Source organism: Phalacrocorax aristotelis, chromosome Z (assembly GCF_949628215.1).
Source record: "Phalacrocorax aristotelis chromosome Z, bGulAri2.1, whole genome shotgun sequence".
In the NCBI taxonomy this organism is placed as follows: Eukaryota; Metazoa; Chordata; class Aves; order Suliformes; family Phalacrocoracidae; genus Phalacrocorax; species Phalacrocorax aristotelis.
Genome location: NC_134311.1, coordinates 55,817,608 through 55,879,408, shown reverse-complemented (window position 1 = coordinate 55,879,408; position 61,801 = coordinate 55,817,608). Strand labels below are relative to the sequence as shown.

Below are 61,801 nucleotides of genomic sequence, written 5' to 3'. Positions count from 1 at the left end.
GCGCCCCTGCACCGCCGGCGGGCCACCCCGCTCGGCTCCCGCCGGCCGCTGCCCCTGCGCCGCGCACCCCGCGGCGGCACCGGCACTGGCACCGGCACCACCCCCGGCACCGGCACCACCCCCCGCCGGCGGCGTTGCCCCGGCCGCTCCCGCCCATGCGGCGCCTCCCCGGCACCCCCCGCCCGTCTCCCCGCGCTGCCTCCGGGGACTCCGGACCCGTTAAGCCCCTCTCCTCCTCGGCAGCGTCTTACAAAGTGCCTGCGGCCACCGGGTCCTTCGCCTGGGAGAGAGGAGGAGAAGCAGAAGCACCATTGGTGGTGCAGCCCCCCTCCCGACCCTCGCAGAGGGTCTGCTTTCAAGCCTTCTGTATGTACAAACGTCGCCCCCCCAGTTGTGCCAAATATAGATATATTTTTTAAAGGAGTTAAAAACACTTATTTTGACCGTCAAAACACGGCTACTTTTCTTAGCCATGGGTGAGCAAATCTCAATTTTTGGGGGGGACTGTAGGGAGGAGTTTGGAGCCACAGCACCCACTGCCAGTGAGGAAAAAAGGCCAAGATTGTTTCACAACTTTTAATGCTCTTTTTCAATTAGGCCAATATTCAAAGACACAAACTGCTATTTTAGCGTATACGTCTGATAGCTGCCAATCCCTGTTTCCAGTCCCTGGAGAGATAATCAAGCAAAATGTTTAATACTGCAGAGATTTACACACCTTCTTAGCTTTCCACAGTGAATAGTTTCATTGACCTCAGTGAAACTACCTATGAGGTGCAAAGCTAAACATGCGGGTTTAAGTCTTTGCAAGATTTTAGTTTAAATCTCTCTGTTTTCAATGGCACGTTATAAATCCTTCAAGAATTGGTAATGTCATCCAAGCAGTATGCTGCCTGCCTAATAAAGCATTTATCTGACACCCAGTTACCAACGAACACTTGTGTATACACCTTTTCTTCTCCTTGGAGTGTTTCCTCATGTTTGATTGCTGTTTCTCAACCTAGTTTTTAGTGAGTGATTAAAAATACTAGCAATGTGAAGCACAGCTGGTGCAAGGATTGTAATGTTGAATGACAAAGTGGTCTGAACATGTTGTTTTGGCTCCTAATACTCCTGAACCGCTGTCATGGATTAGAGAGCAGTTTATTCAGAAGGAATGGCTTCACAGCTAAAAACACCTCGGCTAAAAACACCTCGGACTGTTTGAGCCTTTAGCCTCTGTCTCTGCTGATCCAGTCCATGGGTCATTGTAATTACAGCAATATGGACACTCACTCATCCACCAAGAACTGGTCTGAGATCACCAACCTATTTGACAAACTGTGGTTTTCCAGTAACCAGAGAAAGCCTGTGTTCACCCTAGTAATCAAATTTCTCTAGATAATTTTTTCCCCCACTAGTTGTCAATGTTCAAAAACCAAGTTGTGGCTCATATCCTGCATATGCTGCATGTTTGCATGCTGCCATGCTGCTCTGCTGGTAGCTGTGCAGACAGGCTTAGTATGAGTGAAATGAAGCAGGCTATGCTTCATCATCCAACCATGCAGCCCTTCTTGCTGCTTAGGCTACAGTTCTGTGTGAGACCTTCCAGTGTCCCAGAGCACAGTGCACTTAGTTGCAGATGAATGTGTCCTGAAACTGCATTTAATAACAAAAGAGCAACCAGTTGCATGTATTCCTTGCAATACCTTCAAGTCCCTCTTTATTTCTGTTAACAGTTGGGAAACTAACGTTGGGGATTTGAGTTACCTGCCCTAGACCACACCTGAGCTTTGCAACAGATCCAGGAGCTCAGGAATGCCACTCAGAACCCGTACATTGGTGTAAATGATGTTGCCCCAAAAGACCTCTAAGAGCTGTTGACTAACTAGTTTGAGACTCTGTTCATAGGAATTTACCCACCCCAGGTGTCAACAGCATCTAGAATTTTAATAAAGGATGTGAACATAAACCACATCACAGAAGCAGGATTCCACATCAGCCTGCACCCTCTACCATCACAATCAGAAAGAGATATGAAGCCTTAACGACTAAGGATACCCAAGAGCAAGGTCTGCAAAGACCCCCACAAGGAGAAACTGTACCAGCAACACACAGTGGCCGTTGTAAAAAGAAACGATGAGTGCTTGTGGTGGGTGACTCTCTGTTGAAGGGTACTGAGGCACCCATCTGCTGACGCGACAGGGAGTCACGGGAGCTGTGCTGCCTTCCAGGAACCAAGGTCTGAGACGTTGCCAAGAGGGTGCCACAGCTCATCAGGGAAACAGACTACTATCCATCACCACTATTTCATGTAGGTATGAACGACACTGAGAGCCGTAACCTGGGCAAAATCAAGGAAGACTTTCGAGCCCTGGGGAGCAACTGAAAAACACTGGCACCCAGGTGATCTTCTCTTCCATTTTTCCAGTTCAAGGGAAGGGAGCAGGCAGAAACAGGCGCATAATGTATATCAACTCCTGGCTACATGGCTGGTACCACCATGAGGGGTTTGGCTTTTATGACAATGGGGTGTTCTTCAATGATGACAACATGCTAGGGAGGGATGGAATTCATCTGTATAAAAGGGGTAAGGGAATCTTCAGCAGTAGGCTGGCTAATCTGGTGAGGTGGGCTTTAAACTGAAGGATGTGGGGGGTGGGACCTGTTGTGAAAATGCTCACACCAGCACGTCCAGCGGGCGAGTAAGTCAGGCCAAACAGTGTGGTGATAAAGGTTCCTTAGCTGTTTCCCAAGAGGTGAAACAGAAGAGTAAACACTTCAAGTGTATCTATACAAATGCACGCAGTCTAGGTAACAAACAGGAGGAACTGGAGCTCCGTGCCCACTCAGAAGGGTATGACATCATAGGAGTAACTGAAACATGGTGGGACAACTCAAAAAACTGGGGGATCGCAATGGACGGTTACAAGCTCTTTCGTAAGGACAGGCAGGGTAGAAGAGGTGGAGGAGTTGCACTCTATAAGAAAAACCTTGAACGTATCGAAGTCAACTATGGTGATTGCAACTGCTCTATCGAATGCTGCTGGGTTAAAGTCAAAGGGGTCGTCCCTAAGCAGGACGTCACGGTGGGCATCTGCTATCGACCTCCTAACCACGATGATGATGCCGACAAAGCGATATTTAGGACACTAATGCAAGCTTCTGGCCAACAGAACCTGGTCCTGATGGGTGACTTCAACTATCCAGACATCTGCTGGAAGAACAATACGGCAGCTCGCATGTCATCCACCAAGTTCCTGGAATGTATCGAGGACTGTTTCCTGATACAAATGTTAGATGTGCCAACCAGGAACGAGGCACTGCTGGACTTGCTATTCACAAACCGAGAAAGCCTGCTTTGTAGTATCTCGGTTAGTGACCACAATATTGTGAAGTTCAGGATCCTGCTGACCGTGCTGAAGGTCAGCTCTAAGACGAGGGTTCTGGATTTTAGAAGAGCAAACTTCAGTTCACTCAGGGCTCAGCTGGGAGGGATTCGATGGGAAGCTTCCATGGAAGATAAAGGAGCTAGTGAGTGCTGGGAATTCTTCAAGAACTGTCTCTTGGAAGCCAAAGCTAATTTATCCCCTACAAAGGAAAGGGAAGTAAGCGGAGCAAGAGGCCCCCATGGCTCAACCATGACCTCCTGGGTCTATTCAAATACAAAAGGGAAGCACACCAGAGATGGAGAAGTGGAGGATTATCTGTTGAGAGCTACAAGGACATTACCAGAGTGTGCAGAGATGCAGTTAGAAAAGCAAAAGCCCAGCTTGAATTGAAACTGGCTGTAGATGTCAAAAATAACAAGAAAGGGTTCTTCAGGTATGTCAACTGTAAGCAGAAAAAGAAGGAAAACATACGCCCACTGTTAAATGGAAAAGGAGAGTCAATTACAATGATGCTGAAAAGGCAGAGGTCCTCAACACCTTCTTCACCTCTGTCTTTACCAACACTGCCAGGTCTCAGGCTTTGGGAACGAAATTGCCAGTTGATCCAAACACCGACCCACCATCAGTGAAGGAAAAGTTAGCTGTGAATTATTATGGGAGCTTGACCCCTACAAATTGATGGGCCCTGACACCATCCACCCAAGGGTGCTGAGAAAGCTGGCTGACATCATTGCAAGGCCGCCCTCCATAATCTTCGAGAAGTCATGGAGAACGGGGGACGTCCCAGAGGACATCCCAGAGGACTGGAGGAAAGCAAATACCCGTATCTACAAGAAAGGCTCGAGGGAGGATCCGGGTAACTATAGGCCCATCAGCCTTACTTCAATCCCTGGGAAAGTTATAGAACGAATCCTCCTGGGGGCCATCACAAGTCAAATGAAGCACGTGATTGGGAAAAGCCAACACGGTTTCACTAAAGGCAGATCGTGCTTGACAAACCTGGTGGCCTTCTATGACACAGTGACTTGCCTGGTTGACATGGGGCAGGCAGTGGACATTGTCTACCTGGACTTCTCCAAGGCCTTTGATACAGTCCCCCACAGTCTCCTCCTGGAGAAATTGATGCGTTATGGCCTAGACAAGTGGTCTGTGCAGCGGGTGGGGAACTGGCTGACAGGCCGCACCCGAAGGGTGGTGGTAAATAGCTCCTTTTCCAAGTGGCAACCTGTCACCAGTGGAGTCCCCCAGGGATCAATATTGGGCCCAATGCTACTCAATATCTTTATAAGTGATCTGGATAACGGCATCAAGTGTAGCCTAATGAAGCTTGCTGATGATACCAAGTTGAGTGGGGAAGTAGACACTCCAGAAGGGAGAGCTGCTCTGCAGGAAGATCTGGATAGGCTGGAAGGGTGGGCCAGCAAGAACCTTATGAAGCTCAACAAGGACAAGTGTAAGGTCATGCACCTGGGAAAACATAATCTGGGAATGCAGCACAGACTGGGATCCACCTGGCTGGAGAGCAGCTCTGTGGAAAGGGACCTGGGGGTCCTGGTGGACAGAAAGCTCAACATGAGCGAACAGTGTGCTGCTGTGGCCAAGAAGGCCAACAGGATGCTGGGTTGCATCAACAAGGGCATCGCCAGCAGAGATAAAGACGTCATTATCCCACTCTACTCAGAGCTTGTCAGGCCACACCTGGAGTACTGCGTACAGTTCTGGTCCCCACTATACAAAAAGGATGTGGACAGGCTGGAAGGGGTCCAGAGAAGGGCCACCAAGATGATCAAAGGACTGGGAAGCTGCCATATGAGGATAGGCTGGGAGAGCTGGGTTTGTTCAGCCTTGAGAAAAGGAGGCTCAGAGGGGATCTCATCACCATGTACCAATACTTAAGGGGCAGCTGCAAAGAAGATGGAGACTTCCTTTTTACAAGGAGTCTCATGGAGAGGACAAGGGAGAATGGACAAAAGTTGCTCTTGGGGAGATTCCCATTGGACACTGGAGGGGAATTTTTCACACTGAGGACAGTCAACCATTGGAATAATCTCCCCAGGGAAGTGGTTGACTCGGCCACATTGGACACCTTCAAGAGTCGTCTGGACAGGGTGCTGGGCCATCTTGTTTAGACTCTGCTCTTCCTAGAAAGGTTGGACCAGATGATCCCTGAGGTCCCTTCCAACCTGGGATTCTGTGATTCATATTTCGACTTTGCAGACTGAGCTTGGTGAAAACATCATGTCACACCCTGAACAGTGTTGCTAGCTATCCACAGCCCATTTTTCTGAATCGGTATCTGTGATAAGTTATTTCATCAGTCAGTCAATACCAAGGTTTCCTTAACATCCCAGTACTTGGTTTTCTGCCCTGTTCCTACTGAATTCTGTGACAATTTTGCTATTAATTTCAGACAGCATTGAGGGCACCTGCCTGTTCTCACATAGATTTCCCTTGCTTAGGTCTAACATTTGAGTTGATGTCAGAGAATAAGATGTAGGAAGAAGAAGTCACAGCTCTGGAGAACCTTTGCTAAATGCAGCTCTCAAGTAGGTCTCCCTGTGCTGTTGATTTTGGGGTAATGGGGAAGGGTCACCACTGAATAGGATGAGCCTGCCTGCATGAAGTGCCAGAATGCTTGAGAGGAGTGAAGACTGCAGGATGGGGAACTATGTGGACTGCGGAAGAGACAGCAAAGTGGGGAGAGTAACTTAATGCTTTGTCTGATAGCAGAATCAGAGAATCATAGGATGTCTGAGGTTGGGAAGGTCATCTGGTCCAACTCCCCTGCTCAAAAAGGGCCACCTAGAGCCAGTTGCTCAGTATGGGCATATCTGGATGGTTTTTCCAGATGGATGGAGACTCCAGCATGCCTCTGGACAACCTATTCCAGTGCTCAGCCACCCTCACAGGTCTCTCCTGATGTTCAGAGGGAATGTCCAATGTTTCAGTTTGTGCCCACTGCCTCTGGACCTATCACTGGGCACCAGTGTAAAGAGCCTGGCTCCTCTTTGCACCCTCCCTTCAAGTATTTATATACATGACGAGATCCCCCCTAAGCCTTCTCTTCTCCAGGCTGAACAGTCCCAGCCCTCCCAGCCTCTTCTCATATGTGTGGTACTCAGAAGGAACTTCGAGAGATGGAACAAGGAAGTGATGATTAGCATGAGCAGAGACTGGAGTGGGGCAGAGTGAGTTGGTGCAGAGAAGGATGACTGCTGCTGAAATAGGAAGTGGAGAAATGGAAAGTTAAAGATGCTTTTTCCTAGCATCAGTACTCTTCCTGCATCTTGCCTGTGAGAAGACAACCATGCCTTTATTGGACAGGGGGAGAGAGAATATTTAAAACACGTGCATGCACACTTTCACCACCTCTTACAGCATGCTCAAGTCATGCTCCTGCAGCCATTTTGCTGCAGTTTGCCCCGACTGATGCCTGCTGAAGCAGAAGGCTTTACTGTGAACAGCACATATTAATTCAACCAGGGACTTACAGGAGGGGTAGTTAATGTACTGAAGCTGACTCTGCCCTCAGAAACATGTTTAGTCTGGCCCCAGAATTAAGCCAGCCCATCTGACCACTGGAAGATATTCACATGCACCAGTTTTTCCACTACTAAAGAGCCTTCGCTGGCTTTAGTTGCAACTGTGTAAATCCTAACAAGTTTTATGCTCAGAGGAAACCAATTTCTTACACATGACTAATTTCAGCATGATTAATTTAAGCATATGAGTGATCTGGAAGCCATCAGTGGAACCCTGAAGTGTCTCTTTTTTTTTTTTTTCCAGTAAAAAGCAGTGGATATACATTCTATATGGCGTTTACACCTGCAGATCTCTGCACAATGAGGCAAATAAACTCCTCCAAACTTTATATCCCTTCCAAAGCCAGTCATGGGATTCACTCAATATTAAGACTCTATGCTACAAGTAGATTGGTAAGTTTATGTTGGCATTATTAGAAGTAACATCTGTAAATCTCAGTTCATTGCAGTAAGAATATACTACTTCAGAGGTCACATTTTACAGAGACTTAAAAATCTGGTACTTGACAACCAGCTACTGAAGACAGTTGAAGACAGTTACCTCTATTCATGGTTCATTTACTGTAAAACCAGTTTAAGAATGTATAAATAAGCCTGTACAAAAAAAAATTTACTAGGTTCTTAGGAGGCTCAACAGTTTCTCATTCCTTTCATATTGGTCCAACAGATTCTAAACTACAGTAAAAACTAGCATGCTGCACACCCAGATTAGAGCAAAGTAAATACCCCAAATTTATTTAAATTATCCACAATACATGCTGTGTTTTTAGCTTAAAATAGATATGAGGAAAATAACAATCATGGCAGCTAGAATAGAACTCTTCTCTGTATACCTCTATTTCGTTAAACAAACCCACCTCTACAGTAATTTGATAATCTATAGTAGATTATCAAATGCTAACCTCATGCTTTTACTCATCAACAACACAAGAAATGATGGTGCTTGGAAAACAGAAAGATATTAAATACAAGAGTTGAAGGTAATTTCTTTTGCCTTAGCAAATGCTGGATGTATTTTTCAGTCCACAAATACGACAACTCTCTCACCAATGTAATCAAGGGTAACTTCACTGAAAACAATGACCTTCCTCCAACTCAACCAAAAAACAAAATCAAGTCCTATCTTTTTTCCCTGCTCAAAACTCCTTTCACTTCATAACTTCAAAAAATAATTGCAGGAGAACTGTGTTTTAATTTACCATGGGTTTGTTATACTGTGTTTACCAAATTCTGTGAATGCTGTGAATAACAATCTCGCAATAGCAACACCGTACAATAAGATACCCTCAGGTAGGTATTGCTCAGATGGGATGCTCTGAGATTGCTTGTTAATCACACCGTAAAACCTGACTTTGGCCTTCTTTTACAGTCAGATTTTGACTAGCTTGGACAATTCCAGCTATCTGATGTCCCCAGAAATTCATAAAGTACTTTGCACTATGGATATTTTGCAAGTGGGGAAACTGAGTCACAGAAAAGACTGTTTCCAAACCCACTCAAGGGAGCAGAGCTGAAGAGGGAACTCAGTCTGGTTCCCTTTCTGCTGGCAGTCTGTGCCACTGTAAGTGCTGCAAGGCACAAATTGTGCTGAGGATGCAGGGTGGGGCAGGGACCTTCCTCCACCCCCTACCTTCTCCACCCCTTTTTGTGTGAGTAAGGAAAAGCTGTAGTTCCTGCCCTCCTCTGTCTGCAGCTGTTTCTCTCTCCCCAGGGACAGGAGAAAATGCAGCTCTGGGCTTTTGCTCCTCACTGCTGACAGGTGATGAACTGCCCCAGGGATGCAGGTTTCCTCCTGGGGACAGACACCTGTAGTCGTTTCCCCTACAATGGGCCAACTTGGCCACTGTCCTTCATATCAGCATCTTGAGGGACACAGCAACCCCTTACTATGCTGCTTTGAAGAGAAAGTATAGAAATACGTAGTAAGTATAGGCTTCAGCCACCAGCAGCAGCATTATGGGTTAGCATTACTCCCCTTGTGAAGCTCAACCTTTGGCAAAACGTTGGCCAGATACTTCTAGTTATAAGCAAATTTTCCAGGACAACAGTGATTACATCACATTTAAAAGGCTTAGACTTCTGCTCTCCACCAAACCCTTTGGTTTGCCTTTGAGTAGGACTGAATTAAATACTTCACAACGTTCAGAGTTAAGAAAAGCAACTGCAGTGCTCCTACCAGCACTGAAAAGTCCCCCAGCAAGACTTCAGTAGTCGTTTCCTCACAAGAAACTTGTTCCTTGCTCGTTATTACTTTGATAACACAACTCTTCTCCCCTGATTTATTCTTCTGCGGGAAGAATATCTGCACAGCAAATTCCCCCTAGGCTGGTCACTGCGTTCGCAGGAAGCCTTTGGCTCTGCGCACCGGGCACTGCCGAACACAGCTCCCGCTGAGCCCAGCCGTGTTGAGCCGCGTTTAACACATCTCCACCAGACCCCGGGGTCCCGCCCAGAGCGGGGGATCACCCGGAGGGTGTCAGCACCGGACGCCGCTCTGCCCCGTCTTCGGGCGCCCCAGAGCAGGGGTGGGGCACCCCTCGGGATCGCCCCACTGCTCCCCGACCCTCCCGGCCTCCCCTTACCTTCCTCCCCAGCCCGTTCATCCTCCGAGGAGCGGAAGGGAGCGGGACCGGCGCTCCGGCGCGGCTGCCCAGGTGAGCGGGGCGGGCCCCGCCGCCGGTGCCGGTGCCGGTGCCGGTGCCGGTGCCGGGCCGGCGCCCCGCCGCTCCCCCGCGCCCCACGCCCGGCCCCGCTGCGATGGAACCGCTCCAGCAAAATGAGTTTCGCCTCCGGAGCTCCACCAGGGAAGGAGGGCGAACAGGCTTCTCCGCGCCGTCCCGGCCCCCCGGCCTCTCCCCGCGCCTGTGCCCCGCACAGATCATGTTCTGCCCTGACCGGGAACATTTAGTAACGGGGAAAACCGCCCGGGGAAAGTAAGGTGAACCAAACGCTCTGAGCCCCGCTTGGTTCAGTATGCTAGTAGTTACACGGCCTTTGGAAAACGGCAAACCCTTATATCTCCTGCAGAGAGTGGTAAACCCATCCACTGAGCAGATAGCTCGCTGCTGGTGCTTTTTGGGATCCTCGGGATCCTCCAGGCTCACAGTCGAGGAGAGGGGAGACAAACTGCCTGGGGTTGAGAGAGGGCAGCATGATCCTGATCTGGAGCAAATCTCGACTGCTAGAGGTGGGATCAGAGGCATACTTCAGACAGCCTATTTTCATCATTCACTCTAGTTTGCAGCAAATACCAGATAGGTGGAATGCGTCATCTTGGGAATGACATCTTTGAGAGTTGACTCCCTCACTTTGTTGCTCTCTCCTTCATGGTTTAAGAACAGCTTATTGCTGGTTTTCCTTTTGGAGTAGTGCTATTCCTTTGGAGTTCATTAATATTGTCAATACTGCCATTGCTCTGTAGTGGTACCCAAGGTCTCAACAAGGGAGCTGTACAAAATACTCAGCAAACACAATAAAAAACAACCCCTACCCAAAAAAGTCAAAGGCTTGCACACAGTGGAGAGCACGTGAATGTCACAGAAGTAGAGCAATGTTAAAGATGACTGGGAGGTGTGGGACAAGCAGTGCTCAAGTCAGAGCAGCTGCCAAGCCAAAACCCCACAAGACTACAGCTGACTACACAAAATAAACCCAAAGCACTGAACCAGTGCAGAAAATCAGTTCTAGAGAGGAGAAGCAGAACCAGCATGGGTCAGCAATTTATGTCAGATTGAGGCTAGGGACTGTGAAGAGCTGCCCTACTTCTAGGGGAGAAGACACACAGTCAGCAAACAGAGTCCTTCTTGAGCTCCCCAGAAACCCTAGACAGTGCATATATTGAAATGTCCTCAACAGCAGGTCAGAACATCCCCCCTTTTGTGGCCATACATCTGCAAGAGCTGTCATCTGGGAGCTCATGTCCTTGGTACTATCTCAAAGGTGCTGGTCCTGCATGGATGAGGTGGATGGGAGGTTTGCTGCAGCCTCAGCAGCACACAGCCACATTCTTGAATAGCTGGGACTGCAGCCCTGGTATGGTCTCAGAGGAGGTATAATCCTTCCTCTTCAGAACCTCTGCACAAGTGCCAGGTATCAACCAGCCTTTAACTGCAAACTTCAGAATCAGCTTTGCCCAGTTATTTCAAAGGATTATCATACAAGCAAGCATGACAGCCTGCCCTGGGACCCTGCTTTTCCCAGGCAGACAAATTAGGGACTAATGAACACATGCCTCTTGATTCTGCCGTTCTGTGCATCCAGGCTGCCTTCCCAATAAAGACCCAGGAGAAGGGGAAAGGATCTCACCCAGACACAGCATCACAATCAGGGCAAGATTTTCATCTGGACACAATGGCTCAGAAGTGCCCACAGTGCTAAGTTTTGGAGAGAGCCACACAGACTTTTTGCAGTTCCCACACAGGTCTTTCCCTGCATTTCTCCTTGCACTGTCCCCTTTGACCTGGCATGGCTTTGAAGACTCACTAGAAGAATGCAGAGACCAGCCAGAGCATCACTTCTCTGCCAGCACTGAGAAGCTGACACGGGAAATGCAGAAGGCTCAGCCCCATCGCTAACAACCACACTCTGTATGTGGCAGACAAATGACATTTTGCATGCGGTCTGAAAGGAGGATGCCATCCTACAACAACCGTGCTGTCAGCAAGGCTTTTCCTGAGCAAATAGCACAGGCATGCTCCCACTCACTTTTTATTCACCTGTGACTGGGCTGCTGGCACTAACTGCACTGCTTTATAAAATAAAAAGTAATGTGGTCTTTGTTTTTGGGGAAACAGTCCAAATGTAGTGGATTATTCTGCCTACTTTTCTTTTAGATGTAGAAGAAAAATAAAAAGTAAATTGTCTGGGTTTTTTAGTACATTTTTCATGCATGTAGATTTTAGCATGCACTAAGGACCCCACTTCAGGCTCAGTATACTGCTCCCACTGAACTTAATGGGAATGTGTCTGTTTATATTTTAATAGGGCTGAAATTAGGCCCTTCATTTGAACTTTATAGCTTTTTTATTCTTTTTTTTTTATTACTCTGTTTCATCATTCTTAATTTGCTTCTGCTGTGTTCTGATAACATCGTAAGTACAGTCCAGCATCCTGAATAACATCTTTAAATTCTATTATTCAAACATTGTGCCTCCTAGTGGGTAAGGTATACAGACTTCAACTGTCCTTCAGGTTGCATTTTCATGCTAATTTCTTGGGACTTTCTTCTGTTAGTATCAAGGAGGTAATTTGCAACATTTTTACCACTCTGGAAGTCCCTCATTTCTTTCCTATGCTGTTCACTTTGCTCTTTCTTGCACACAGCCAGATAGGTTCTGAACATTTGGCCTTTTCTGAACATTTGGCCTTTGTAATTTTCTCTGCTGTGCATAAATCTGCTATTAAAATTCCTCTCATCCGCAAACCTGTCTGTGAGAAGCCCATTCCTGAGATGTTACTGTACTCATACAAATAGTAAGGAAGTGGGTGATTGCATATCCCTGAGTGGAATTTCCTGAGTATATCATCTGTGCCTGAACTGAACTGTGACAGCAATAGAGTTTCTTATGCAAGCAAAATGCCCACTCCATGGATTCTGGGGATTTTGAAAGAGGTATCCAAGATGTGTCACAGATAAGACCCAGGATACTGCTTTTGTTGGGTGAATTCCCCCATCTATTGAAGCAAATGACAAACTCCAGGAGCTCACCAGTAGGTCTAGGTACAGGAAAGTCCACCATCCATTTCTGCCTCCTTAGGTGACTGCAGCCCGGGTGTAGGTCCAGCTTACAGCCTCCACATGTAGCTTATGAAGAGACAAACTCCAGATACCTGCTGCTGGTTGGGCTGAGGCATGCTTGCCCAGACACTCCTTCCTGCCCCAACTGGAAGGACCAGAGGCTGGTCCTCTTAGGCTCAGGCAGACTCCAGAGGTCAGATTAAGTTTGCACTTGACCGTTTGTTTGGCATTAGCAAAGCACATGATAAAGCATTCCTGGTCTTGCAGACAGACCCAGCCCCATGAATGGCATCCTCACTCATTTCTCTGCTGCCAGAATTTCCTCCTGTGATCTCACAGTAGGCAGAAGTAGGATGTCTTTGACACTTAGACAAGAACTTTTTTTCTTTATCATTTATATTTGGCCAGCATTGAAGATGCTGCTACTCTCAATAGATAAGAAATCATCTAAAATTAGCTGCACTGGAAATTACAAATGATTTTTATCTCTGAACATAGATAACATACGATGTGTAGGTTAGAATATTAATCCTGAAAAGGCCATGATTTGTGAGACTGCAAGTCAAACTGGAGCATACGACACAGTTTCATTATTTTTTTAATCCAGTCTTTATACACCAGCTTGGGTTTAATCTCTCCTCACTTTTCAGGTCATCACAAGGACAAACAGAAAGAAAATCATTAAAGGTTGACGTTAGAAGCTGAGGCAAATAGATATCTAACAATACTCTCAGGCAGAGCACAGCTGGGTGAATAGGACACTGCCTGATGGAGATTTGTCATGTGATGTGTACTCAAAAAAGCATTGCTTTTGTCACTGGCTAAGAAAGAACCATTCTTTGGAGGAGGAAGTGTTGTTCAATAATAGTAAAATTGAATAACGATGCACATCATATTTCCAAACTCTTCCCCTGCTTGATGCTTTTGAAAGCCTTCAGGGAAAATGAAGGGCTAATTCTGTCCCACGCTGCCACACATTTCCAAGGACTTTCTGACAAAAAAAAAAAAAACACCAAACAAACCAAAACCAACAACCTACAAAAGAGCCAATACTCCAAAAGTCCCAATTCTTGAGCCTGGCCTGCAGAAATAAGATGGTGGCACAAATGGTCACTGGTCACTTCAGAGTGAGAGGTCTCAGTTCAAAGAGTTTCCAGCAGGCTTCAGACAGTCCTGATAGCCTTTTGCTTTGCTGGGACTGCTAGCATGAGTAAAAGGCTGCAGGATCCTTCATTAATCCCTTTGTTACCTATAGGCCTCAGTTATTTAATTTGCCCTAGTTAATAATTTACAGTGTAATCTCTGTATGTAGTCAATGACATAATATTTTAAGAACATATCAGCTGATGCTACAAATTGCATCAGTTGATATGTACGGTAGCTTCTTGTCTTGCCTTGGAGTGGTTCACTTGTTTTGTAGACAATCAATTGTTAAATGAGACCTCAACTGATATTCTGATTGGACTTTTATGTTCTTATGAAGTAGATCTAAAAAAAGCACAGGAAAATTTATAACCTACAAGCCAGAAAGCCACAAACATCACACAAACCAAACACTCATGAGGGATATCACTTCTCTCTAGACTTACTACAAATCAGGAGAGAACACTACGTCACACTGTGAAGAAGAACTAAGATACTGAAACACTGAATTCAAGGAGCCAGACTAGCAGAATTAAGCAGCACTAAGCCATTCATATCTAGAATAAGGAACATACACCTCACCGCGTGTTTCAGATGAAAATTTCTCTCCCTCAAGTATATTTAGGATGCCTAAGGGGCAGGTCCTTTTGTCAGTGAAGTTCACTTGAAGACATTGTTTTGTTCTTTTGACATTAGGCAACACAAGGCTTTGGTGGATCATATTATCCTCTTGTGACTTTGGAATAATCTGTTGCACTGATAAAACCAGGTGAAGGAGGCATTCTCTAATTGGAAAACAGTTTTAAGGAACCCAGTAATTCCTGACTTGTACTGCTCTGTCTTCAAAAAATAAGGCATTGCAGCGCAAACTCGTATTAAAAGCAACGTGAAATAAAAATCTTCTCTAGCTCAAGCAAAGTTCTCTACCCTTTTTACTACCTCCCACAAAAACCCGCTCATTAATAGCATTGGGGATTTGCTGAGCATCCATTGACATAAACTTTGCTATAGAATAGTATTAGCAGTATTCATCTTAGCCATCACAACGAAATTCCTATTCTACTCATTTTGGCAGGCTGTGTACTTACTGAAGATATCTTCCCTTCTGGAAAGACAGAAGCATGACTTTCAAGAGCTACAATATTTTGCAGAACCCTCTTACTGGATCACAAGATGGGAACCAGGGGGTAGAGCCCCTCCCACTGTAAGGGAAGATGAGGTTCGTGACCACCCATGACCTGATGAGATGCATCACAGAGTCCTGAGAGAATTGGTTGATGTAGTTGCTGAGCCACTCTCCATGATATTTGAAAAGTCATGGCAGCCAGGTGAAGTCCCTGGGGACTGGAAAAAGGGAAACATTGTGCCCATCTTCAAAATGGTTAGAAGGGACAACCTGGGGAACTACCAACCTGTCAGCCTCACCTCTGTGCCTGGGAAGATCATGGAACAGACCTTCCTAGAAGCTATTCTAAACTACATGAAGGACAGGGAGGTGGTTTGAGACAGCCAGCATGGCTTTACCAAGGGCAAGTTCTGCCTGACGAACCTAGTGGCTTTCTATGACAGAGTGACTACATCAGTGCACAAGGGAAGAGCTATGGATGTCATCTGTCTGGATTTCTTTACAGGCCTTTGACACAGTCCCCCACAGCATCCTTCTCTCTCAACTGGTGAGCTATGGATTTGATGGGTGGACTGTTCGGTGGATAAAGAATTAGTTGGATGATCTCATCCAGAGGGTAGTGGTCAATGGCTCGATGTCCAGATGGAGACCAGTGATGAGTGGTGTCCCGCAGGGTCCATACTGGGACAAGTGCTGTTTAATATTTTCATCAATGACATAGACAGTAAGATCAAGTGCACCTGTGGCAAGTTTGCAGGTGACACCAAGCTGAGTGGTGCAGTTGACAGGCCAGAAGGATGGGATGCCATCCAGATGGACCTGGACAAGCTGGAGAGGTGGGCATGTGATCCTTATGAGGTTCAAAAAGGCCAAGTGCAAGGTCCTGCACCTGGGTTAGGGCAACCCCCGGTATCAATACAGGCTGGGAGATGAAGGGGTTGAGAACAGACCTGTGGAGAAGGACTTGGGGGTACTGGTGGATGAAAAGCTGGACATGAGCCAACAATGTGTGCTTGCAGCCCAAAAGGCCAGCCATATCCTGGGCTGCATCAGAAGCAGCGTAGCCAGCAAGTCGACGAGGGAGGTGATTCTGCCCCTCTACTCTGCTCTGGTGAGACCCCACCTGCAGTGCTGCGTCCAGTTCTGGAGCCCTCAACACAGGAAGGACATGGAACTGTTGGAACGGGTCCAGAGGAGGGCCACAAAAATGATCAGAGGAATGAAGCACCTCTCCTACAAGGAAGGGCTGAGAAAGTTGGGGTTGTTCAGCCTGCGGAAGAAAAGGCTGCAGGGAGACCTTATTGCAGCCTTTCAGTACTTAAAGGGGGACTATAGAAAAGATGGGGACAATCTTTTCAGCAAGGCCTGTTGTGACAGGACAAGGACTAATGGTTTTAAACTAAAAGATGGTAGATTCAGACTGGATGTAAGGAAGAAATTTTTTACAATGAGGGTGGTGGAGCGCTGGAACAGGTTGTCCAGAGAGGTAGTGGATGCCCCATCCCTAGAAACATTCAGTGTCAGGTTGGACGGGGCTCTGAGCAACCTGATCTAGTTAAAGATGTCCCTGCTCACTGCTGGGGGGTTGGACTAGATGACCTCTAAAGGTCCCTTCCAACCCAAACCATTCTATGATTCTACTTGGCCAAAGCACAAAAGAAGGAAGTAACATGAATCATTTTGTGCCTGTAAACTCTCAGGGTAATGCTTCAAACACACAAACATTAATTCCACTATTTTAGAGCACTCCACAGGAGGACTATGTTGTAAGCATCCTTTGTCAAAGGTTATTACATCACAGACTGCATACTTGTGTGACACCCATGCATGGATGGACAGGCACAGGGCTCATGCCAAGGCAGCTATGACAAACACAAAGATCATGAGTCATTAACATTTGTAAAGCACATTGGAGTTATGGGATAAAAGACAATATACCTATGCAAGATGTGTTAATATGATGTTTACAAATGGATGTTTCTGCACCTACTAGACTACAAATATTTTAACAGGTGCATTTGAAACCTCTCCAATGTTACAGCTCTGAGAAACTACCACCCAACTCATCATATAGAAAAAATCTGGTTTTTTTTAAATCTCTTTGCAATAATGCAATGAACCTGCACAAACACAATCACCCCTGAATAAGTAAGGAGACAGATGCAGCAGGAGATTCCTTTTCTTTGTGTGCTGCAGTGTGTAACCCAGAGCCATTGCACCAAATTATTGGCATTCAGATCTGCAAGTCATGGATATCTACACACAGCCTCAGTTTGGATAGTTTGACCCTCTTCCTGGCCCTTTTGCTTTTCATTATACACATGGATGCATTAGTGTAAGCATATACAAGAAAAAGTAACATTAGGAATGACTAGAGCAATTTAATTTTAGAATACCTTATAGTGAAGATCTGCTAGATCCAGCAGTTGACAGAAAAAAAAATCACTGAACTCTTCTACTTCGTGTCACAATAAAATGGTATACTTTTTATTATAATACCTACGCTTGTCTCATGATGTTTGCAAAGTTAGCTATAGGTATGGAAGGCTTGGAGAAAAACAATCTCCAGAGCAGGAATAGAAAAGCAGAAGCACTTAATAAAAATCAAAATAAAACATACCTGTTCCTGAAGAGACATGGTGGCAGAACTGCACATTTTCCTCTGACCTGCACAGCCCTGTCTAAGGCACAACAGCTGCAATCTGCTCATTTCCACAAGCAATGAAGATGACTTTTGTTGCCCTCCGAGAAGCATCCAAGTGTCTTCACTACAGCTTAATCTCTCTTCCCAGCTGTGGTTGTAAGGTTGTTAAAATTGTATCTGTACAAAGGACAGAGAAGTCTTTTGCACAGGGGAAATGAGAGTATAAAAGGCTGCACTGGGTTCAAGGCACAATGCTGAAAGTGTAGCAACAAAGAGGCACAGTTGCCCCAAGCATAGCACCTCAGTCCCTCCCTTCTGAAGGCAGCCTGAAATTCATAAACCTGGGGGCTGCGGCTCAGTGAACAGCTGCGTACCAACGGTTTTACTCATGAAGTGGCAACGTGATACCCAACATGATATCCATTGTGCCAAGTAAAGGGCTCCCAGGCTGGTTGCAGCCTGCAGCTCATTCAGCCTTCACACTCCACAGGGGTGTGGATGAATTGCTGGAGTGGTGGCAACCAGCTCCTACCTACCTTGCTTCCTTATTTGCCATTGTGCTGGGTTGCTGTATGTGCTATAGATGGTTGTGTAGTAGAGGCATATATCTGCTTCCTCTTGGGAAGATGGCAGAGAGCCTAGGCTCTATTGGCTGCTCTGGTTACAGCAGTTACTTGTCCTCCTTTAGGAGAGGCAGAATGACTGATATGCTCACAGGCGCCTTAGGTTGGAAAGGTTATATGCTTTCCATATGTTTTCCATACATATTTCACTTGCACAGACTGTGAGATCTCCAAATCCTGATAGAAGTCACAGACAAAGACAAAGCCTTGACTCAGCTGAATGAAGGCTTCCAATGTAAGGACAAAGGGTACAACAGCTATGACTCCTCCTCAACTCTTTTCTCGTAACAGAATGAGCACATGAAATCACAGGTCAGAGGGCAGTCCTACCAACTTTTGGAAAATACCTTCTAGAAAATGTAATGAACTCCAAATGTCAAAAAACCAGGTTTTTTCATTCTCCATTGTAATCTAGAGTTCAAGACCATTGCAACAATATACAGCTATTTGCAACTTCCTTGCTGACCCAGACCATTTTCACCCACAAGTCAGGTAGGTAACATATTTTTTATCTGCAGTCAGAAATCACTGTGGCAATGTTTCCAGGTTGATATCAATAAACCAAGTTCAAACCCATTTAAAATCTGACCTTTAAAATGACTTAATGGGTTTCTCAGAGCATTGTATGAGAGTGATTATTTTTCCATAGTGGGTAATTTCAGATAATAATGAATACTACAACTTCAGCTAAAGAAGGAAACAAACTCCAGGAAAAAATCATGCTGCCTTAGACTTACGACAGTACCAGTTAATTTTCATTAAAAATGAGATGTGTTTTTGCTGAGACTATCCTGCCTCAGTTTCCTTTCCAACTTCCAAATTAATCCCATTTCTTCTCCCTTCCTTTCTATCTTTTTCCTCTTGTCTCTTGAAGCAGTTTCTCTCTTACAGTTTTTGCCCTTTTCCCACACCTGCCTACAGGGATACACTTTGGTCTTCCATTCCGAAAAAAACTTTTCCTCAGTGGTAACTGGTTTTCAAACTACTGCTTTCTCTCACCATCCTTCTCTCACCTCCAAGATTCTGGATTATGCTGCTTGCTTTCTCTATTTAATTTTCCTCTAATTAAGTGGTGATCCCTTAAAATAGGTCTCTGGTTTATGCTTTCTCTCTCTTCCATCAAATTGTTCTTTTAAAGGCTGATCATGCTTTCCATCAACCTGAGTCCCTGATATTGATGGAAGAGTACGTAGTGACAGTGACCATTCACTTCATGGGCAGCTGGGATTGCTCGGTTGCCTGAGCACAACCAGAAGTAGGATCTACATACAGGAAAGACAATTGGAAACAAGGAATGATGAAATATATCCAAGGGAGCAAAACTATCCTAAAGCAGTTCTGCCTCTTCCTATCTGTGACCAGCAGCAGGATGATCAATCTGAAGTTAATCTAACAGTGTTCATATGACACTCCTGTCCATTGTGAGGTCATAATCTACAACTACTGCTGCTCCTTTACTCACATGGCTCTGAAATGAGTCTGATAGGAAATACTGAAGGCAGTCAAATTGCCTTCTCATCATCCTTTCTACAAGGAGTAGTTTAGCATCAGCTAGCAGTTAACAAGACTACCATTATACAGATACGCTTGCTTCAGCAGAATGTCAACAAAACCTCCCTGAAGAAATATGATACCCTGTTCTACAGAGAGACAAAGGAGAAAAGGATCAGAGGTACAGTCCGGCATCAAAGGGAGCGACTTCACTGAAACTCTAAGAAAACTCCTTGTCTGTGACCCTGAAAGATTACGTTCTTAGCCCAAGTAAGTAAAAATCGTGGTTTACTCTGGAGCAGTTTAATCCACAACATGCCCGTAGAGCTGTACACTGCAAAGGCACTCAGTTCTGTATCCACAGGGTGGTCAGACATTTCTCCTGACCTCTTTCTTTACACAGACTTTACCTCCTTACCCCACCCATCTCTGAACATTGACAATGGCCTACAATCACACATACGTTTCTTCTTGTCCATCTAGTGTTCTCTTTTCTTCCAAACCATTCATTCCAGCAATCCCCTAAAAGGTGGTCTTGTTTTTTTTCAGCTATAATCTCTCAAACCTACCTTTAATTAAATCATTGTTCTTTGCTCTGTTTTGACCTATCTTGTAGACTGGAGCAGAAACGGAAAAATGTAACATTGTTTGGGTTTTGCTGGCACTGTGTAGGTATGTGGTGTTCCACAGATTAATTAATTACTGCTAAAGCTTAGTTCAGCTACAAGGCTGGTTGCTAGCTATTCAGCTCTCCTGACTACAGAAACTTTCTTCTCCTTGCCCCTGGAGAGTGTATAAACAGTCTACATGCAAGGTTTTTAGAGTCACCACAAAGGTTCCCACCTGGGGGAGGTTTTTTAGCACGGGATGGTGATATTACATAGCACAGTGAAATGTACTTACTGGAAGAGTTGTAACACTCACCATGCATGAGGCTTATGCAAGTTCTGTGTATTTGCTTAGGCTTTTTAGTATAGGTGACAAAGTGAGTAATTTTAGGACATGGAATGTCTCCTTGCACGGGAAATGGAAGTTGGTAAGTCTGGAGAATATAAACATGCTTAGTTTTGGGAGGGGATAGAAGAAGGAGTGAGCCAAGTACTACAGGTTTGCTTACCCTGAAATAGACCTGGATTCCCAGATTCTACCATACGTATTTTAATCACTTGGAAGCTGATGTTTAATGCTGGTTTCATGTTTGCAGTGTGGTAGGTCATGTTTGGCCATCATCTGAGGAGCAACGCAGTAAGACTATTTGTGCTGTGCTGACAAATGTCATTAAGATAGGAACAGGAGATGAACTACTAACTGATTCAGCACGAGTCTCTCAGCTTGCAGAAGCTCTAAATAAAGAGACAGAGGGAAAAAAAACCATGCAAACAAACCAGTCAGAGGAAGTAGGAAGATGTGAATTAAAGCCATGACTAGCTGCATAAAAGTCCAAAATCCCAAAATGATGATCTATAAATTCCCAGTAATACTGCTATCTGAGCACCCTCTAGTGGTATGCAGTTGAGAACAAACAGCTCCAGAGACGAAAATGTGATCCCACATGATAAAAATAATCAGAAGACGTAGTGTCTTGTTGACTTTGTTTGGACAATTAATCACTGTATCTGTGTTTCCATTTGGAATACAGGGAAGTAAATCAATATTCAAAAACAATTCATTATTTTTCTCCTGGCATTCTGTTCCCAGCATTTCCTTAATTTTCATGTCGTATGACTGGTTAAAGGCTTCTGTTCATTTAGAAGTATTCTATCAATTTGTTTCAAATGCATTTTCTTTGGAATGGGAGATTCAAGCCAAAGGAAAAATAATAAGCCAGTATAACAATACAGAGGGAAGATATGGAGGGAACAGAAGTCAATCCAACTGATTTCCAATCCCTGTGGCACCAAGATATATTTTAACTTAACTGAAGATACATACAGAACTTGTTTCATTTGCAGACAAGGCTATTCACTATTTTGCACTTGCATTTAACCTGGAAAAGTTGTGGAGACTGGTCTAATCATGCAGCAATCACACTTCATTACTTTATAGTTCAATATTTTTCATTAAAACCTTAAACTTAATTTTATATATGCACAGAATATACTTCATGTTGCTCTCTTCCACATGTTTTTTGACTTATGGTCTGTTATCATTTGGGTTCAACATACAAGAATTGTACTCTGCTAAGACCATGGTGCTACAATTCTGAATTATTTTTACCGTAAAAAAATCCTTCATCCCAGATAGCAGGAGATCTCTTATTTCCTTTGGAAATCTCCATCTTCTGCTGACACTCAGGAAAAAAAGGAGAGTCTACTGCTTTTGGAAGAAGGGGCAGGTAACAAAAGAAGAGTACAGAGACCTCGTTAGGTCTTGCAGGGAGAAAAATAGGCAAGCAAAAGCCCAGCTAGAACTCAACCTGGCCACTGTTGTAAGGGGTAACAAAAAATGTTTTTACAAATATATCAACAACGAAAAGACAATCAAAGAGAATCTCCATCCTCTATTGGACGCGGAGGGGAACATTGCAGCTGAGGATGAGGAAAAGGCTGAGGTACTAAATGTCTTCGTTCCCTCAGTCTTTAACAGTAAGACCAGTTATCCCCAGGGTATTCAGCTCCCTAAGCTGGAAGGTAGGGACGGATCGCAGAATAAACCCCCCATAATCCAGGACAAAGCAGTTTATGACCTGCCGCTCCACCTGGACACTCACAAGGCCATGGGACCAGATGGGATCCACCTGAGAGTACTGAGGGAGCTCACGGAGGAGCTCGCCAAGTCATCATTTACCAGCAGTCCTAGTTAACAGGGGAGGTCCCAGATGACTGGAGGCTTGCCGATGTGATGCCCATCTACAAGAGGGCCAGAAGGAGGATCCGGGGAACTACAGGCCTGTCAGCCTGACCTTGGTACTGGGGAAGGTTATGGAACAGTTCGTCCTGAGTGTGCTCACCAGGCATGTGCAGGACAACCAGGGGATCAGGCCCAGTCAGCAGGGGTTCATGAAAGGCAGGTCCTATCTGACCAACCTGATCGCTTTATATGACAGGGTGATTCACCTAGGGGATGAGGGAAAGACTGTGGATGTTGTCTACCTGGACTTTAGCAAAGACTTTGACACTGTCTCCCACAGCATCCTCCTAGAGAAGCTGATGGCTCATGGCTTAGGCAGGTGTACTCTTCACTGGGTAAAAAACTGGCTGGATGGCCAAGCCCAGAGATCTGTGGTGAATAGAGCTAAATCCAGTTGGCGGCTGGTCACGAGTGGTGTTCCCCAGGGCTCAGTGTTGGGGCCAGTCTTGTTTAATATCTTTAGCAATGATCTGGATGAGGGGATCAAGTGCACCCTCAGTAAGTTTGCAGATGACACCAAGCTGGGCAGGACTGTCGATCTGCTTGAGGGTAGGAAGGCTCTGCAGAGGGAACTGGACACGCTGGATCAATGCGCTGAGGTCAATTGTACGTGGTTTGAAAAAGCCAAGTGCTGGGTCCTGCACTTGGGTCACAACAACCCCATGCAATGCTACAGGCCTGGGAAAAGTGGCTGGAAAGCTGTCCAGCAGAGAAGGACCTGGGGGTGTTGGTTGACAGCCAGCTGAACATGAGCCAGCAGTGTGCCCAGGTGTCCAAGAAGGCCAACAGCATCCTGGCTTGTATCAGGACTAGTGTGGCCAGCAAAAGTAGGGAAGTGATCGTGCCCCTGTACTCGGCACTGGTGAGGCCACACATCAAATATTGTGTTCTGTTTTGGCCCCCTCAGTACAGGAAGCATATCGAGTTGCTGGAGCATGTCCAAAGAAGGGCAATGAAGCTGGTGAAGGGTCTAGAGAACAAGTCTTACGAGGAGTGGCTGAGGGAGCTGGGGTTGTTTAGCCTGGAGAAGAGGAGTCTGAGGGGAGACCATATTGCTCTCTACAACTACCTGAAAGGAGGTTGTAGTGAGGTGGGTGTTGGTCTCCTCTCCCGGGTCACTAGCGATAGAATGAGAGGAAATGGCTCAAGCTGTGTCAGGCTAGGTTTAGGTTGGCTATTAGGAAAAATGTCTTTACTGAAATAGTGGTCAGGCATTGGAACAGGCTGCCCAGAGAGGTGGTAGAGTCACCATACCTGGAGGTATTTAAGAGACGTGGCACTTCAGGGTGTGATTTAGGAGACATGGTAGTGTTGGGTTGACAGTTGGACTTGACTTGATGATCCTAGAGGTCTTTTCCAACCTTAATGATTCTATGATTCTGTTCTATGATTCTATTCTTACAACATTTCTAGACCCACCAGACATTACTCCTGGAGACTTTGCCATAGTGAAGGCACTTGCCATCAGGAATAGTTGAACTGGTGGTGCCAGGCAAAACTTACGTTCTCCTACCACAGGGACTGTGGGCAACCTCCTCTGTGGCAGCACTAGCCTGTGCAAAGAGTAAATCTTCAAGGAAGATGGATATCTGTAACTATAGGAGGCTTAACACATTGGAGTGTCAAATCAATCCTACAGCAGGGTCTAGGCTCCTTGAAGAAAGACAGGACCATAGATAAGGCTCCCTGAAGTTGAGATATCTATCTTTGGTACCTGCCTTGCCAAGTGACTGGATTTGGCCAGCAATAACAACAAATGGTGGCTTCAGGGAAGGGAAAACGCAGCTTTGTCAGATCACACCCTCCAGGGCTCCTGCTCTGTGTGAGGACATGTGAATGGAGGCACATTTCAATTAAATCACATAGCTGAAGACATCCCTTACCCTCAACAGGCCTTGTCCTCAGTGCTCAGACTCTTGCCTCCCCCCCCTCTTTTCTTTTTCTCCATGGGAAGCATGGAAAACACACTCCACCTCTACTACACCTTACCTAACTGAGCTTCCAACACAAGGGAAAAAATTGTCAATGAGTATATTACTGTTGATTCCTGTGAAAAATATATGTGTTCTCATGGTTATGACTTGAGAAGAGACAATGGAAAAGATCTTACGTCCTGAATGAAAGGCATGGAGGACAACAACTTTCCTAAGTTATTAAAAAATCCATGGTAAAATATCACCCCAAAATGGTCTTCAACCTGGAAGGTGGCGGTCTAAATTCTGGAACATTTCAGACAGTTCACAAAGTATTGGGACCTGACTATTGCTCAGTGTCCTGAACACAGCCATGACCCACTAAAAATGCATATTCCATCTTAACCAGTCATCTACTGAGGGAAAAATCAAAGTGAGGACCCCAGCAAATATGTCTAGTTTCCAATTATCTCTTACTTTTTCATCTTCTCCTTACATACGTGAGAGAAATAATTTTTACCTTGATCATAAGATATGCAGCCAGAGGGGTAATTTAAAATATTTGATGGAGCATGTATTTGAGAAATACAAGCAGAAAAAAAAGTTTTCATTACAGTTAATTACAGCTAAAATGGATTTAGAAGAGAAACTGCTCATATTTTAAAGGCAGCCATGAAAAAAATGTAATGAGAGTCAGACCCTCATCTGCACTTACTGTGGTTTGCATTGGTGTAACCTTGCTGCCTCCAGAAGAGTTTGTCTCCCTTTATACTCCTCTGAGTGAGATGAGAATCAGGCCCACAGCCTACCTGCCCACCCTTGCCATGATGATGATGATAACAATAATGAAAAAATTAATGGACCTGGAGTCAGTATTAAAAATTGCTTGTACCTAATACTAATTTTCCTCATGGCTGTGAAGCCCTCTTTTTGATGAGAAGGAAAACAGAACAGTTACCAGCTGTTCACATAATGACGAACACTAATACGGGAAGACATGCATGTTAATGAGCTGGGGGAGGGGAATCAGAGGGTGCAGCTGTAAGTGCAAATCTTTCCTCTGAGTATTTTGGTAATCTGATGGCATGTCATGCTGGCAAATAGGCTTGAGACTGAAATCAGTCCCAGATACGGAAAACAGCACTTTCAGAGTCTGCTTCCAGCCCTGGCCAGGTGAAGATCATCCTGTCCTTCACCAGGCTGTTAACAGTATCAGGACAGGTATTTTCACCACATTTGACATCTTCTAAAACACTATTATTGCAGCCACAAATGAACAGTCAAACAGAGATGACCTCATGGGTCCAGCAGAAAATAACAAGTGAAGAAAGAAAGAGACATGTGGATCAGAGCTGGGGTGAGAACAACGATGCCCTTTGTACTCTCTGGTCTGCACATTACACAAAAAATTGAAGCTAAAAGCTTGCCTGCATGCAGAGTTGTAGGATCTTCTTTCAAAGTCTGATTTAAAACCTGATGTAGCTGATTTAGTGCATAAGCCAGTGAAAATCAGTCTTCCCTTAGTTTAAATCCAGCTTATTTTCATTAGGTTTAGTTCGGTCAACCACAGGCTTATGCTGAAATAAGCTGTTCAGCCCAAAGTAAGGTCTGCATATAGGCTTACAGTGCTTTAACTGACCCACCTCAATTATGGGCAGACTGGACCGGCTCCCAGGTCTTGTGGAGGTGATGGACTTCAGGCTACCATAGGTGCAAAACCCCTGCTTGCAATTCACTTCCTCCCAATTTTCTGTAAACAGTCTAAAGGGGCATTAGGTTCTTGAAGGACCTCAGCAATATGAGTCCTGGCAGCTTTATTAGAAGATAAATTTGTTCAATTTGTTCACCCTGAGCAATTTTAAGAGACTAATCATCAAAACTGAGCAATGTCAAAGGGTAGGTCTAGAGAAGGAGGCCTGCTTAAAAAGAAAATCTTGCTCCAGAGCTTTTGATCTGCTGAGGATTGCTTGGCCACGTCCACAGGTGCCAATCCACTGATCTACAGATTACAGTTCTACATAGGCAGAGGTAGGATTGCCAATGTGAAGGAGAGTGTGGGGCGTAAAACAGAATAGGTGGTGTAAAACCACATACCTGGGCCTACACTGATTTACATCAGCTAAAAATGCCTTTGAGGTTTTTGATGTGTAAACAGGTCTTTACAAAAGGGTTAACATTTCATGGAAGGATGCTCACTTACTAGGTTTTTATTTCTCAGTAACAGATGTGGCACTTAAATCAGTACTGCAAGTTGTTATATCAACCTCTATGTCAGGCTCAGATTGAAGAGAGGCTGTTGGGGACACGTTCTCTCCTGATTAATATGAAGACAGAGCTTTTTTTTTCTTTCTTAATGCAAAGAGGAGACTGAAGAAAAACGTTTACCATTCTAGCTCAGTTTCTACAGGAAAAACATGTGCTGCACAGCAGTCAGCACTTCTCAGCAGAAAAAACTGAGACCAAGAACATGGAGAGATGTGAAATCGAAGAAGAAACAGAAAACAGGATCAAGACAGATAAATTAGAAAAATAATTTAGAAAAACTCAATTTCCTAGTAAGTTCTAGTTAGTCTCACAGAACAAACTGAGATGAAGTGCAAAACAGGGAGTCAGACTCCATCAAGATGCAAAGGTTGCGCAGCATGGAAGCCAGTGGAATCATATTAATTTCTTTAACATTGAAAAAGTTTTCAGAAAAGTAAAAACTTGTGTTTCTTTTGCAAATGGCTGTAACAGCTGAGCCTGAGAGATGCTCCAACAACAGGAAGAAGTGCAGAGTTAAAAAAAAAGCCCCGAACAGAAGTTTTTTAGAATTTACAATTGAGGGTAGAGGGCACTTCAAAAGGTGAACTGATCTGATGCCTACCTGACCCACAAGCTGATCCCTACCTGAGGGATCCCACAACATTGCTCGTTTGCTCCTGAACATGTTCCCTGCAGCACTAAACAGCAGTCAGAATAGGGCTGGAAGAAGCTCCAGGAGATCTATGCTGGCTGCCTTCCTGGAGGCAGGACCTGGTACAAGATGAGGACCTGCTGGGGCTAGATGTAACTTGCTGTTACAAACTTGCACTCTGCCTGGAGACTTCATGACATTTGTCCCTGGAAGGAGAAAGTTTTCCAAACTCAGTTGTATTTTGCTGCATATTAGGCTTGTTTATACTTTTTCTTTCCCTCACAGATATGGCAGATAACTGGTTACCATCCTCTTCAACGCCATGCCTCTGAGTCCATGTCTACTCGCTCTTTTTTTTAGGACAAACAAACCAAATTCTTCAGCATGACCTCCCAACTACGTTTTCCAGTCCTCTAGTCATTCTTGCCCTGGTCCTCCAGACTACTTCCCACTTCTAGCATGGTACAAGGTGGGTGGTGGGTATACACAGAAAAAGAGGTTTCTGAAGGCCAAATGAACACTCAGGCTGTTTAGATGAATCTGTAAATAATCGGGAAAACCACTGCCATTCACTTGGTGAAATCAGCCTTTGCAGAATTTCTAGCACTTTTCCCACATGCAGACTAAGGGCTTTAGTTCTGCAGAAGCATAAGGGCAGAGATGTTTAAGTCACTCTCCCAACCTGAGGAAACCCAGATCTCTTGTCCCCCTAATTATCAGCCAGACAAGCAGCTGCATTTTCAGCTGCCACTGCAATTATAGAGGGTGTTGAAGCCACCACACTCTTGAGAACAGACTCTCTACACCCCTTCAGTCTGCCTCTGGCTCAGCTCCCCCTAACAACCCACGTCAGGGAAGTACAGCAATCTCTTCTGCACCTAGGAAACGTTGTGCAGGCGCACTCCGCTATGCTATTGCTCTGATTGTAATCTCCATTGACATGGCCATGCTAGAGATAAAATGGTCTCCACCTTTTGCACTCCTGGTAAAAGCATCACTGCCCTACAGGTACAAGGCAATGATATGCCAGTGCCCAGCTACTGCATGACCACTTCTGACAAGAAGCAACAATGAAAAGCACAGAGAAAATTCAGTGCAGGGAATATGTATCCACATCGAGTTGCTATTCTTAGCGTTAGAATTGCGTTGAAATAATTCCATGTGTGCTGAAAACCTTATGGAAACTTTAACAGCCCAGAGAAGTTAAGATGTTGCATTTTCACCTCTGGAAGACTGCAGCACAGTAAGACACTGGCCATGTACTAATCAGAACCTTTAAAGATTGGTTTTGAACTTCAAAGCACTGAAGTGTGTTAACTGACTTTAAATACGTGAATAACCAACAGGACATCCAACATGGCTTCACTGAGGGCAAATTGTGTGTGACAAATTCTGTGGCCTTCTACAATGGGTTTACAGCACTGGTGGATAAGGGAAGAGCAACTGACGTCATCTACCTGGACTTGTGCAAAGCATTTGATATTGTTCTGCACAACAACCTTGTCTCTAAAATGGAGAGACATGGATTTGACAGACGGACTACTCTGTGGTTAAGGAACTGGCTGAATGGTTGTACTCAAAAGAGTTGTGGTCAACAGCTCGATGTCCAGGTGGAGACCAGTGATGAGTGGTGTCTCTCAGGGGTCCATACTGGGACCAGTATTATTTAACATCTTTGTTGGGCATGGACAGTGGGATCGAGTGCACCCTCAGCGACTTTGCAGATGACACCAAGCTGAGTGGTGTGGTTGACACTCTAGAGGGAAAGGATGCCACCCAGAGGGTTCTTACAGGCTGGAGAGGTGGGCCTGTGTTAACCTCATGAAGTTCAACAAGGCCAAGTGCAAGGTCCTGGTTGGGGCAATCCCAAACATGGATACAAAAGGGGTGATGAGTGGCTTGAGAACAGCCCTGCAGAGAAGGACTTGGGGATATTGGTTGATGAAAAACTGAATATGATCTGGCAACCTGTGCTCGCAGCCTAGGAAGCCAGTCGCATCCTGGGCTGCATCAAAAGAGGTGTGGTCAGCAGGTCAAAAGAGGTGATTCTTCACCTCTACCTGGCTCTTGTAAAACCCCACCTGAGTACCGTGTTCAGCTCTGGGGCCTCCAGCATAAGAAAGACATGGACCTGCTCGAATGGGTGCAGAGAAGGGCCACGAAGATGATCAGAGGGCTGGAGCGCCTCCCTTCTGAAGGAAGGCTGAGACAGTTGGAGCTGTTTAGCCTAGAGAAGAGAAGGCTCCATGTAGACCTTATAGTGGCCTTCCTATATTTCAAGGTGGCCTATAGGACAGGTTGGGAGGGACCCTTTATCAGGGAGTGTAGTGGTAGGAGGACAGGTAATGATTTTAAACTGAAAGGGCGAACATTTAGATTAGATATTAGGAAGAAATTCTTTACAGGTTGCCCAGAGAAGTTGTGGATGCTTCATTTCTGGAAGTATGCAAGGCCAGGCTGGATAGGGCTTTGAGCAACCTGGTCTAATGGAAGGTGTCCCTGTCCATGGCAGGATGGGTGGAACTAAATGACCTGTAAGGTCCCTTCCAGCCCGAACTATTCTATGACATTAGGACTTGAAAATAGTAGGTCATTGATGTGCTTATATTTAAAAATATAAAAAGTAATTTATTGAACTGTTGGCACCACTTGCTTCAGCTTCTTCAGCCTCGTTTTCATGCAGTAGTTGTAACTGCACTGCTGTAGCACGGACAGTGCAGTGCAGGCAGCATGGGAATCCTAATGATTAAAAGATGTGATGGTCCAAGGAAGAGCATGGGATTTGTGATGCAGGCCAGATGTGAAGAGGTGTCATGAGTAGGGATAGGGAAAGTGAAGAGAAAAAAACTGATCCAGTTGCTTGCTAGCTAAGCACATTCCCTCCTGTGCAATAAAAGCTGTAGAGGGGCTTTGGAAGTGAAGAGGGCATCAGAATGTAATTATACATTAAATCATGAAGCAAGAAAACTGCATTGAAACAACACTGTTAGCATCATGCAGTTAGGCATTCAACAGCTGGAAATTCTGATGAATGTTCAGGCAACTTGTAGTTCTTGCAATACCACAACATTTGAGGTCCTGACTACAATGTTAACAATGTACTCTTATTGTTTGATTTTGTGCGTGATGTAAGTATCGGTGTGCTCAGCCATGTTTTGATTACTACGTCCCATTGTAAGGATCTAGGGTTGGGGTCCTGTTTCTCTTCTTATTAATACTAGCATAAATTCCAAGCAACTGCATTGAACTCAAAGAAGTGCAGGCATAAAAAAACCAGATGTAAGCATCAATTGCATAATATCCTATTCTTACATGATCAACAGAAACTTAAAGTGGCAAGTAGCTGGTGAAAGATACCACTGTGAAAGCCTGAAGTGAAGACTGCTATCTTCACTTTGAATAAAATTACTTTTTACTCTAAAGGAGCTTTGTAGATTCCAAAATATCCTTTGTAGAATCATGGCTAATTGTCAGATGATTGAGTCACTCCAATTGAAGCCAGTAAAAAATCATGCCACTGCAGCTGTAAAGAGTTATGGATTTTAAGCCTCTAGACTATTTTTAACAGCATGTAAAAGAATATAAAACACGTAATTATTCAAATGAGATATGTGCAATCTGAAATATGCAGTGTTTTGAAAATAAGCAAGCATCCTGACACCTGTAACATTGCTGCAATTTGGCTGGCACTGTGATTACACCAACTATTAGTGCAGCTGTCACCCCAAATGCTGAATACAAGCAGGGGGTAAATGCTTCATTTAGGTAAGCAAACATATCAGGGTTTCTAAATGAATGATAATAGAAAGATCTTACTTGGCTAATTGTTGTGGTGCCACACACACAATTTGGCAGGAGGATGGTGCTGTGAAAGAGGAACACATTTCTCAGTTTGGGGTCATGTTGTTCCTCCAATGTCTGACATAAACATTTTAATTTCTCCTCCAGCTTGCAGAGTTAGGGCATGTGTGTATGTGTGTAGACTTCTACAGCAACACTCACGCCATTAACTATTTACTAACACTGGTCTATTAGCATCTGCAGCCAGATCATTAGCTGATGGAAGCTAGTATGCACTCACTGAAGACACAGCAACATCCCACTTGAGACTCTTGCCTTTATATTCCAGAATTTGTAGGCTGCTCTTTCAAGCTTCCAGACCCAGGCACACTGTCTGTATCCCTGTCTGGATAACAAAAACTTCCTTTCAAAGCAAAACAAATAAAAACTAAGGTGAACAAAATGACATGACTCATAGTTAAAATCCCCCAAGAAAAGACATTCTTTACCTAAATCAGTTGTGGCAGCTATTAATAATCCTGCCAGCTGTTAAAAGAGGCCTCTTCAAGTGTACTGAGATCTCAACTTAAAGGTCTCCTGACAATGCATCTACTGCAGCATTTCAAAAATAAGCCTTACACTCAGTTAAACCTTCTTAATCTTTATTTGTAATGACTAAAGTGATTTATCTAGGCTTCAACAGTCCATTAGTTTTAATGATGAATATTGGGAATTGGAGTATTACCATAGACAGGTGTCAGCAGTGTCCTCGGAAAAGGAAATACTTTCCTCAGTGCAGGTCACAGGACAGCGAGGAAACAGGTGAGGCTCATGTCACATTTTGTTCACAGTTGTTTAAACATTTTTATAGAATCATAGAACCATAGAATCATAGAATCGTTAAGGTTGGAAAAGACCCTTAAGATCATCGAGTCCAGCCACTAACCTAGCACTGCCAAGTCCACCACTAAACCATATCCTCAAGCACCACATCTACTCTTCTTTTAAATACCTCCAGGGATGGAGACTCCACCACCTCCCTGGGCAGCCTGTTCCAATGCCTGACAACCCTTTTGGTGAAGAAGTTTTTCCTAATACCCAACCTAACCCTCCCCTGGTGCAGCTTGAGGCCATTTCCTCTCATCCTGTCGCTTGTTACTATGGAGAAGAGACCTACCCCCGCCTCGCTACAACCTTCTTTCAGGTAGTTGTAGAGAGCGATAAGGTCTCCCCTCAGCCTCCTGTTCTCTAGACAGTGTTCCACCATCCCTTGACTAACTCCAAATACACAGCCTTCAAAGAACCATCTAACCTTGGTTTTTGCAGAAGGTCTGAGGAAAACCAAGGAGCAACTACCCAAAGTGAGGATGATTACAAGCTTAAAGCCACATTCAGTTTTGACTCAACTCTGGCTGTGGCAAAAATCAACATAAATGGCCATTTGAGCAAGGAAGGTGCACACTTCAACCATCAGCCCGCTGACAGGGTGTCTGCAGGGAGCCACATGTACAGATACGTGGGAAAGCAGACACAGCTGAAACTCACTCTCATCCTTCATGTGTATTTCTCCATCAAGTCAAAACATAAACAGAATATCTCAATCTGTAATAAACCACAAATATTGCAAATTCACCAAAAGAGTTATCCTTCTCTAAATACATCAAAAATTTGACACTAATGACATGTACTAGATAAAGCTGTTTTAAAGAACTTCTGATTTTCCTCCTAGTGTGTACTGAGAGCAATTTCCAAGTTGGATCTTTGCTGTATAAAGACAGATATCTAAAATGAAGGATTTATATGATAAAATGAAAAATGGAACTACTGTCTCAAAAAAAATCACACTTTTAAAGAACATCCCAGCTACGCTCCTTCTCATTAAGTGCTTTAAACAACCTCTAAAAGCTAGATGGGGGCCTTGTCCACCCAATTATCTTGTGCTCAACCAGAACAAACACAAGAAGCCCATCTCTAGGGCTTTCTGGTTATCATTTCCACATCACGCTGACCTCCTTGGCAGAAAGCTTAACAACTGCTCATGGTCAAATAACCCACCCAGCCAGAAGCTCTGCTCTCCCACAGCAATGACAACGAAGTAAATCCAATCTCTTGGTTGACATGGATCAGAAAATCTCTCAAAAAAATCTCCAAACAGAAAACACACCTCCGAAACTCCTCACCAGTGTTTTCCCTGTCACTGCCTTTGTGGAGGATCAGTGCACCTACATCACACTGAGCAATTGTCTATGAATAGATAGTCACATCCAGACCTGTCTCTGAGCAAAAGTTTGGGAACACCAGGACTTTCACCTCATGCAACTGAGAATTGCGCTTTATAAAGCAAGTGACAATGTTTCAAAAAGCCAAAATGGCCTAGCGCTGTGCCACTTACTTGTGCATTGTGCATTGTATCACTTTTTTTTTAAACCTATTGTTTCTTTGTTATGCTGCACAGAGGAATGCTGGACTTGCCAGGCTGGAGGAGACTTGGCCTACAGTGCCTGCCACTGTGGCAGCACCAGCTGCTTTGGGCAAGGTTTGATGGAGCTTTGTTCTAGCCTTTCCACTCGGTAGGCTGACATTTACACTAAAGAATAGCCACTTGTGTACTTTCCAAAACTCCTGTTTAATATTTACTATTCAGACTCTTCACATGCTTGCTGTTCTTCTTGCAGCTTAACCTCCTCTGGGTCATGAATCCTGACCTCAAGGAGAGCTAGCAAAGGGTAGGCTGGACAGCAGATAGTTTCTTTCCATTAAGTCATACATTGCCAACTCTACTTGGGCTTTTTGTTGGTTTTCTTGCTGTTGTTAGGTGAAGACTTCTTTCTGCTTGCCTAGGTATGTCTATGGCCTCCACCCCTGTAACATCCAACTGCTGATCAGTTCCTCACCACACCTTCTGTGGTAATCACAAAATTACAGGATGGCTGAGGTTGGAAGGGACCTCTAGATGTCATCTTGTCCAACCTCCTGCTCAAGCAGTGCTGTCTACAGCTGGCTGCCCAGGACCTAGACAGTTTTTGAGTATCTCTAAAAAGAGAGTGAAAGCAAGTATTATTATTCCTGTCAGGCAGATAACAAATAAAACAGAAAGATTAGGGGTTTGCCACGGAAGTTAAGGAACTGCAACTATAATTTTGATTCCCACTAAGCCTTATTCAACATCACTGGGCGCTTTAGAGACTATTCCTGCCCGGTGGTGACACAGACTGAATAAAGAAGATGAAAGTCTGAAAAGACAAGTCCAGCAAGCAGCGTGATGGTGGTTAACTCAAGTATCAGAATTTTATTTAATCAGCACTTCGATTTTTTTTTTTTCAGTGGGTATGAAGTATTTAAATGAAAAAAACTGATGAGCTAAAAGAAAAAAATCATCCAAGACAAACAAAAAGGAAGAAGAAAGTGAAGGACTGCAGGGGGGAAATGTCGAAGATGAACAAATGTTAGTGCAAGTCTCAAAGTGCTACAAAGACTTTTTAGTCTCACAAAACCCAACAGCTGAGGTTTGGCTAAAGCATGTTGTCTGCAGTAGCAACCAGGTTTGAGCTAAAACTGCTAAGACAAGGCCAGCCCACCATTGTCCTTAGTTCGAAAAGGGGGGGAAACATGGAGGGAAAGCAAAGGGAGGTTGAGGATTAGGGGCTGTAAGGGATTTATAACAGAAGGGCAGGGAATGGCACATTGAGTCAGCTCTTGGTGGGATGAGGTGCTCTGCTGGCCCATGAACTGGCTGAGGCTACGGCTATGCTGGCTCTCTTGGTGGGTGGCGCTGGTTTCTCCCGGCATTTTTCTCAGGATCACTCCCGAGATTTTACTTATTCCTTCTTAGGAAAACTGCTGATCCTAAATGTTCAAAGAAGTCATGGAGACGTCTTTTTAAACTAGTACCTATGGATCTTGTTTTCTTTTGTGGCTGCTCAGTCTCAGGTCGTGTTATACTCCTGTGACGAACTCCCTACTCCTTCTGCTCCTCCCGAGCTGCAGGGTACCACATCAGCTGCCAGCTCCTCCGAACTTCCCAATTCTCTTCCTTCCCCAGATCTCCTGAGCCCACGGCGAGGCTGGGCAGCCCACGGCAAGCATGGGGCACCCCACGGAGAGGGTGGGGCTGCCCGCGGCGAGGGTGGGTTGCTGACGGGCGGCCCCGGCAGGGGGAAGCGGGGGACAAGCAGCTCTAAGATCCAAGGCGAGGGGCGGATGGCGGTCCGCAGCGGTGCCGGTCTGGGCGGCCTCCCTCTGCCACCCCCGGGCCGTGCCGCCGCGGGCAGAGCGCCGCGCTGCGGCCGCTGGCCGGGCGGGACAAGAGGAGACGAGAGACGGCGAGGCAAGATGGCGGCGGGCCCGGCGGGAAGGTAAGGACAGCCGGTGGCGGGCCGGGGCCGCGCGGCTTCCCCGGCTCGGAAGCGGGGTCTGAGGCGGGCGGGTGGGCCGGGGCGGCGGGGTAAGGGGCCGCTGGTGCTGCCGGGGGCGGCCGGCTGCCCGGACCCCCCGGCAGGGAGCCGCGTGTACGCGCAGGACGGGCCCCGCCGGCGGGACGGCCAGGCCGTAACTCTCCTTTTCCACCTGCCTTAACCAAGAAGCTTGAGGAGCAGCCGAAGAGGCAGCGTGTGCCCAGTTTGCAGTGCTGGAATAACACCGAGACACTTCGGCGCAAAGGGATGAGAGCGGATGGTGCCCTGCGACACTGCAGGGCTGTACCAGGGCTGTGGCTGGCTAGGCCAGAGAAACCCGTACGCAGGCAGGTATGTTCATCAACAGACAGGTACTGCCGGGTTAAAATAAGATGCAGATGAAAAACATTCATAGGGCAGTAGCTGGATGAGAAAAAAAAAATCCCACGTTCTGTGGTCACAAAAGATATGCAGCACTTACAGAAACTCCGTGTAGAACAAAATCTGTTGGTATGCATATTTAAATACATCTTATTCATAACAGGGTGCTCTTTTTGACATCGCTTCTGCTTCTGCAGATTAGTTATCTGCTGGCTGAAAGCCCCTGTTGGGCCACTTCATACAGCTGCAGCAGCAAAGGGTCGGGTCTTATTTTAAAATTCAGAAATATGTTTGCGAAGTTGGTGCTTTGCAAAATTCACTGTTGGGACTACAGAAAACTGTGTATATGAACTGATAAATGTAATGTTATTCTTAACAGTTTTAAGATTATATATATTCACTAGCAGTATATACACACACCATAAACTGCTAAAACTTTTGACTCTGGATGTATAGAAGAGCAACAGAAATTGTCTAAGTCATTAAGTATCATAAGTTGGAAAAGACAACAGGATGGCTGGAGGACTGAGAAGGTAAGTCAGTTAAACTTTGTGCTGTATCTTACTGGTTATAGCCTCCAACATTATAGTAGTGCAATGGCAACTCATGTTCCCCTCCTGACATGAGGGAAAGCAGTACTGCATTTGCACATAAGGCTTGCTCACCTTTGCTGGTTTTCACCTGACCCATTTGTACTTGAAACTTTCTAAGATGTCACTAAGATAGGGGATGAAAAGCCCTGTTTAGCTCAATACAAGTCTTCCTACTCAATAAAGGCACACAACTCTGCTTGATGAGGATTAGTCAGACCTTATTTTCACTTGTTTTGTTAACAATGCTCTGTGTGTTAATGGCAGTACTTTTTCCACTTTCCTAGGCAGCATCAAGAGATAATGGGATTTGTCACACCAACACTCAATTGTGACTAAGCATCAACTCTTTATATGGAACTGTTTGTTGACAGAGGAAGCTGCAGTACTGAAAGCAGCCAGTGCTTGACTGCATGAGACCATGCCTCTCACAGAAGATGAATGATGGCGTACTTAAAAACTTTATGAAATGCAAACTCAGTTAAATCCTTTCAAGTTTCTTCTTTGCAAGGCAACAATAAACCAGGGACTGACTTTTCTTAGAGCTGTTTCTTGAATAATTGGGGAGAGGGAAAGCTAAGGTTCCTATTCAGGTATGTGCATGATGTCTTGCTCTCCCTTCAGGTTGGTTTGATTTACTATGAAGCTGACCACAGAGGTCAACTTTAAAAAAAAGAGCAAAAAAAAAGGCAAAAACTTTCTTTTAGCATATAGGGTTTTTTTTGACTCCTAGTAGCAGAAGTGCCTTTTTAGATACGTGGTGAACTAAAACTTAACATAGCTGTTTCATACAGGTTTTTTTTTCCACAGCTAGAAATAGGTTGCCTCTGAAAACATGAAGTTGTCAATATAAAGGAATGCAACAGTAAAGTAAGCCAATAATTCATAACTATCACTGAAACAGTAAAAAAGCCCCTGCTTACAAAGGAAAACAGTGAACTGATTTGAACTCAATAAAGCAGTATTGCTGATTGCTGCAGCCATTCAGAGTGCTCATAACTTACTACTGAAGTAAGGTGTGCTTCAGGTTGTTAAAAAACTTGGGTTCTTTAATTATTGAAATAATGTAGCTTGAATATTCTGCTTTTTGTTGTATGCCTCTAAAGACATATTAAGATAAATAGCTAGGAACTTGTCCTGGTTTTACTCAATAGTGCCTGACAGTTGCCTGCATGACGCAGTAGGGGGGGTGAGACTACTGAGGTTCCCTTACTTGGACAAGTATCAGAACTTTAACTTGACTAAAACAGGATTAAGTTTTTCTCATTTTAGAAGAGCACTCCTATCCAGCATACGCACAATGTAGTATCAAGAAGCACACTGCTTAAATTGACAATGATTTATTGTGTTTAGGAACATTCAATAGATACCAAGTGTTTAGCTTCAGTTTGGCAATCCTTGCCCACCAAAAATTGGTTGCTTGGTTTTTTTTTCCTGGCATAATCTCCATTGCCAGCAATGGATGTATCAGAACAAGAAGTTAATAAATAATACACACAGACAGCAGTTTTCTAAACATACCTCCTCTTTTAAAGGCATGATACAGATTTACTAAACAAATCTCAAGCAAGTTCTTCACAGAAGAAAATTTTGCTACAGGCTGTGTCTGAACATTGTTTTCTTCACCAATGCTGGTAGTTTATTTCATGGAGTACAGTATTTATTTTTGAACAGTACTGATGTATCATTTAAAAACAAGTTTTTTTCCCCCCTTAAGGTAACCTGAGACACATGACTAGTACTGAACTGTATGAATTTAAGAGTGGTGTACCTCTTACTGAGCATTTCATGGCAATCATGAATAAACATATAAGAGAGGAAAAGGCAATATGATACTCTGTTAGTAGGGGTCTGGGGGATTTTTTTTTTGTTTCAGCTTGCCTTTAAACCACTGTTCAAATATGAAAGGTATATTTAAATTTAACAGACATTTTGACTTTCCATGAATAATTGTGTGAAAAACACAACTGAAGAAATTTTCTGCTCATGATAAGAATCACTTTCAAGTACTTAAATTTGAATATTCCTCTAAATTCCATTCACTTAATAAAAATGTGTTTTTATAAAAGCATGAAGACTACAGAAAACCAATTAACATAATAGAGTTAATCTTGTTTTCCACAACTGTATTTTACATATCACCATACTTCTGCTTTAGCAAAAGAAAAAAAAACAGAATAAAAATAAATTCTCTCCCAACTATTTACACACAGGCATTACCCCTGCTGTGGGACCAGACACTTTACTCTGCAGTTCCTCTAACCCAAGGTGTAATCTTAGGTGTGTCCCTTTGTGATTTAGGTTCTTGGAAGTTTTCAGCAAACCTTTCTCTTGCTTTATCCCAGTTCTTCTTATTCTTGCTCTGGATGATCTGAACATCTTCAATTGATCCTGGTCTGCTGGTACCCAAACCTGCATGTGTCTTATGTAACTGAAGGTGGATCTGTCAAATACATTAAATATTGTTGTAACTGCAATTTAGGTATTCTAAATAAATCATATTTTATAATACTAATTCCACCCCTCTCCCCATGTGTTTCTCTTTAAGGCTCTACTATACCTAGGTTATACATGGACATCTGAAGTACTGTAAAATGATGTGTCAAATCACCACCTCTAGAACTTCTGATCTAGAGTGCTGAATGATGTCATGTGCCACTACCGTAACTGTGAAGTACTCCTCACCGAGTGAATAGCATACAATCCCTGTGCTGGGTAGTTTGGCAACAAAAGGTATGGTATGGCTCTGAGCAGCACTAGTGCCAAGAGACAACACACCTCTGGTGACAAAAATGGGGCTGACATGGCTGCCACAAGGGCCCAGAACTTTGTGGCTACAGTGACTTTGGCCAGCCTTTCCTCTCTCATGGCCTGTCATCTAGTTTGATTTTTTTATGCTACATCAGCCTCACAGAAAGTGAAGGATTCCACAATAAGCCCATCCTGAATTCACATAAAATAATTTTAGTCTTTCTCCAGACTTTGTATTCAAATATGAAATTATTAATTCAATGGCTAGAAGTTGTCTGTCTTCCCTTGCTTAGTTTCCTTACACAGAGATTACTGGCATTTTCCACTGAAAGGACAATATAATTGAAAAATTTCAAAATACTTCATTAATCAAGTAAAAAATAATTTGAGATTAGACTTACTGAGATTACTCCTTCCTAACTAGAGTTCTGAAATGTTTCAAGTAAATAATGGCTTACAATTAGATGTTTTTCACTGGAAATACATTTGTATTCCTTTTTACTCCAAGTAATAACCACAGACACCTACCGGATCCTTGATACCGCCACCATCCTTGCCCAGGCCTTCCCCTTTCTTCCATCCCATCTTCTCCAACATTTTATGTCCTTTGTTGCTGTTGCTGATTTCACTTTGAAGAAAGTTTAAGATAACTGCTAAGCAAGAGTTAATACAAAGAGTATGCTCTCTACTCAAATACTGAACGACAGAAATGTGCATATGCTGCTTTAGAAACCAGTTACCAAAGCTATTCTAAGCCTCTGGTCAATACCAACTTTCTTAAAACTCCTCCTGAACTACTTGCTTACTTTAGGTGTTACAAGATACAGCATGGGTGCGTGGGAATTGATTGCACTAGGGAAAAGGCAGTATTGCTACCTCACCACCAAATTATCCTAACACACGTATTTCATAGTCTCACATTTCCTTTTACTAACTTATGGACGCCTACAGTTCATGTTTCTTAAAAATAAAAAACACCCCCAAAAGCAACTACAGAAGCAAATAATTAAAGAGGAAGATATTTAAGAGGTGCATAGATGCGTGTTCTATGATAGGCTAGATATTGACAATGAAAGAAACTGCAGGTGAAAAATTTGCATGTATACTATTACTGGGACTGGATAGGAAAATAGAAATTGAGACACTTGAAAAATAGATGCCATTGAAAGTGTCAGTAGTGCAGCTGGGGAGTTCCTTGATCTTCTGAGTTGGTAAGAAAATGAACTAAGCATCCTTACTGCCAACTTGAATTCTGTATGGAAGGTGAGGCGTTAATAAAAAGAGCATACGAACTGGGAAGTGAGAATAGCATACGATTTTCTAGCTCTCCTAACACATTATATAGAGGTAATAAATAATCTAACAAACTGTAATTGATACTTTATAATAGTTTTTTAAGATTCACTAGAGAAGGACGCTGAGGATTCCCACCCTGCCCCCAAACAAACTTACAGATGAACAGAAGCTGGGCTATCATCTCTCTGGAAGGTTCCTTCACTTCCAATGGTCTCTCTGCGTTTTCCTGCTCTATCTTTGTACTTTGGATTCTTCACTGCTTTGTTGTCTTCATACTCTGTGTTCTTTGTAAGCAGATTAAATTCCATCAAGGCAAAGAAAGCAGCCTTTAAATTCTTTACTTTTGATAACTTCACTGCTTCCCTCCAAAAGTAAGGCATCTCCAGCCTATTCCATTAATTCTAAATCTTGTAACAAAAAACTGTAGTTCTCATTCAGTAGTTTCTTACCTTACAGCTGTACCTTGTAAGGTATGTTATTGCCATTATCACATAATAATGTAATATTGCCAAATTCATTAATTTCACGGAGGCTATAAATAAATTAACAAATTCTCTTGAATCTTCTCTTGGTATGAAGAATCAATCTCTCCATAGTAGCAGAAAACCATATGGATGTGCCACTGGATTTTTCTTTAAACATTTTCTGTTCCTCAGCAACTATTTCTTCAGAATAGATGACGTAACTAAGCACGTGTATAGATTCCATATAGAACTAAGCATGTGTATAGGTTCTGTATCGATACTATTTCGGTAGCTGAAGAATTTGAAAGAAACTTTGCCATTCTGTTTTCTACACCAATACTTATTACAAGTGCTAGAAGTAACTCCATATTTAAAATAATCTCTAAAACAGAAGTAACTTTAATACTTATATACTATACTGCTTTTACATTCATGTTGGCATTTTTCTATGGCAAAGCAGACTTACAATAAAAACTGTCTTATGCAATTTTTTCAGTTGCTCATTATTTTTCATTTCCAAATAAATGATAGCACTGCAATTTAGTGTCAACTTAATTTGCAGAATAAAAATAGAAATGTCTTAAGAAATCTTAATCTCAAAAGGGTGAGGAATCTTGTACACATTGGAACAGATCATCTTTTCCTAAACTTTCAACAGAACCTTCATGCCTTGTTACTATCATCTCTGTAGAGGTTTGTGAAGAATTATTTAGTGTACAAAAGACAAGCCTGAGTTAAACTACCAGGCTCAAGTTTGAGTGCATTTCTTTTAAAATAGGAATCACAAAGTAGATGTAGACTTCAGACACTTAACTTCTACTGTAAACTCACCTGTAAACCATATTTTACCCGTATTTGTTTTAATGCTTTTCTTCTGACTAACTCTCTCTCTTCTTTGCTAAGTGCTGGGGAAACTAAAAGGAAGAACACAGGATTGAATTTCTAATTAATAATGAAAAAATATTTTAAAACGTAAGACAACTGTGAGAAATTTTGTTCTAATGTTCTTACACACAGACACACAAAGAAGCAATATATCATCATGTATTGTAGAACTATTCCCAGTTGACAAAATTTTAAGAAAACTGAAGTAATATTATGTTTATAAAGTAAAAAGCTATAATAAAAACCATATCCTGTGATAACATGACTAACCAGAAGGTTCCTTTTTCCTATCCAGGCGAAGATGTGCTCTCACTTGTCCTGGTTCACATCCATCGCAAGTCTCACTGCCAGGATGTATATGAAAAGAAAGCACAGTTTCACCAATCTTCACTTCATCTCCATGCTCCAAGATGTAGGGATCACATTTTATTTTAGGCTACAGCAAAAGAAAGTTTTAGCAACCATGTTAATTAGTTACTGGTGAAGGGCATGAACTCTGCTTCATCAATACTGCTTGTAATTTAGTAATTCAGCTTAGTCTGACAAATGCAGGCAAGTATTTAACTACAGTGGGTATTTCACTCTAGCAACTGCACCTCTAGTGGATTTTTCCTAATATAAACCAAATGTGAAGTATTGTAAATGGCCCCAAAACCAGAAGGAAACCAAGGAAGAGACTAATGCATGTATGAAAGAAGCCATATAATGATGATAGTGATATGCCATAACATATTTAAAATGACCACATGACTACAGTTTTCTGCAATGGACACAGCATTATAACAACAGGTACTCACCTGGAGAATCTGATTTCCATTAACAACTGTTCCATTCTGACTGCCTTGATCCACAAGAACGTAATTTTGCAAATCGTGGTCAAAATATACTTCTGCATGAAACTGATAAATAGAAGCCTAAGTGAAATATTCTTATTAAGCAAATACAGCACAATTTATATGCTATTTTAAAGTAAAAGTGGTCCACAGCCATCAACTATGAATAGCGAGGAAAACAAACTGGCAGTTAACTTTTTGTTTCTACAGATAACGTCATTTATCTTCCTGCCGTTGACTCCTTATCTGCAAAGTGAAATAACTTTTTATATAAACAGTCAGGTACCCATGAAGTACTGAAATGGTAACATTAGAGAAAAATAAAAGCCTTTTGGCTTCTTTATGCACCCAATTTCAAATACATGCCTGAAAAAGTCCTTAACAGCAGGGAAAGATTTGCTCTGGAAATTGTTCAGTATGAAATATGGTACATGGCTGATTAATCAGAACTACCATCTGGAACAGACATAGTAAAGTGCATTTCAGATACTTGTATTTGCAGATGTTCTTACAATTTTTTTTTGTTTGCATGACGTGTCTTTGTCAATCTACATTTTGTTTTATTGATAGTGCTGTATTTATAGTCTGTGTCAAAGTAGGTAGCAAAACAAAGCACATAATTTATCTTTAAGATTTCTTAACCAGAAAAAAATTTCTATCGCTATCTGTTGCTGAAAAAAATTCTGTTAAATTTTCAAACTCCCTGTATATCACTTCATATTTATACAATTACATTGAAATAAAACAAGACCTGTTGCTCTGAGTGCAACTGCTGGGACTGGATTACTTTATGACTAAGTTCTAACTAGCTGACATCTATATTTTATATACCATTAATACTTAACCGAGTAATGTTTTCCTCAAGTTCAATAACCTAGAAATTCAAGATTCAAAGTATAATTTTTTTACTGTGCATTATCCTGTGGATTAGTAAAACTCTAAATAAAAAAAATTTAGCTTTTCTAGACTTCAAAATCACACTGCTGTTGGCATTAAATTCCCATTTAGTAAAATACTGTATGCTTTCCTTTTTCTAACTTCAAACATGGCTAAACCCGTATCTTGCTCTGAAAGTTCTTAAAAAAAATTAACATAAGATTTTGTAAAATTTAAAGCCTTAAAATCTAAAGCTTCATTCATATGCTGATCTACTTTTCAGCAGACAGAAACAAGAGTTACCTTACTGACTCCAACTTCAGGAATCTGAAGTGTGTGTCCAACGTCTTTTTCTCTGTAAAGGCAAGTTGATATATAAATCACGACAAAGTACAAATAGGTCTAATATGTGGCTTATGAAGGTCTATTTCAGTTGAACCTTAATACCATGTTTCTTTTCTGAGCTGTTAGGGAGCTTTACAAATGTAGAACACTGTGTTGCAACACACACAGTGTGGGGATTTGCTTCATATCCCTTCTTCCATCTATGAACTATACACAGCACACAACGAATATATGATAAAGCTGTAGCTTTAGATTTTTGTCTATAAACCTGACATTTCTACCTGAACTTTTATACACATGCAAGGTCTGTAAATAATAGTCTGAACTTTGAATCCTTCAAGCTCTTCAGTGCATCTTGGCATCAGTCTTTAATGCCAAAGTTGAATTCTTTGTAGCATTAGGCAGATAGTACAAGCAATGAAAGAGTAATATATAGAGATTTTTTTGGGGGTCAAAAATACTGCAGTAGGAGGAAGGGATTTTTGTATTAGTTTCTTATACTAGGGGATGAAGAAGTAATGCAGCTAGCAAAGGACTGCTATGCAAATAGCAAGCAGAATTGTCATCTGTTAATCTCCACATAAATGTGCCTAGAAAACTCCAGCTATTAGAACAAATCAAACCACACCTATCAACATTAGATAAAAGCAGCTGAAAAGTCATGAGGTTTTCAGTAAGCATGGAGGAAAGCATTAATTCAGTATTAAATTCATGATCCACAATGAACAATCAGATTTTTTTTTTAATATTAGAACTGGAAGAATGCGTACAGGCTAGCACAAAACCCAACTTATTATTTAAAAATGATGAGCCAACCCTACTGGCATTTAGGTGTGTGAGTAAGTCAGGATATACTTCCCTGTGATACTGAATTTCTGAAGTGTGTTCTTCCATTTCTGAAAAAAATACCTTAGTGGCCCCAAATAAAAGTTTACTTACTTTCTAGATAACAACAGTTTTCAAAGAATGATTTGCAGCTATGCTGCCATTAGGACTTAGACACAAGATCAAGTTATCAATAAAAAATTTTCATGAATGCTTAGCTACATTAACTGCATATTCTGTTATCACAGCAAGCGTGATGTTTTGTGACATGACTTAAATGTCGTACTGTGGGCTAAATGAACTCGGGGTACCTCACAACTGCTGCAAGTGAGAAGGACAAGCATGAAGAGTAGGGACAAGGAATCCTGAGTGGCTTCTGCAGCTTTCAAAGCGAGGTACAGCTATGTATAAGAAACTGCATTCAATTTTACCTTCCAATTGTAGCAGGTTTCACAGCGGTGATAATATAAAGCGATCCAGTCTGTAGAACTGGTGATCTTATTACAATTACTCGGATACAAGGAGGCCAGATCTTTTCTTCATCTATAATTATAAAAAAAATAAATACTGTTACTACCAGAAAGTTACAGTTTTACCCCTATAGTCCATAGCTTTCGAACAACTGATACACGTTCAGCCATTATCTGGCTGAATCCTATGCGACTTTCAGAAAAATAAATGTATAAGCACATCTGAGAGAAAATTTTGATGAGACTACTGTTTCAAGGGCTTTCTAACTACACACTGAAGTATTAAAAATGTTTTCATAATTCTGGTTATTTACATGTGCACAACTGTTTAGTACAGCAATAAAGTACAAATACATTCACAGAATTTACTAGCATTTTATAAATTTATGGACAATTAGTCTCAATAGACCAGAATACAGTTTTACTTTGAGAAAAGGTAGCACCTTTTTGTTCACTACATCAAATATATTTTTACTACTTTTTACTCTTATTAGCACTACGCACCAATACAGATATGAAAAAATAATACATAAGCCTACAGATGCATATGCTTTTTTGCCTCAGAATATAACTACTTAGCAGATACTAACAGCTGTATGAATTCTGTTCTTGGATGAATGTTTGCAGAAACAGTCTCTGATGATCTCAGCTAGCAATATACATGGTAAGACTGGAAGACACTAGCTCAAGGGGTAACAGGAGAAGAGAAACTCTCTCCAGTTTTTATCACTCCAGCATTACTGCAGAAATTATTATTAGAAAATCGTAAGAGAAGGATATTTAATCTGAAAGCCTGGTGGTAGCAAGCACATTTTGAATGACATTAATCACTCAGAATCTGAGTAGTTAAGTAAGTAAAGTAATGAAAACGAAAGAAACTATCTGACTGTGAGCAGGGCACAGGCTGCAATAGACTTCTATAGCTTGTATTTCATTCTGTGATTTGGAATATGCTTTGTATATACATAGTTCCTATTGGTTGCATTAAGCTTTTCACAGGTTACTTCCTCCTCCCTTCCTCCCTCAAGAGACCATTCAGTTCTTGAGAAGGTCTTACGGAGCTAGGAGAACCCTTTCTTTGGTACAAACAGGATACAGGTTTCCTCTCTATGCCCTGTTCCTATATGTTGCTACTGGAATACACACAAAAAAGGATTTCAGATAGTACTGAGTACTCCACATTCATCCATTTCACCACAGTGGATTAATCTTACACTGAATTACATGACTGTTTATGAACAGTATCACAAATATTACACATTAAGCGAGGAGAGTTAATGCACAGAATTACTGTGAGGTCTGTATTAGTATCTCTATTCTAGCAATAGCCTTTCTTTCCTCCTGTCACTATCCTGACCTAAACAAATCTTATTCTGTAACTGAGGTTTCTAGACAAGCACAGGAAGTTATACCCCTAAACAGCTTTTACAAAAACACCACTACTTACTTCTGGCTACTGTGCAAGTAAAGAGAAGGAAACAAATACTGGTTAACATATAGCACTTTTTAATTCACCGTATCTTGTCGCATGCTTTTGGTTTTTTATTATCCAAACTGTTTTCTTGTAGTTTGTTCATAATGGGCTCCTGGAAAAATACAGTAATATCACACATAAAAGCCACAAAAATTCACCTTCATCTTCTGAGTCTTCTGAATCAGCAGTTTCTTCGCTTGTTACTTCATCCTCACTGCTGTAGGCCTCACACTCAGAATCTGTAATTTCACCTTCTTCTGGTTCACTCTCTGTGTCTGCTGTTCTACTGTCATCTGTATATGCTGCAGTATCTGGTGTACTTTTCCGTGAATGCGAATTTATACTATCTGTAGAAATTGATTCTTTGGCTGTTGAACTGTTTCGTGGTTTTGTGTCCACTTTAGTTTTCTTTCTTACATTTGGAGACTCTTCTTCTTCAGTGGAACTTACTTGCTCAGTAGTGGAAAAGCAATTCAGACTGTTAGATGATTTCTGTTCTTCTGTGTCCAAATCCTGGAGGGGAGTTACAGAATGTTACATTCTTTACAGACTGAGTTATTCTAAAGTCTGCTATCAGCCTGGAAGTAAGTTCTTCACTAGGAAAAATTATTTTTAGAACTATTAAGAAATGGTTAAATTTCCAGAAAGTTTAGTGCATGCAATCAACAGAACACTTCAGTAGAAATATTTTCACATCCTATTAGACATGACTGAGACCATCTTCTATTTGGGAAAGTGTGTCTGCACTCCTCTTCTAAACTTCACTTATTCCTTCCTCTTTTCTCACACAAAACTTAAGGTCCTTGCCCTCACTTTCAAACTCGTACAACAGCATCTTGAATATTTTCCAGTTTTGCTTTTCTGACACTTCTGTCCCTCTCAAACAAGTTGCAAGAATTGAGTAAAAGTTCTTTAAATTAAATCTTCATCGTGTCTTCCTCCTGTTTTTGTCATCTTGTCTTTTTCCACAACGGTCCAGAATATCTGGAACGCCCACCTGTGCTTGCCTAATGACCTGCTTTTCCTCCTTGCAAAACTGCAACTTTAACAAAGCCTTTCATCAAGATACTGTCAAGTTTAACTTATGCTATGTGGAACAGTTCTACTGAGAATCTGTTTCCTGCTGCAACAAATTTCTCCATTGACTACCAGACAGATTAGATAACTGAAAGTTCTTCCATTGCCACTTGATTTCATGAGCAGAAAAAAGACCAACATTTTGTTAACTGAGAAATGTAGTTTCAGATTGATTTTGCCACAGTACTTTGAAAATACAACTCTCAATCTAGTAGCCCTGATGACCACCTTAAAAAAAATCCAAAGAGCAAAAAAACCCCACCCCCACAAATGGCTGTAAAAGATAAATTAAAAAGAATCAGATTATAAATTATTTGCCACCTTGGATTCAGAATGAATGCATTCCATTGCCCAGAATTGTACCAGATATTACAAGAAGCAGTTAAAATAAAAAAAAAATCCTTGACTTTTTTCCAGAAAGCTTTTGTATAGACCATTTTACAGTTCAAGATACATGAATTAATGTGAATGTTGATGTTCTGGAAATTAAAGCACCTGAACTTTTTAAAATTGTAAAAACTCATCAGTGGCACCGCTGTAAGACAAACAAGAATTCTTCTCAGCCCAGCAGTCAAGCTGTTGGATATAACTTTACAGTGTACTTTTGAAACACTTTCAGTAAGAGAGCAGATTCTCAGGAATCACCAGAAAATTTTAAAAGACCTCATGCTTTAACTGAAGGAGTATTGGTTTATCTGGGGTTTCTCTATAATGCAGTAGCTCTCCTCCATAAATCCTTTAAGTACTGGAACCAGGAAGGAATGGATCACAAGGTCACTGCCCAATGTTTAAATAACATGTAATAATCCTGCCAAAAGTTAAGACTACACAGTTCATACATATGTCAGACACAAGAATTTCATTAGAAATCTTTTTGGCAAATCTGACGATCACTTTTATGAATAATCTTTTCCAGTGTATTTATCTTTGTTTATGTTTGGTATGGATATTAGATCAATACCTGACATACCAAGGTGCTCTGCAATCCTAAATGTATTTCTTCCCATAATACTGTGAGCTACCAAAGTTTTACTAATCTAATCTGAAAACAGAGAAACTAAACAGTCTCCTCAAATCACAACTGAGGCAAAGCAACAGATGCCTGTGCTGCACTGATGCACAAGTATAATGCTCCAACCACTCAGCTCTTTGTCCACAATGAACCAGTGATACTTGTCTTTGGCATTGCTTCAGGTGTTCTACATTATAAAATAAAAAGGTGCTGTTTTGAAGTCTAGCTACTAAAGAGCAAACTCTCTGTTCTGGGTTGAAAACAAGAATTTTAAAAAACACTCTTACAGACAAACCAAGGACTCTGTACATACATTCTGCCAATACGATCATTAAGCCTGTTTGCAGCATTTCTGTATTTTTCCACTATTACTAAAATCAACTGTTAAAAAAGCAAATAAACTAAATAGTTGTTAAATACTGATAAAAATGTATTTTTTGCATTTAGAAATCCTTGTTCAAAATAGAGGATTTTAAAATTGGGTTCCTGAAGAATACATATTTTGAGCCTTTTATGATTTCACAGATTTATATGAAAATGCACGTCTTGACTATGTCTAATCATTAAGCCTGGGGACAGTGAATATACTCTTAAAGCATTTAAAGGGGTCTTTACTTGCGCTGAAGAAATCCTCTTCCATTATACGACTACTAGTACTAACACAAAACATATGTAGCATACATGAAAGTGTAACTATGTGAACAGCACCTTGCCTTCATGTAGCCATTGCTTAAAAAAAACCAGGAACCAGCAGTAAACAGAACATTCAGTAAATATCATCCTGAATGATCTAACAAATACTAGCAATGCACTTCATTTCTCAATGGCAGGATATTTAACTCTTCTTCCCAAACTCATGATAGAATACATGAAGTATGCAAGTATGTGTTCATTATGACCATATTTGTTACACCATTACCAGGCACATACATTCCTCTGTATGTTACTTTGCCTAATACATCTAAATAGTCAGCAGACCTACCCCAACAGTCATATGTTGGATATGGATTGCCTCTATGTGATTCAGCTTTGAAAAATTTCGTAACTACTCGGCATCACCACATGACCTCTGGCTTCTCTCTCACTAAGCATGTGTAAAGTTGAGAGGTGGGATGAGTCTAATCCATAATAAACTGTTTCTTAACTACCAGGTTGAGTCGGTTCATATTTCTGCATCCCTCATAAAGACAGCCAAAGGTGCAAGTGAAATCAGGATTATGTACCCCATGAGGAGTGATCTTGTAAGAATTATAAATCATGTTTGTGTGACTGGAATTGATGGTTTTGCTTTATAAAGAATAGGTCACAAACTACTGATTACAATGCCCTTCTGAAGTACAGATTGGCCTACTTACAATATATACATGAATTATCATAGAAACTGGAGTGGTTGTAATGAAAAAAATATAAGTATTTTAAGCATTTAACTATAATTCTTTCTTTACTGTGACAGAACAAGGCGTTTTGTTTTTCAAAACTTCACATATTTTGTACTATGCCTGACCAACATCCATGTTCATGCAATTCTTCAGCTGGCTTACATATTACAACTTAATTATTGTGAGCATAATTAGCATAATTCTAACATATGCACTGTTTAAACTGTACTGTGTGTTTTGTATAAAATAAATTCATTTAGAAAACAAGTATGTACAAATACAGCTTTTCAGAAATGCATAGTCTGTGGCTTCTTGGTTTGCTAGAAGTTCAGCAGGCAACTGAATGGATTCATGGGTATTCAGACTGATAAACGTGAGCCATCAGTGTGCCCAGGTGTCCAAGAAGGCCAACAGCATCCTGGCTTGTATCAGGACTAGTGTGGCCAGCAAAAGTAGGGAAGTGATTGTGCCCCTGTACTCAGGACTGGTGTGGCCACACCTCGATTACTGTGTTCAGTTTTATGCCCCTCACTACAAGAAGGACACTGAGTTGCTGGAGCATGTCCAGAGAAGGGCAACGAAGTTGGTGAAGGGTCTGGAGAGCAGGTCTTATGAGGAGAGGTTGAGGGAACTGGGGGTGTTTAGGGTGGAGAAGAGGAGGCTGAGGGGAGACCTTATTGGTCTCTACAACTACCTGAAAGGAGGTTGTGGTGATATGGGTGTTGGTCTTTTCTCCCAAGTTACTAGTGATAGGACAAGAACAAATGGCCTCAAGCTGCATCAGGGGAGGTTTACATTGGATATTAGGAAAAACTCCTTTACTGAAAGAGTGTTCGGGCATTGGAACAGGCTTCCCAGAGAGGTGGTGGAGTCACCATCTCTGGAGGTGTTCAAAAAACAAGTAGACACAGCACCTCAGGGTGTGATTTAGGAGACATGGTGGTGTTGGGTTGATGGCTGAACTTGATGATCCTAGAGGTCTTTTCTAACCTTAATGATTCTATGATTTTGTGATCCAAGGCACTAAATGTTAGATCTTTAGCACTGACTCTCAATTTGAAATATTAATCTGAAATTCAGTATTTTACTAAAGAAACATTTTCAAAGAGTTTAAAATGGCTCTTTCACTCAGATGACTAAACTTTCACTTGCTAGCATTGTTTCACAAGTACTTCAGTTACTGTCTTCCAACGTACATAATACTTGAATTTCCAGTGCAAAATATCTAATTAAAACCCAGAAAAAGAGTAAAGCTCTTCCTGTATCTTAAAGAAGCCATTTTATACACTGGTGGACAGCTCTGAAATACAGGAGACATAAATTTGCCTTACCTAAAGAACATGTAGTTTGGTTAGTCATGACACCCTACATTAATACAGTGACACTAAATATGTCTCTTTCCAAATATTCTAGAATACCATCAAAGTTTTCTTCAGATGTCTTACTTATACAGTGTTTCAAATATATTTCAAAGTAACTCTGTAGATGAACTGATTTCAAATAGCTTTAAAAAAAGCATTAATTCCTTTAGGAAAATAATGTATCTTAACATAAACTACTAGATATTATTTTTCCTTTAATAAAAATATCAAGGTTAAAGGTAAACATCCACAGACTAATGTGTTTGGTATCTCAACTCTACCTTCACCAGAAGCTGCCAATCCAAAAGAAGAAATCTTCAGATTAACCATGGTTTCTGTCAACTGACGTACCTAAAGATGGGATGAATATCAGCAAAAAGTAAACTACATGTGATTAAAAAAAATAAAATCACTGCTTCAAGAGTCTATGGGAAATACTACTTCAAAAGCCTTGTCGCTCCTACAGAAGTAGCTAGGATGTGTCTAAAATGAAAAAGAATACGGCAGAAGTTAATTTTGAGGATGACACTGAAATAAAATTTATTCGACAGTAGTTTAAGAATAAATTGTAATAATTTCTGGAAAAAAGTTATGTCAGATGCTGCATCTAAATTTTCTAATGGCCCAATCTAGCAAGTAGAACTACACGATCAAAATTGCACACAGTCTATTCTTCAACCTGTATGGAAGCACTGGACCTAGATACTGGGCCAGGAATCACATTACAATGGATGCCACCTTGTGATTAGTTTGTTTGGCATTTGGTTTTGGGTTTTTTTTGGTTAGTTTTAGTTTTGGTTTGTGGTTTTTTTGGGGTTTTTTGTTTGTTATTTTAAACTGTTCCAAATTTACTTATTTAAAGGTTGTTTGTGTACAGGAGATAATGATGGTACTTCTTGCCCCACTTTCTTGTATTGGCCCACCACTACAAAAAGGTATCAGAACTGGAATATGTGCCTCAGAGTACCAAAGTATTCCACCCATCCTTTTAGGTGAGCTCCACAGATGCTATCTAATACTTCATCCTGGCAAATAAAATTCCTGATTGTCTATTAAAAGCAAGCATGCATGCATGCAGCATGCTTAGTTTCACAAGTCAAAAGAAAACTATTTGTAATATAGAAGTTTGGTGACTGATAAAGTTCTTGTGTAAATCAGGAACATTCCTCAGGACATACTAAGCATGGGAGTTCTCCACTAATGTTTTGCAATTAGAAGTACATTCATTTTAGCAGACACTCACTAGTATTTTCTTGTTTGGTAATTCAGCTTGTTAAAAATACAATAATATTTCAATACATTAATTTTATTCTCTAGATTCTCAGATTTACATTGGTTTTTCAAGAATGCAGCAATATTTGTGGGGAATACACTTGCCATTTCTGTAGTGTTAAGTACCCCAACTTACTACTTATTAATAGATACTATGTGTAAGATAGCTGAGTGCCAATTCCTCACAATAACTACAAACTAAACTGCAATTAAGAAACCCTCCTGTGACCAGAAACAGAAAGTTATCAAACTGGCCCAGTTATGATCTATTTTTAATTTAAAATAGATCAACTTTAGTTTAAATAGAATAAGTAATTCAAAAAATCACACGCAATTCTTTTAAAAACTACACAGCTACCAGCGCTGTCTATGTAGAAATATTTGCTGTGATAATCTATACACACAGCTACTAAATTCCCTTATTTCTTGAATTTTTAAAGTACTACTAAGTATAAATACTTGTTTACATTTACTCCTAGAACTGAAGAGAGAGCGAAACAAGTTTAGCAAGTGGTTCGTGTACTTGAGGTTCTATAACTACTGCTCAGTCTTCCCCACCTTCACATGCATATTCGTATAAACCACCTCATCTTCATCCATGAATAGAAGTTTTCAGGGGGTATACAACATATTCCAAGAATTAGATCCTGGTATTGCTTTATTTACCACTATCAGTGGTCTGCAGACCAGGCCATAAACTGAACAATTCTCCTACTTTTACTGGTTGTAGAAAAGTCGAGTAAAACCTACTTAGGTCAAGAAATCAGGTAATGCTTGGATGCATTTTTCAGGCTAGCAGCACAATTTAGTAACCAATTTGAAAAAGCAATAATGAAGTACTAATCTTCAAATAATTGTCACAACTTTAATAATTTAATCAGTTTCAGGGATAGGTTTTATTTTAACTTTGGGCTTTTTTTTTTTGTCAAGAGTGGCAGAGGGAACAGAAGGAGAAGGCTGGGCATAAGTGTGAGGAAAGAATTTCAATAGACAATGCTTCAGCTTCAAAGTTCTACTTAAAACCAGGCATTATAGGTTTTGTTTTAGGATGTAAAAAGTAACTAGCATGAACTAATTAATGCCTTTACCAATATTACACCAAACTGGACATCAATAATATTCCCAAGAAAGGCATCTATGAACTGGATTGTGCAGCTTAAACTATTTTCAGTTTCATAAGAGAAAAATCTATCTTCTTTTATTCTAAAGTAACTTTTTTTTTAAAATGAATGGATTTCTTATATGCTTAAGAACCACACAACAAGAATAAAGTATTTTAACACAGCTATGTAAAATATGACAGTAAGGTGCATTGATTTTTCTAAATCTAATAGTTTATTTACATAAAAGTGCACTGACAAAAAGGCATTCTTTTCTTTTTGGAGTTTAAAATGGAGAGTAATTGCTTTAAGTTTCACTTGTATTTTCTATTTTTCTAAAACAAAAAAGGTAGAAGGCCTTGATCCTTATTATGAGACTAACTTGCACTTAACTGTTCACAGATGCAAAGATCTGTTGCACTACGTAACCTGTTTTAAATGTTTTTCCTGTTACCTTTTTGGTCAAACAATTCCCAAATAAAGTACTCAGTTCATTATCAATAAAACATGTAATAAAAAGTGGATGTTTACCTCCTACCTTGTGACTGTGCAAGGCTTACACAAAAGATTTGTTAACAATACCATATATATAAAATATTTTATCAATATAAAATAAGCTAAAGACAAGTGGCTATTTGTAGCATGTTCAGATGACAGAAGCAGATTGTGATAAGATCCCAAGATCCCAAGATCCCAAAAAGTAGTCAAAATTATGTTAGGTCGGAGCTATATATGCCACAGAACTTCTATAAATACACTTGTTGGTTTAGGCCAATATGTAACAGTTAATCATAGAACTAGATTTACGAGACCTCTTAATTGCACAATATGATAAACAAGCTTTCCTACATTCCTACAAGCTTTCCATGATGCTTTCCAGACACACGATGAATAACATTCTGTATTAACAATGCCTTTTGAGAGTGGCAGAACGCTAGCTCAGCAGATGCACACAGCACGCCCAGAACTTGGATGCTGGTAAAACTCCTAGCTTCAACTGCATGAGCACCCTCTGTTAAGTCTAAAGGATTGTTATACTTAGTGTTGCTAAGTATCTGCTTCAAGCTTTCAAAATTGCATGGTTCACATGAAGTTTTCTCAAAGTGTAGAAATTCCCACATTAGCCATAATCTATTTCTAAAATCTGTAATCGATCAGCTACCACTATCCATTTAACCTACCTTCACTGTTCCTTAATGTAAACAGTTTGCATTTTCAAATCTTTCAGAATACTTCAATCCTGACAGAAAATTTTTAAACGCTGTACTGATGCTATGTAACTATCACAGAAGACTACCTGTACACTAACATAATTATTTCAGATTTCAACCAGCCAGCTTGACTGAGGTCTACGTAATGAAATTATACAATGGTTAAAGCAATAGCTTTAAAAAAAATGCAAACTAAGGAACACTGCAAACTAAAGAAATCAATGCATTCAATTAAATCTTAAGTAATAAAAGCAGAATAGGCCTATACAAATTTGATCAACATCAATAATAGTGTTCATTAAGAAAATGCTTCTTGAGGTTTAATAGCTGCATTACAATAAAACTTCTGGTGTTTAGGGAGCAAGTAATGTTTTTGAAGGCAGTCACTATGTACTATATGGTATGCTTTCTTAGCAATCACAAAACTAACATAAAAAAACGTCACTTGCTTTAACTTAAAAAAACAAGTTAATTACAATGGGCATTTATTAAGATGTCCGGCTCATCCACACACTAGGGACAACAAAAATGTACTGACCAAATAAAATACCAATAGGAGACCATAATATGCAAAGAATTAGAACTTCACAGACATTTCATCAACCCCAAATGATGGTAGAGACACAGCAAAATGTCAACGGAATGAGTGTTGGAATACAGAATCACAGAGAAGGAGTGGTGTGTATATTCATTTTCAAAACCTTCAGTAATTTTTTGATTCATCACGTGAATTAAAAAAAACTGCAACGACAAAAAACTCACAACCTAAAACCAAGACACTGAGGTAACACTGAATTTCTGACGTAAATCCAGCCCACACAGTATCCTGAATTCATTCTACTGTGCTTGCTAATCAGAGAGCTTCACTGACACTCAATTTCAGACACCTATACAGTTGTAAAAGTGACACTTAAAAAGTGAGGGAATCCAAGTTTAAAGTTTCATCCTTAATCACCGACTGGGAAAAATATTTGAACACTAAATACATGTTAGCAACCTGCTGTATATAGTTTAAAGATGTTTGAATCCTTCAGAAAATAAGCATATATCTACATAAAACCAAATCCCACCACCGATAAATTACATCATGAAGAAAACCCAAACAAACCAGGTTTTGCATTTTCTATGTTAGTTCTAAAGTTACCTTATACTCATTTGCAATAATCCGCTCTGGTTCTTTCCTCTTCTTTTTCCCTTTTTTATCCTTAGTGTGCTGAGTACCAGAGGCCTGATAAGACTGCAGATCCACTCGTGAATGAAACTGGTATCGGCCGCTTTCCACATCACAGTAGTAATAAATTCCAGTTGCTGGATCATAATACAGTTGATTTTCCTTTATGAGAAGCATAAAGAACAATGTTATCATTACTTCAATAAATACATTGTCCAGAGACACACCCCATTAATTAAGAACAACATACTAAGCTAAAAAAAACAACAACCAACCACCAAACACTCAAATGCACTGAAGAACTGTGGTGGCTTGACCCTGGCTGGCTACCAGGTGCCCACCCACCTGCTCTCTCAATCCCCCCCCTCAACAGGACCAGGGGAGAAAAAAAGGCAAAAGCTCATGGGTCAAGATAAAGACAGGGAGATCACCACCATGGGCAAGCCAGATTTGACTTGGTGAAAATAAATTCTATTTATTGCCAGTTAAAAGTGTTAGAAGATGAGGAACACAAACACCACTCCCTGCCCCTTTTTTCTCCAAGTTCTACTTCACTCCTTCATTCCCAACTCCTCTACCTCTCTTCCCCCTGCCCAAGTGGCACAGGGAGATGAGGAGTATGGGGTTGCGGTCAGTTAGTAACAGTTCCTCTCTTCTGCTCCTTCCTCCTCTTTTCCTCTGCCCAGCATCTGTCCTTCCCGTGCACTGCAGCCCCTCAAGAACGGCTCCAGCGTGGGTCCTCCACAGACCACAGCTCCTGCCAGGGGAACCTGCTCTGGCATGGGCTCTTTGTGGGCCACAGCTCCTTAAGCAGCTGCTCTGCTGTGCAGTCCTCCACATACTGCAGTGTGGTTATCTGCTCCAGCATGGTCCTCTTCCATGGACTCCAGGGAACTGAGTGCTCTGGTGCCTGGAGAACCTTCTCCTGTTCCTTCTTCTTCGACCTTGGCATTTGCAGGGTTGTTTCTCACACTGCCCCACTTTCTTCCCCCCTTCACTGCATACGCACTCCACTGTGTAGTGTTTTGCCCCTTCTTAAACATGCTTTCACATAGGCACCAGCAGCTTCTCTGATGGACTCAGCTGCATCCTGCAGTGGAACCATCCGTGCTGAGGCAGCCCCTGATCTCTTCTCGCAGAGGCCACCTTTGTAGCCCCTGGCCCCGCTACAAAACCTTGGCAGTAAACCCAATACAAGAACACTTCCTGTAATTCAGAACATCTACTGAAGAAGGAAATATAATCTTTTGTGTAATTGTGCCATAAACTATAATCTGTAGCCCTAAACAGTTATGTTTCTAACTAAATTGACAAACTTTGCCAAAAGCAATGGTATCATCTAGGACATTAAAAATTAAGTCCAGAAGCATCCCTGCAAACTCAAGTAGTTTTGTGTACTTTTGCATGCACCTTTATTTTTTGAGTTGAGTTCAATGTAACGCTGCAGACAAAACCTGTTTTCACCACAGTAGTTCCACTGGGATTTGTGACAGCGTACCTATCTATATGCGTGTACATAGACACCTATCTCATAGGACAAAACAAATACCCTCTGCCCCAAATGCTCTCTTACAAAAACTGTGTAGTAGAAATTAACCATTATGAAATTTTGATCTGCCCTCTGATACCTTTCTTTCTGGTAAGATCAAACCTGTTGTAACCGTACTCAAGTAAAAGTAAAAGTATTTTGTGTATTTTCTCTCAACACGCTTTTCACTGTGGACAAGCCACTGGCTTAGTTCAGGAATCTGTCTTTTTCTAAACAAGTAATCTTTTAGCTCAAGCTTTTAATTTTGAAAGAGTTACAGAGCAGCTTTATAGTATAAAATTCCTACAATACCAAACATGTTGAAGACCTAGGAGACATCAAGAAGAACTGAATGAAAATTTAAATTTATATCTTAGCCTGCTATCTTTAATTTGACTGAAATAATTGAACAACTAACAAACTTCCATTACTATTCATCTTCAGTAACACATTTTTCAAATTATAGAGTCAGCTTGGATCTTAAGTTCTTTGCTCACATCAACTTCTGCTACTAAAACTTTGCAATAGAGAAAAAACATCTCGGGTTTTGAAAATAATCCTTACCGAATTATAGTAGAATCCAGTGCTATGGTCATAATACAATCCTGTATTTTCGTCATAAATAAATCCAGTTTGTGAAACGGCAGCTTCTGCAGCAGCTCTCAGGCTCTCCGCCAAAGAACCCTCTGGAACTGAAGTATCTTCTGCTTCCTGATACCAGAAAGTAAGAAATTAAATTTTCTTCTAAAAGGAACCTCCTAGGTTCTCTAGCATTTTACAATGCCATATTTAAAAAAACAAAATAGTGCTTTATGGACTTGGACTGATTGAAGAACTATTAAACAAGAAGGCAAAAATCTAGCTTAAGTTTACTGGTAAATTCCTACTGACTTCAATGGGACCAAGACTTCATCCTGTGCCTTTCATTCTCCCCAACATTTATTCAAAAGCAGTTCACTTCAAAAATATATACAGTGATTATCTTTCAGTATATTCCTAAAATAAGACTTCTGTTCTTCATTCCATTTCAGTTGCTAGATGCTGAGGCACAAAATCAGTTAGTGAATGAGATGAAGCGAGTGATCTAAGAGAAGGCTGGATAGCCTAACAAAATAACAAAATAAACCTCCCCCAACAACTTTCTTCTCCTGGTATCTGGCCTCCTTATATCAATGGAGGGGGAAAAAAGGGTACACTTTAGGACAGTCAGTATGGTCATATTGAACATATTTTGCTGATAAAAATATGCCATGCTTCCAGGCTATGTAGGACATACGCTTTAGAATGTGCATTTTTTAAACAAACCCAGGAGTATGTTACACTTGGAACATACTACACAAAGAACTAGCTTCTAAAGCACAACGATATTTGTCTGCTATCACTAGCACCACAGTACCACAAAAAATCATTTCATACAGTGACATCAAGACCAAAAGCATATCTTCTAAATGAAATGAAATGACAGTGCTGACTTCAAAATTGGTAAAACCCCAAACAGTTCTATAACCTGTGAATTCTGGACTAAATTTTCCTCTTCTCCACCTTCAGCAACTCCTGTGCTATCCATCCTTAAAGGAATACTAGCATCTGTTGTCAATTCCTCTGTGGAATTATGCTCAGTGCCTTCTGTCCCATGATCGTGCTGCACTGGCAGTTCCGTTGCACAATCCTGAGCATCAGTGTGATTGTAATAATTTTCATAGTAGTAATAATCTGCAGGGCAGGGGGCAAAAAGTTGAAGTTGCATAAATTAGCAAAGCAATATTTTACACAATGCAGTTTAAGGATCCTAAACCTTAAACTGGAAATTTATGCATATAAGTAGTTTAATGAAAATCAATTATTAGGTGGTGCCTCTGCTTTGAATTTAGTCTACTCTTACTGGACAAAGTATGTCTTGTTTTAATATACTTTAAAAATTCGTAAAACACATATCAGATTACTACAAAACAAATTACTATGGCGTGAATTCTGCTACAATCCATGCTACATTTTATCCTGTTAAATATGCATAAATATCCAATAGGATAAAATCCTTACAAAAGCAATATAATATATATATTCATTTGTTATATATCCTCATCAAAGGAATGGCTTGAATAAACAGGAAGTGGTCCAAAAGACAACGTCAGGTTACTGAGTTAGTACAGCTAACAATAAAGACTTGAAAGGTATCTTATATAAAAAAACTTTCAAAATAAGATACTGTTCTAAATGCCTGTTTAAGCAATTGCCACCCTCTCTACCTGCTTGTGACCACGCAGCATAGTCGTCTGTCTGAACTTCTACACTAGATGTATCTTTTTCCTTCCCGTTACGGATTTCCTTACTGAGCTCTTCAACCTGAAAAAAAACCAGCATGTTACAGAATACAACGCTGTGTTTTAGGGATCTGTGTCAGAAAAGAGTATCAGCCTGTTTTACACTCTATAATTCAAACAAGACATAACTGCATAACTATTTCGATTGATCTTTATTTTGCAGGAGACAATTTTCTACTTGGATGGCTGGCATAGCGAAAAACATAATTTCTGCTCACGAAGGGTATAATAATAAACCCAAGCACTTGGGAGGAAAAGGGAAAGAAAATAACAGTTATTTTTAAGACGCCCACCCTGAAAAGTTGAGTTTCAAGCAATAACCACTGTTCTGTGGACACAGACCGTGGCATTTACAAAATCACGTATCCGCGGGACAGTTCTTCCACTCTTCCTTTACCTCGCCTTGGTTAACAGCCTCTTTCCTTCTGCTAAATGTAGTTTTTGTTTCCTACTGAGAAACCAACTTTGGGGCCGAGAAAAGGCTACCACCCTCCCCACCGCCACCCCCACGCCGTGTCGAGCTAAACGCCGCCTCGGGACGGCAAACCCAGCAGCGGGGACGCCTAACAGGGCTGGGGCGGGAGAGGGGCTCGGTGGAGGCGGCTCCGGGCGGGGGCCTACCTGCCTCCTCAGCGCCTCGCTGCCCGCCCGCGCCTCGCGGTAGAGGCGCTCGGTGCGGCGCAGCCGGCGCTGGGCCCGCTCCAGCTGCCCGCGGCAGGCGCCCAGCTCCTCCTCCAGCGCCGCCACCCGCTCCCGCAGAGCCCGCCGCTCGCCGCCGCCGCCGGGCGGGGAGGCCATGCCCGCCCGATCCTCACTCAGCGCCCGCCGGCCGGCCGCCGCCCGGCGCCTGCGACAGAGCGGCGCCCGCGGACCCGCCCGCCGGCCCCAGCCATGGCGCCCGGCAGGGCGCGACGGCGGCAACGGCTTCCCTACGCTTCCCTTCGCCCAGCGGCGCCGCTACAGGAAAAGTTTCCGCGCGGCTCGCGACGAAACGGGGCGGGAAGGCGGCGCAACCCGGAAAGCCCCAGGAGAAGCCGGAAGTGGCATGGCTGGGGCTGCGCATGCGCCTGGAGCCTGCTTGTGGTTGCCAGGCGAAGCGCTGGGGCGGGCGGGGCCCGATCCCGCCAAAGGCAGCAGCGCGCGGGAAATCTCCTGAAGCTGCTTCTTAGCCCTTAGCTGGGGGCGGTGTCGGAGAGGAGTTGAGGGGTGACCAGAAACCCTCAAAAGAGAACCGGGCGGTCGTGGGGCTGGAGGTGCTCAAAATCTGTTATCGACCACAACCAGCGCCTCTACTTTCTCGAGCCACGGACAGCTGGTTGCTGTTGGTGTACTCCAAGGTTTAACCTGTAACACATGATAGAGTGAAAAGTAATTCTTGGGTGTACGCTATTGTACAAAAGTTTTGCTTGCCTTTCCCGCCACCCTTGATTTTTGTCAGTCTCTGCTGTGGCAAACAGCTTCATATCCTGGCTAGAAATTGCTGTGTCTGGAGAATATTGCAATTGTAGCTGTCTGAACAGCATGCAAGGCTACTGCGTTAAATTTGTGCTGTGAATTGCAGTACCGCAGTCCTGTGTAAAATCCTGTTGCTGGGATTTCTAGAGGCATATGCAGTGGGTTCTTGGGTTTTCCCCCACAGCTGCACCTCAGCATGATAATTTTCAAACCT

The 61,801-nt window shown here is 42.0% G+C and overlaps 1 protein-coding gene, 1 long non-coding RNA gene and 1 other non-coding gene across 7 annotated transcripts; 2 read left to right on the top strand and 1 right to left on the bottom strand.

Annotated features, from left to right (window-relative positions):
• The first annotated feature begins 35,244 nt into the window (after window positions 1-35,244).
• LOC142050841 (uncharacterized) lies at window positions 35,245-43,473 on the top strand. Of its 4 annotated transcripts, none has more exons than XR_012658158.1 (5): window positions 35,245-35,471; window positions 35,697-35,861; window positions 36,769-37,351; window positions 39,030-39,214; window positions 42,173-43,473. It is a non-coding gene; the product is annotated as an uncharacterized LOC142050841 (long non-coding RNA). The 4 variants fall into 4 exon arrangements; XR_012658157.1 differs by having other exon boundaries at window positions 35,697-36,424; XR_012658156.1 differs by lacking the exons at window positions 39,030-39,214; window positions 42,173-43,473 and having other exon boundaries at window positions 36,769-38,996.
• LOC142050852 (small nucleolar RNA SNORA47) lies at window positions 36,410-36,538 on the top strand. Its single transcript, XR_012658162.1, has one exon. It is a non-coding gene; the product is annotated as a small nucleolar RNA SNORA47 (small nucleolar RNA).
• On the bottom strand, window positions 38,573-61,072 carry AGGF1 (angiogenic factor with G-patch and FHA domains 1). Of its 2 annotated transcripts, none has more exons than XM_075080052.1 (14): window positions 60,754-61,072; window positions 60,058-60,154; window positions 59,319-59,524; window positions 58,376-58,522; window positions 56,257-56,445; window positions 51,811-51,880; window positions 45,188-45,299; window positions 43,890-43,941; window positions 42,675-42,776; window positions 42,148-42,313; window positions 41,824-41,906; window positions 40,685-40,812; window positions 39,761-39,860; window positions 38,573-38,924 (listed from the first exon to the last, which is right to left on the bottom strand). In XM_075080052.1, exons 1-14 carry the CDS (start codon window positions 60,928-60,930, stop codon window positions 38,724-38,726), a joined length of 1,830 nt encoding a protein of 609 aa, XP_074936153.1. In that variant the 5' UTR covers window positions 60,931-61,072; the 3' UTR covers window positions 38,573-38,723. The 2 variants fall into 2 exon arrangements, with proteins under 2 accessions (XP_074936153.1, XP_074936152.1); XM_075080051.1 differs by lacking the exon at window positions 51,811-51,880 and adding an exon at window positions 46,859-47,213.
• Between the last annotated feature and the right edge of the window lie 729 nt (window positions 61,073-61,801).

Bases quoted from the DNA above. Each gene is read 5' to 3' on its own strand.
- AGGF1 (XM_075080051.1), bottom strand. From the start codon at position 60,930: ATGGCCTCCCCGCCCGGCGGCGGCGGCGAGCGGCGGGCTCTGCGGGAG. The intron at 43,942-45,187 runs GTAAAATTGAAT...TTGCCTTTACAG, and splicing joins AAACCTGCTACAATTGGAAG to AGAAAAAGACGTTGGACACA. The intron at 42,777-43,889 runs GTAACTCTTGTT...TCTATTTATCAG, and splicing joins CTGAAGTTGGAGTCAGTAAG to TTTCATGCAGAAGTATATTT.